Source organism: Staurois parvus, unplaced genomic scaffold, assembly GCF_062004578.1.
Source record: "Staurois parvus isolate SC_StPar_1 unplaced genomic scaffold, SC_StPar_1.0 ptg000727l, whole genome shotgun sequence".
Lineage (NCBI taxonomy): Eukaryota > Metazoa > Chordata > Amphibia > Anura > Ranidae > Staurois > Staurois parvus.
Genome location: NW_028318523.1, coordinates 1,410,868 through 1,482,956, shown reverse-complemented (window position 1 = coordinate 1,482,956; position 72,089 = coordinate 1,410,868). Strand labels below are relative to the sequence as shown.

At 45.9% G+C, this 72,089-nt stretch overlaps 1 long non-coding RNA gene across 1 annotated transcript; it reads left to right on the top strand.

Moving 5' to 3' along the window:
- The first annotated feature begins 26,307 nt into the window (after positions 1-26,307).
- LOC149445325 (uncharacterized) lies at positions 26,308-55,895 on the top strand. The gene is made up of 3 exons (XR_016306415.1): positions 26,308-26,378; positions 26,468-26,536; positions 55,563-55,895. It is a non-coding gene; the product is annotated as an uncharacterized LOC149445325 (long non-coding RNA).
- The last annotated feature ends 16,194 nt before the right edge of the window (positions 55,896-72,089 follow it).

Below are 72,089 nucleotides of genomic sequence, written 5' to 3'. Positions count from 1 at the left end.
CCTGGATCAACTTTACCTTTAAATGTTATATCCAGTTATATTCTGTGTATCCAAGAAAGAATCCAGGACTTTTTTAAAGCAATCCACTGAGCTGGCCACAACCAATTCTTGAGGAAGTCTATTCCACATTATCACAGCTCTCACTGTGAAGAAACCTTTCCGTGTTTGGAGATTAAATTTCTTTTCCTCCAGATGTAAAGAGTGCCCCCTTGTCCTCTGTGATGACCTCAGGGTGAATAGCTCTACACCGAGTTCACTATATGAACCACTGATGTATTTATACATGTTGATCATATCCCCCTTATGTATCATACATGGGGATCATATCCCCCCTTATGTATTATACATGGAGATCATATCCCCCCTTATGTATTATACATGGAGATCATATCCCCCCTTATGTATTATACATGGAGATCATATCCCCCCTTATGTATTTACATGGAGATCATATCCCCCCTTATGTATTATACATGGAGATCATATCCCCCCTTATGTATTATACATGGAGATCATATCCCCCCTTATGTATTATACATGGAGATCATATCCCCCCCTTATGTATTATACATGGAGATCATATCCCCCCTTATGTATTATACATGGAGATCATATCCCCCTTATGTATTATACATGGAGATCATATCCCCCTTTATGTATTATACATGGAGATCATATCCCCCCTTATGTATTTACATGGAGATCATATCCCCCCTTATGTATTATACATGGTGATCATATCCCCCCTTATGTATTATACATGGAGATCATATCCCCCCTTATGTATTATACATGGAGATTATATTCCCCCCTTATGTATTATATATGGAGATCATATCCCCCCTTATGTATTATACATGGAGATCATATCCCCCCTTATGTATTTATACATGGAGATCATATCCCCCTTATGTATTATACATGGAGATCATATCCCCCCTTATGTATTATACATGGAGATCATATCCCCCCTTATGTATTATACATAGAGATCATATCCCCCCTTATGTATTTAAATGGAGATCATATCCCCCCTTATGTATTATACATGGAGATCATATCCCCCTTATGTATTATACATGGAGATCATATCCCTCCCTTATGTATTATACATGGAGATCATATCCCCCTTATGTATTATACATGGAGATCATATCCCCCCTTATGTATTATACATGTAGATTATATTCCCCCCTTATGTATTATATATGGAGATCATATCCCCCCTTATGTATTATACATGGAGATCATATCCCCCCTTATGTATTATACATGGAGATCATATCCCCCCTTATGTATTATACATGGAGATCATATCCCCCCTTATGTACTATACATAGAGATCATATCCCCCCTTATGTATTATACATGGAGATCATATCCCCCCCCCCCCTTATGTATTATACATGGAGATCATATCCCCCTTTAATCTCCTCTTCTCAGGAGAGAATAAATTCAGTTCCTCTAATCTTTCCTCATAGCTGATCTCCTCCATGCCTCTTATCAGTTTGGTTGCCCTCCTCTGCACTTCCTCCAGTTCCCCAATGTTCTTTTTGTGAATTGGTGCCCAAAACTGAACTGCATATTCCAGATGAGGTCTTACTAATGATTTGTACCGATGGAAATATGATCTTTCTCTCTCTGGAGTCTATACCTCTTTTAATGGCAGCACAATGGCTAAGTGGTTAGCACTTCCGCCTGGCAGTACTAGGGTTGTCAGTTCAAATCCCAGCCACGGCACCACCTGCCTGGAGTTCGCATGTTCTCCCTGTGCCTGCGTGGGTTTCCTCTGGGTACTCCGGTTTCCTCCCACATTCCAAAGACATGCTGGTAGGTTAATTGGATCCTGTCTAAATTGGCCCTAATATGTGAATGTATGAATGTGAGTTAGGCACCTTAGATTGTACACCCCTTGAGGGTTAGGGACTGATGTGAATGTACAATACATGTGTAAAGCACTGCGTAAAATGATGCCGCTATATAAGTACCTGTAATAAATAAATAATAATACAAGAGAGGATTTTGCTCGTTTTAGAAACTGCAGCTTGGCATTGCATGCCATTATTAATCTTGTGATCTACCAGAACTCTCAGATCCTTCTCCACCACTGTGCTACTTCTCTTTTCACTGTCCATAATGACCTAGGCTCAGAGGAAGTGTGTTTAATATTGCTGGCTATCATGATGAGGACATCCAGCAGCTGAAAAAAGGTAACGGGGAAGAAATCCCCCATGCTCTCAGCATCGACTCATATGTGTGGGGTATCGGTGCTAAAGCCCACCCTTTTGCCACCGCACATACAGTGGGGATCGAAAGTTTGAGCACCCCAGCTAAAAATTTGTATTAATGTGCATAAAGAAGCCAAGGAAAGATGGAAAAATCTCCAAAAGGCATCAAATTACAGATTAGACATTCTTATAATATGTCAACAAAAGTTAGATTTTATTTCCATCATTTACACTTTCAAAATAACAGAAAACAAAAAAATGGCGTCTGCAAAAGTTTGGGCACCCTGCAGAATTTATAGCATGCACTGCCCCCTTTGCAAAGCTGAGACCTGCCAGTGTCATGGATTGTTCTCAATCATCGTCTGGAAAGACCAGGTGATGTCAATCTCAAAGGTTTTAAATGCCCAGACTCATCTAACCTTGCCCCAACAATCAGCACCATGGATTCTTCTAAGCAGTTGTCTAGAAAACTGAAACTGAAAATAGTTGACGCTCACAAAGCTGGAGAAGGCTATAAGAAGATAGCAAAGCGTTTTCAGATGTCAATATCCTCTGTTCGGAATGTAATTAAGAAATGGCAGTCATCAGGAACAGTGGAAGTTAAAGCAAGATCTGGAAGACCAAGAAAAATATCAGACAGAACAGCTCGCAGGATTGTGAGAAAAACAATTCAAAACCCACGTTTGACAGCACAATCCCTCCAGAAAGATCTGGCAGACACTGGAGTTGTGGTACACTATTCCACTATAAAGAGATACTTGTACAAACATGGTCTTCATGGAAGAGTCATCAGAAGAAAACCTCTTCTACGTCCTCACCACAAAAATCATCGTTTGAACTTTGCAAATGAACATATAGACACGCCTGATGCATTTTGGAAACAAGTTCTGTGGACCGATGAGGTTAAAATTGAACTTTTTGGCCGGAATGAGCAAAGGTACGTTTGGAGAAGAAGGGGCACAGAATTTAATGAAAAGAACCTCTGTCCAACTGTTAAGCATGGGGTTGGATCAATCATGCTTTGGGGTTGTGTTGCACATTAATACAAATTTTTAGCTGGGGTGCCCAAACGTTCGATCCCCACTGTATGTGTTAGGGGGTCAGAAAGGGTTTAAAAAGTAGATGAAAAGTAGTTGGAATATTACGTAACATCTGCCAAGGGCTGAATAATAACAAGGTAATACATCCTATCATTACAGAGTGGTATTCTTTTCTCAGATCTGAATTCATCCTCGCATGATGGTAAACGTTTCTTATGCTACATTTTTGTTATTTCAGTTTGGACTGGAAAATACACAGAAAGGAACTTGTAAGGGAATGGCTCTGCAAGGCCTCTCCTCTGCATTTCCCGCTTCCAAATAATGCATCAGTGTCTTTGTATGGCAGCCAGCAACGTCCTGTTAGCAAAAGCAGGAAATTCTCAGCATTCTGAGGTAACATTTACTTTTTGTGTCTCTTAAATATTTCTAAAACTTACAAGAAACATCTTTGTAGGCCGTAAGTCTTCTGGTAAGAATGTAACCTTTGTCATTTAAATAGCTGCACTGTTCTGTTCTCTGTGACTCATGATGTCTAAAGGGTCCGTCTGCCCGATGCTGATATTTCATTCTTCATCTGGACATTTATCATGTTCCCAGCTTCATATAATTACCTTCATTCCTCCCCCCTTCCATGATTCTTTGCTTTCGTATTTTTCTCTGTCCTTAAAGCCTAAGTTTAGACTTTTTTTTTTAAATCATCTAAAGGGACCGTACTTATATTTAGTGGGAAGAGTCCCTTGTTCTGGTGCCAACTGGCATAGTTAAAACCCGTATTTCCTCCCATACCCACAAAGCCATAATTTTCCAATGCTGCAGGGGCTAATACAGCTGTAAGCCCATATGTAGGCAGGTGCAGTTCAGCCTCCCTGTGCAGGTGGCGCTGTTCACCAGCTGCCATGCAAAGAGAGCAGAGGATAGGAGGAACTCATACTCCGCTGAGGCCTCTGTAGGTGTCATCAGATGAGCAGCTGTCCAATGGAAGCTGCTGCCATGGATGACCATGGCCATTTTTAGTGTGGGCAGTGCCAATAAATAACACTGTCCCACACTGTCCGATGCTGATATTTCATTCTTCATCTGGACATTTATCATGTTCCGAGCTTCATATAACGTCCTTCTTCCTCCCTTCCATGATTCTTTACTTTTTATTTTTCTCTGTCCTTAAAGCCTAAGTTTAAGCATTTTTTTTTTTTAATCCTCTAAAGGAACCGTACTTACATTTAGTGTGAAGAGTCCCTTCTTCTAGTACCAGCTGGCGTAGTTAAAACCCATATTTCCTCCCATACCCACAAAGCCATAATTTTCCAGTGCTGCAGGGGTTAATACAGCTGCTGGACCTGTCATATCAAGGGTGTCAACTAAGCCCATCTGTAGGCAGGTGCAGTTTGACCTCCCTGTTCGGCAGCTGTCATGCAGAGAGAGCAGAGGATAGGAGGAACTCATGTCCCGCTGAGGCCTCTGTAGGTGTCATCAGGTTAGCAGCTGTCCAATTGGACACTGGATGACCATGGCCATCTTTAGTGTGGGCAGTGCCAATAAATTACACTGTCCTTCAGTTAGCATGGTTCAGGGACAGGAACCCGATAGTCAGTGACTATGTGTCTAGCATAGAGAAAGGTTCCACTGGGAGGAACAGAGTAGGGACTGCTCACCTGTGTCACCATCCAGAAGCCCTTCTGCATCAAGATGCCTTGTTTCCAGTCCACCTTCCAGCCACTACCCCTGTCAGATGTTGCTGGGCATCATAAGTTGTTTTCAGATATCCTCTGAAAACTCTCTATAGGTACTGCTGGGCCAGTTTGGCCATGTTACACAGACTCTGTTACCACCTTGTCAGAACTTTTATGTTAATACACTTTACTGCAATCCTTGGTCTCTGTGTGCATTCTTTCCTCTAGACCAAACGCTTGGCCCAACCCACACACCATTTTTGTCTCCTCTACTATTCAAAGAAGCTTTGCTAAAGCTTCAAACAAATAAATGTGATCTATGAATGGAGGAGATGGACCAATTTGTAGTACCGCTTCAATGAATGGAGGAGGGGGGCAGAAAGTGGGGGCATAGTCAACACTCTTGACCAATGCCTGTGACAGGTCCAGTAATCGTATTTCTGCAGCACCAGGGAAGGGGGTGAAGAGGACTTCAGATTTCAGCTGTCACAACCAGCACAAGGGACACTGTTTTGAATTTAGGCAGCGTCCTATGTTCTGATTTTCAGAAGAAAAATAATTACTCTATCCCACTAATTCCACCTTCCCTCCCCCCCCTCTTCGCTGGGTTATGTCCACCAAACATACTTATATGTAGCAAGCATTTGATAAACCTCCCAGTAATGCTATGAGTAGGCTGCAGCTAGAGAGAGTTCTAATGATATGTAGTGTGACTTCAGGAGACTGATACCAACAAGCTCACATTAAACTTGAAATGCAAGTGAGCAACATGTGTTTTGTGTTCTCCACTTTGATACAGAGAACACATCTTTGTCACACCTTGGACTCAGATCACTGAAAATCCTGTAAAACATACATCCAGCTTTGCAGCAGTGTTTTGTAGGGATTCCCTGATACGCCACTGCACACCTGGTCCTGTGCCACCATATGATTCTGTGATTTCATTGGGAGATTGCTGTCTCTTCCAGGTTATTGCATCCAGCACCACGTTGACAAACGTGCTGTAGCTCATCATCAGGGGGCCAGCTGTACGAAAAAGGAAGAGACAGTTATCCTGATGATGTGCAGTAGAGTACACAGAGGCCTCCCGGAACACATGATGTAAGTTTCATGAGAAGCTGCAGGCAACAGGTATGTCATTCTTGCCTAGGTGAGAGACCAGGAAGTTTGGGGATGATATTCTTGTCTAGGTGAGAATCCTAGAAGTTTGAGGGTGTGCTCCTGAAAAAGGTATAAAAAAAGTGCAATTGTAAGAGAAGAGGGGGATATGGGTGGAATGCAGGAAAATGGGTGGGAAAAGTAAAGATCAGTTTTAACCACTTGTTTGCCAGCACCTTTTATAAACTTCAGCTGGTAGAATGGAAATTGGAACACTGCTGTAGTTAGCCTTTCGAGTGAAAGTGATTTACAGCCACCAATTCACTTCCACACCCTACCAAAGGTACTGCCTCCCGCTTTCCACCCAACAACCTCCGCCATGTATACCAGGCTACGCTGTCCCACCTGCGGGCCCCAAAATTGGGATGGTGGCTGTTGATGGGTGGAATGGAAGGAAATCAGCCAACATGCTGTGTTCAGGGAAGAACACAATCTGTCCTTCATTAGTTGCAGCGGAGGGCAAAGGAGACATCAGAGAAGACATCCTCCTGCCCAACATCTTTTGATCTTCAAATCAAAGGAGCCGAGCAAAATATCACTGGCTGAACAGCACCTGCATCCAACCAGATGCAGTCACTCTTCAGGTGCTGGCTGGCAGAATACAGTGACTGGTAGGAGATATTCCTCCATCCATGCTATTTGGAAATAATTTCTCTTGTAAGACATCTTACAGTGCATGGCCAGCTTAAGGTTGCATTCACACCTGAACGATTTTGTGTTTGAAGCTTGTAGCTCTAAAACACTCCACAAGCCAAATCCCATTCATTTTAATGGCCCCTGTTCATATATGAGCTTTGTGCCGCCTGAAGCGAAATGAGTGTCACTCAATAAAGTTCATGAGCTTCTTATTGGCCCCATAGACTTCAATGTCTGAAAATGTGTGACTTGAGCGTTTTACAAACAGTTTGTTGCGCGTTTTTCTGCTTAAACAGCAGCTCTCCGCCCCTGATTTCCTCCCCATCTCTTCCGTCTAGTGCAGTGGTACTCAACCTTCCTAATGCCGCAACCCTTTAATACAGTTCCTCATGTTGTGGTGACTAGAGATGAGCGAAGTATTCAAAAATTCGATTCGACTGATTCGGCGAATTCGTAGAAAAATTTTGATTCGAGTCGAATATATTCGCTGTGAATTTAACTTAAAAAAGGGTGTTTCTAGGCTTCAGAGAGACTTAATATTAGTGCTGAACACTGTACCTTTAATTTAAATGCCCTTGGAGTCTGCTGGGGAAGAGAAATAATACTGTCAGGCAGTATGACATGCAGATGAGTGCCGTCGATCTTAGAATCACCGCACACTTCACTCATTTGGCCAGTCACGGGGCCAAAACCAGAGTGTGTAGCCACAGTGTGGCGGTGGAGGCAGCAGCAATGGGAGGCCATACAGCACCCTATGACAAAAATGGAAACCACCAGCAGTGTGAGGAGACCTGAAAGTGGCACATGGCAGAGTGTGGCGATAGAGACAGCAGCAATGGGAGGCCGTACAGGGACCCATGACACACTCTGGACCTGGCAGCAGCATGAGGAGGCGGTACAGGGGCCCATGGCAGATTACGGGCCTGGCAGCAGCATGAGGAGTCGGTACGGGGGCCCATGGCAGATTACAGGCCTGGCAGCAGCAATGGGAGGCCGTACAGGGACCCATGACACAATCTGGACCTGGCAGCAGCATGGGGAGGCGGTACAGGGGCCCATGACAGATTACGGGCCTGGCAGCAGCATTTGGAGTCGGTACGGGGGCCCATGACACACTCTGGACCTGGCAGCAGCATGAGGAGGCGGTACAGGGGCGCATGACAGATTACGAGCCTGGCAGCAGCAACTTGGACAGGAGGACGTTCAGTTTCTGCACCGTCTGGTGCGTGCTCGCAAACTGTTGTCTCTTGGAAACGGATTCCAAGAAAGACTGCTGACGGAATCCGTGAAGAGGAGTAGCAGGAGAAGGAGCATCTGAACGAGCGGCATATGCCAACAAGCGACAACAGGGGCCCATGACAGATTACGGGCCTGGCAGCAGCATGAGGAGTCGGTACGGGGGCCCATGGCAGATTAGGGGCCTGGCAGCAGCTATGGGAGGCCCGTAATCTGCCAGCACCCTATGACAAAAAATGGAACCCACCAGCAGTGTGAGGAGACCTGAAAGTGGCACATGGCAGAGTGTGGCGATGGAGACAGCAGCAATGGGAGGCCGTACAGGGACCCATGAGAGACTCTGGACCTGGCAGCAGCATGAGGAGGCGGTATAGGGGCCCATGGCAGATTAGGGGCCTGGCAGCAGCTATGGGAGGCCCGTAATCTGCCAGCACCCTATGACAAAAAATGGAATACACCAGCAGTGTGAGGAGACCTGAAAGTGGCACATGGCAGAGTGTGGCGATGGAGACAGCAGCAATGGGAGGCCGTACAGGGACCCATGAGAGACTCTGGACTTGGCAGCAGCATGAGGAGGCGGTATAGGGGCCCATGGCAGATTAGGGGCCTGGCAGCAGCTATGGGAGGCCCGTAATCTGCCAGCACCCTATGACAAAAAATGGAACACACCAGCAGTGTGAGGAGACCTGAAAGTGGCACATGTTTGGGGCATGATTCATGGCGGATTTAGTCAGTTGTGTCAGGAACTGGTGGTTTGAAATCCAGACTAATCCACGCCTGATTCATTTTCACAAACGTCAGTCTCTCCACACTTTGGGTGGACAGTCGTGTCCTCCGCGGAGTTGCAATACCTCCTGCCGCACTAAACACGCGCTCCGATGCCACGCTACTGGCCGGGCATGACAGCCTTTCAAGGGCAAATTCAGCTAGTTGGGGCCAAAGGTCAAGTTTCGTTGCCCAGTAGTCAAGGGGATTGTCTACCTCGGTTGGCAGGGTGCTGTCCAAGTAGGCCTAAGCCTGTTGTTTGAGGTCCTGCTCCAGGTCCACCTGATGCTGCTGCTGCTGCTGCTGCTGCTGCTGCTGCGGCTGGTTAGTAGTTTCCTCACTGCGCTGGTGAAGAAAGCTACTCATCATCGACTGCAGACTGAGGCAGCCGCTGCTGGTGGAGCTGCCACTGCTCCTACCACCCCACCCCTCCCCTGCTGCCATGGCAGCGGAACGCGAGCGCACAGGGCCCACAGTGTCTGAGGATGGACGTTGGCGCAGACAGGCAGAGACCAGCTGACTACATAGGTGGTTTTTATAGTACGTTATTTTGGCCTCCCTCTCAGCAGGTGTGAAAAAGGCCACCATTTTTGAACGGTAGCGAGGGTCCAACAAGGTGGACAGCCAAAAGTCATCCCTCTGTCTGATGGTTATTATTCGGCTGTCGCTACGCAAGCAAGCGAGCATGCTATGGGCCATTTGTGCCAAGGAATGCGAGGGACTCCCTGCCTCCATCTCCACAGCATACTGCCACGGTGCGTCTGGGTCCTCTGTCTCCTCCTCCTCCTCCTCTACCAGATGCTCCTGCTCCTCCACTCCTGTCCGCTGAGTGGAAAAACCACCCATTTCACTCAATAATTCCTGAGCACCAATGTCCTCCTCTACCTCCTCCTCTTCTTCCTGTCCTGCCCCCACAGGGGTCATGTGGCGTTGAGATCTGTGCGCCACGTCTACCGCACCCTGACCAGCCATTGTTAACAGCATTTGTTCCAGGACGTGCAACAGAGGAATGACGTCGTTCATCCCATAGTCCTGCCGACTCACGAATAGCGTGGCCTCCTCAAAGGGCCTGAGCAAGCGCAGGTGTCACGCATGAGCTGCCAATGGCTGACATCTAAGTTACACAGGGAGTACCTTTATCCGCTTTTAACATCAGGAAATCGGTGATGGCCTTTCGCTGTTCGTAAAGGCGATCTAACATATGTAGGGTTGAATTCCACCTTGTTGCAACGTCACAGCATGAGGAGTCGGTACGGGGGCCCATGGCAGATTACGTGCCTGGCAGCAGCAATGGGAGGCCCGTAATCTGCCAGCACCCTATGTCAAAAAATTCAACACACCAGCAGTGTGAGGAGACCTGAAAGTGGCACATGGCAGAGTGTGGCTATGGAGACAGCAGCAATGGGAGGCCGTACAGGGACCCATGACACACTCTGGACTTGGCAGCAGCATGAGGAGGCGGTATAGGGGCCCATGGCAGATTAGGGGCCTGGCAGCAGCAATGGGAGGCCCGTAATCTGCCAGCACCCTATGTCAAAAAATTCTACACACCAGCAGTGTGAGGAGACCTGAAAGTGGCACATGGCAGAGTGTGGCGATGGAGACACCAGCAATGGGAGGCCGTACAGGGACCCATGACAGACTCTGGACCTGGCAGCAGCATGAGGAGGCGGTATATAGGGGCCTATGGCAGATTAGGGGCCTGGCAGCAGCTATGGGAGGCCCATAATCTGCCAGCACCCTATGTCAAAAAATTCTACACACCAGCAGTGTGTGAGGAGACCTGAAAGTGGCACATGGCAGAGTGTGGCGATGGAGACAGCAGCAATGGGAGGCCGTACAGGGACCCATGAGAGACTCTGGACCTGGCAGCAGCATGAGGAGGCGGTATATAGGGGCCTATGGCAGATTAGGGGCCTGGCAGCAGCTATGGGAGGCCCGTAATCTGCCAGCACCCTATGTCAAAAAATTCTACACACCAGCAGTGTGTGAGGAGACCTGAAAGTGGCACATGGCAGAGTGTGGCGATGGAGACAGCAGCAATGGGAGGCCGTACAGGGACCCATGACAGACTCTGGACCTGGCAGCAGCATGAGGAGGCGGTATATAGGGGCCCATGGCAGATTAGGGGCCTGGCAGCAGCTATGGGAGGCCCGTAATCTGCCAGCACCCTATGTCAAAAAATTCAACACACCAGCAGTGTGTGAGGAGACCTGAAAGTGGCACATGGCAGAGTGTGGCGATGGAGACAGCAGCAATGGGAGGCCGTACAGGGACCCATGAGAGACTCTGGACCTGGCAGCAGCATGAGGAGGCGGTATATAGGGGCCCATGGCAGATTAGGGGCCTGGCAGCAGCTATGGGAGGCCCGTAATCTGCCAGCACCCTATGTCAAAAAATTCAACACACCAGCAGTGTGTGAGGAGACCTGAAAGTGGCACATGGCAGAGTGTGGCGATGGAGACAGCAGCAATGGGAGGCCGTACAGGGACCCATGACAGACTCTGGACCTGGCAGCAGCATGAGGAAGCGGTATATAGGGGCCTATGGCAGATTAGGGGCCTGGCAGCAGCTATGGGAGGCCCGTAATCTGCCAGCACCCTATGTCAAAAAATTCAACACACCAGCAGTGTGTGAGGAGACCTGAAAGTGGCACATGGCAGAGTGTGGCGATGGAGACAGCAGCAATGGGAGGCCGTACAGGGACCCATGAGAGACTCTGGACCTGGCAGCAGCATGAGGAGGCGGTATATAGGGGCCCATGGCAGATTAGGGGCCTGGCAGCAGCTATGGGAGGCCCGTAATCTGCCAGCACCCTATGTCAAAAAATTCAACACACCAGCAGTGTGTGAGGAGACCTGAAAGTGGCACATGGCAGAGTGTGGCGATGGAGACAGCAGCAATGGGAGGCCGTACAGGGACCCATGACAGACTCTGGACCTGGCAGCAGCATGAGGAGGCGGTATATAGGGGCCTATGGCAGATTAGGGGCCTGGCAGCAGCTATGGGAGGCCCGTAATCTGCCAGCACCCTATGTCAAAAAATTCTACACACCAGCAGTGTGTGAGGAGACCTGAAAGTGGCACATGGCAGAGTGTGGCGATGGAGACAGCAGCAATGGGAGGCCGTACAGGGACCCATGAGAGACTCTGGACCTGGCAGCAGCATGAGGAGGCGGTATATAGGGGCCTATGGCAGATTAGGGGCCTGGCAGCAGCTATGGGAGGCCCGTAATCTGCCAGCACCCTATGTCAAAAAATTCAACACACCAGCAGTGTGTGAGGAGACCTGAAAGTGGCACATGGCAGAGTGTGGCGATGGAGACAGCAGCAATGGGAGGCCGTACAGGGACCCATGAGAGACTCTGGACCTGGCAGCAGCATGAGGAGGCGGTATATAGGGGCCTATGGCAGATTAGGGGCCTGGCAGCAGCTATGGGAGGCCCGTAATCTGCCAGCACCCTATGTCAAAAAATTCTACACACCAGCAGTGTGTGAGGAGACCTGAAAGTGGCACATGGCAGAGTGTGGCGATGGAGACAGCAGCAATGGGAGGCCGTACAGGGACCCATGAGAGACTCTGGACCTGGCAGCAGCATGAGGAAGCGGTATATAGGGGCCTATGGCAGATTAGGGGCCTGGCAGCAGCTATAGGAGGCCCATAATCTGCCAGCACCCTATGTCAAAAAATTCAACACACCAGCAGTGTGAGGAGACCTGAAAGTGGCACATGGCATGAGACACTGTGGACCTGGCAGCAGCATGAGGAGGCGGTATATAGGGGCCCATGGCAGATTAGGGGCCTGGCAGCAGCTATGGGAGGCCCGTAATCTGCCAGCACCCTATGTCAAAAAATTCAACACACCAGCAGTGTGTGAGGAGACCTGAAAGTGGCACATGGCAGAGTGTGGCGATGGAGACAGCAGCAATGGGAGGCCGTACAGGGACCCATGACAGACTCTGGACCTGGCAGCAGCATGAGGAGGCGGTATATAGGGGCCTATGGCAGATTAGGGGCCTGGCAGCAGCTATGGGAGGCCCGTAATCTGCCAGCACCCTATGTCAAAAAATTCAACACACCAGCAGTGTGTGAGGAGACCTGAAAGTGGCACATGGCAGAGTGTGGCGATGGAGACAGCAGCAATGGGAGGCCGTACAGGGACCCATGAGAGACTCTGGACCTGGCAGCAGCATGAGGAAGCGGTATATAGGGGCCTATGGCAGATTAGGGGCCTGGCAGCAGCTATAGGAGGCCCATAATCTGCCAGCACCCTATGTCAAAAAATTCAACACACCAGCAGTGTGAGGAGACCTGAAAGTGGCACATGGCATGAGACACTGTGGACCTGGCAGCAGCATGAGGAGGCGGTATATAGGGGCCCATGGCAGATTAGGGGCCTGGCAGCAGCTATGGGAGGCCCGTAATCTGCCAGCACCCTATGTCAAAAAATTCTACACACCAGCAGTGTGTGAGGAGACCTGAAAGTGGCACATGGCAGAGTGTGGCGATGGAGACAGCAGCAATGGGAGGCCGTACAGGGACCCATGACAGACTCTGGACCTGGCAGCAGCATGAGGAGGCGGTATATAGGGGCCTATGGCAGATTAGGGGCCTGGCAGCAGCTATGGGAGGCCCGTAATCTGCCAGCACCCTATGTCAAAAAATTCAACACACCAGCAGTGTGTGAGGAGACCTGAAAGTGGCACATGGCAGAGTGTGGCGATGGAGACAGCAGCAATGGGAGGCCGTACAGGGACCCATGAGAGACTCTGGACCTGGCAGCAGCATGAGGAAGCGGTATATAGGGGCCTATGGCAGATTAGGGGCCTGGCAGCAGCTATAGGAGGCCCATAATCTGCCAGCACCCTATGTCAAAAAATTCAACACACCAGCAGTGTGAGGAGACCTGAAAGTGGCACATGGCATGAGACACTGTGGACCTGGCAGCAGCATGAGGAGGCGGTATATAGGGGCCCATGGCAGATTAGGGGCCTGGCAGCAGCTATGGGAGGCCCGTAATCTGCCAGCACCCTATGTCAAAAAATTCTACACACCAGCAGTGTGTGAGGAGACCTGAAAGTGGCACATGGCAGAGTGTGGCGATGGAGACAGCAGCAATGGGAGGCCGTACAGGGACCCATGAGAGACTCTGGACCTGGCAGCAGCATGAGGAGGCGGTATATAGGGGCCTATGGCAGATTAGGGGCCTGGCAGCAGCTATGGGAGGCCCGTAATCTGCCAGCACCCTATGTCAAAAAATTCAACACACCAGCAGTGTGTGAGGAGACCTGAAAGTGGCACATGGCAGAGTGTGGCGATGGAGACAGCAGCAATGGGAGGCCGTACAGGGACCCATGAGAGACTCTGGACCTGGCAGCAGCATGAGGAAGCGGTATATAGGGGCCTATGGCAGATTAGGGGCCTGGCAGCAGCTATAGGAGGCCCATAATCTGCCAGCACCCTATGTCAAAAAATTCAACACACCAGCAGTGTGAGGAGACCTGAAAGTGGCACATGGCATGAGACACTGTGGACCTGGCAGCAGCATGAGGAGGCGGTATATAGGGGCCCATGGCAGATTAGGGGCCTGGCAGCAGCTATGGGAGGCCCGTAATCTGCCAGCACCCTATGTCAAAAAATTCTACACACCAGCAGTGTGTGAGGAGACCTGAAAGTGGCACATGGCAGACTGTGGCGATGGAGACAGCAGCAATGGGAGGCCGTACAGGGACCCATGAGAGACTCTGGACCTGGCAGCAGCATGAGGAGGCGGTATATAGGGGCCTATGGCAGATTAGGGGCCTGGCAGCAGCTATGGGAGGCCCGTAATCTGCCAGCACCCTATGTCAAAAAATTCAACACACCAGCAGTGTGTGAGGAGACCTGAAAGTGGCACATGGCAGAGTGTGGCGATGGAGACAGCAGCAATGGGAGGCCGTACAGGGACCCATGAGAGACTCTGGACCTGGCAGCAGCATGAGGAAGCGGTATATAGGGGCCTATGGCAGATTAGGGGCCTGGCAGCAGCTATAGGAGGCCCATAATCTGCCAGCACCCTATGTCAAAAAATTCAACACACCAGCAGTGTGTGAGGAGACCTGAAAGTGGCACATGGCAGAGTGTGGCGATGGAGACAGCAGCAATGGGAGGCCGTACAGGGACCCATGAGAGACTCTGGACCTGGCAGCAGCATGAGGAAGCGGTATATAGGGGCCTATGGCAGATTAGGGGCCTGGCAGCAGCTATAGGAGGCCCATAATCTGCCAGCACCCTATGTCAAAAAATTCAACACACCAGCAGTGTGTGAGGAGACCTCAAAGTGGCACATGTTTGAGGCATGATTCATGGCGGATTTAGTCAGTTGTGTCAGGAACTGGTGGTTTGAAATCCAGACTAATCCACGCCTGATTCATTTTCACAAACGTGAGTCTCTCCACACTTTGGGTGGACAGTCGTGTCCTCCGCGGAGTTACAATACCTCCTGCCGCACTAAACACGCGCTCCGATGCCACGCTACTGGCTGGGCATGACAGCCTTTCAAGGGCAAATTCAGCTAGTTGGGGCCAAAGGTCAAGTTTCGTTGCCCAGTAGTCAAGGGGATTGTCTACCTCGGTTGGCAGGGTGCTGTCCAAGTAGGCCCAAGCCTGTTGTTTGAGGTCCTGCTCCAGGTCCACCTGATGCTGCTGCTGCGGCTGGTTAGTAGTTTCCTCACTGCGCTGGTGAAGAAAGCTACTCATCATCGACTGCAGACTGAGGCAGCCGCTGCTGGTGGAGCTGCCACTGCTCCTACCACCCCACCCCTCCCCTGCTGCCATGGCAGCGGAACGCGAGCGCACAGGGCCCACAGTGTCTGAGGATGGACGTTGGCGCACAAAGGCAGAGACCAACTGACTACATAGGTGGTTTTTATAGTACGTTATTTTGGCCTCCCTCTCAGCAGGTGTGAAAAAGGCCACCATTTTGGAACGGTAGCGAGGGTCCAACAAGGTGGACAGCCAAAAGTCATCCCTCTGTCTGATGGTTATTATTCGGCTGTCGCTACGCAAGCAACCGAGCATGCTATGGGCCATTTGTGCCAAGGAATGCGAGGGACTCCCTGCCTCCATCTCCACAGCATACTGCCACGGTGCGTCTGGGTCCTCTGTCTCCTCCTCCTCCTCCTCTACCAGATGCTCCTGCTCCTCCACTCCTGTCCGCTGAGTGGAAAAACCACCCATTTCACTCAATAATTCCTGAGCACAAATGTCCTCCTCTACCTCCTCCTCTTCTTCCTGTCCTGCCCCCACAGGGGTCATGTGGCGTTGAGATCTGTGCGCCACGTCTACCGCACCCTGACCAGCCATTGTTAACAGCATTTGTTCAAGGACGTGCAACAGAGGAATGACGTCGTTCATCCCATAGTCCTGCCGACTCACGAATAGCGTGGCCTCCTCAAAGGGCCTGAGCAAGCGGCAGGTGTCACGCATGAGCTGCCAATGGCTGACATCGAAGTTACACAGGGGAGTACCTTTATCCGCTTGTAACATCAGGAAATCGGTGATGGCCTTTCGCTGTTCGTAAAGGCGGTCTAACATGTGTAGGGTTGAATTCCACCTTGTTGCAACGTCGCAGATCAGGCGATGCTGTGGAATTCCGTTCTGCCGCTGCAGCTCAAGGAGGGTGTGCTTTGCGGTGTAGGAATGGCTGAAATGCATGCAAAGTTTACGTGACATTTTAAGGATGTCTTGCAGTGGGATGGTGGATTTTAAGAACCGCTTGACAACCAGATTGAACACGTGAGCCATGCATGGCGCATGGCACAACCTTCCTTGACGCAGAGCAGACACCATGTTCTTTCCGTTGTCGGTCAACATGGTTCCGATTTTCAGTTTGCGCGGAGACAGCCATCTGTCGATTTCTCTGTTCATTACACTCAGAAGTTCCTCCCCTGTGTGACTACGTTCGCCAAGGCATACCAGGTGCAGAACAGCGTGACACCGTTGCGCCCTGCACATGTGATATGCCGGTCGGGTAATGGGACTTGGCACGGGGGTGGCGGCTGAGGACACGGCGGAAGAAGAGGTGGTAGAGGCGGACATCTTTGCCGGACCAAGGACGTGCAAACGTGGAGGCAAAAGCGGCGTGACCTGTCCAAGTTGCTGGTGCGGCTGTGACGGCACCACGTTCACCCAGTGGGCCGTAAATGACATGTACTGTCCCTGACCATAGTTACAGCTCCACACGTCGGCGCTGCCGTGCACTTTGGCAGAGACCGACATGCTCAAAGACTGGCCCACCATGTCTTCTACATGTGAATGCAGGGCTGGCACTGCCTTTTTGGCGAAGAAATGGCGGCTTGGCACTCTCCACCGCGGCGCGGCACAAGCCATCATTTCTCTGAAAGGTGCTGAGTCCACCACTTGGAAAGGGAGGGACTGCAGCACCAGCAACTTGGACAGGAGGACGTTCAGCTTTTGCACCGTCGGGTGCGTGCTCGCAAACTGTTGTCTCTTGGAAACGGATTCCAAGAAAGACTGCTGACGGAATCCGTGAAGAGGAGTAGCAGGAGAAGGAGCATCTGAACGAGCGGAAGATGCCAACGAGCGACAACTCCCCTCAGCAGAGGTGTTGGAGCCTTGACTGGCTGATGGAGGGCGATTGACGTCGGGTGACGGAGCAAGTAACGGAGCGGGTGATGGAGCGGGGGCTGGGGCGGGCAGAACCGCCGTATCTTTATCACGGTTTTCCCAGGCCACCAAATGGCGACGCTGCATATGCTGCCGCAACGCTGTAGTCCCAACATGGGCCCCCTGGCCACGCTTGACTTTCTGGCCACATAGTCGACATACGGCTACGTTTACTTCCTCGGGCGGCTTGACGAAAAATTGCCACACCGCCGAGTAGGAAACTTTGCCCCCGATACTCCTCACTGGCTGACTGCTGCTTCCTCCGTGCACACCGGCACCACTACTGGCCGTGGTGGTAGGCTGCAGTGGAGCTGGTGCTCTACTCCGTGGCCGTTTGGCTCCACTGACACTGCTGCGACCCTGCTGCTGTCTCCTGGGCAACCCACCGACTGTTTTGCTCGCTGCCAAGCTGCCACCCTCTTCTCCTGATGATGCGGAAGAAATTGCCTGATGACGACGAGGCTGCCAAGTGCGATCAACCTCCTCATCATCAAGTAGGGTCTCCGCCTCACTACTAGCCCCCTCGGCTGCGTCTGGGTCAGGAGACAGACCTGTCTCTAGACCGGCTACCGAGCCACTCTCCTCGCCACTACTTCTTCGCCTGGCTGCTGAAAAGGCGGATGTCTCCCCCCGTTCCTGACCGCCCTCTGTTAGCTCTTCCTCACTGTACAGTGGGGCTGAGCCCACAGCATGCGATACTTCGCTTGGTGAGGGAACACCAAAGGACAGGGGCAGGTAGAGGACACGTGATTTCAGTGGGCTTGGTCCCGGGCCATGCCAACTAACGGTTGTGTCTGACGTACCCACCGACCGTTGGCTGTAGGTGTCAGAGGTGACCTGGGAAGAGGAAGACGACCGAGCCAACCAATCGACGACGGCAGGGTTGTCGGTGGAGACACGACCGCTGGATGACACCGGGAGCACTGGCCTCTGGCTGCGAATAGTGCTGCCTCGACCCCTTCCTCTGCTGCCACGTCTGCTCGCTCCTAAAACATTGCCTCCTCTGCCACTCCTCTGCATGTTGTCTGACATACTCTTTAATTAAACGATTATGTGTCCCTGAGTAACAATTCTGTGTCCCTGAGTAACAATTCTGTGTCTGTGCGAGTAACAATTCTGTGGCCCTAAGTAACAGTTCTGTGGCCCTCAGTAACAATTCTGTGTCCCTGATTAACGTTTCTGTGGCCCCAAGTAACAGTTCTGTGGCCCTCAGTAACAATTCTGTGTCTGTGCGAGTAACAATTCTGTGTCTGTGCGAGAAACAATTCTGTGGCCCTAAGTAACAGTTCTGTGGCCCTCAGTAACAGTTCTGTTTCCCTGAGTAACAATTCTGTGTCTGTGCGAGTAAGAATTCTGTGTCTGTGCGAGTAACAATTCTGTGGCCCTAAGTAACAGTTCTGTGGCCCTCAGTAACAGTTCTGTGGCCCTGAGTAACAATTCTGTGTCTGTGCGAGTAACAATTCTGTGTCTGTGCGAGTAACAATTCTGTCTGTGCGAGTAACAATTCTGTGGCCCTAAGTAACGGTTCTGTGGCCCTCAGTAACAGTTCTGTGTCCCTGTGTAACAATTCTGTGTCTGTGCGAGTAACAATTCTGTGGCCCTAAGTAACAGTTCTGTGGCCCTCAGTAACAATTCTGTGTCCCTGATTAACGTTTCTGTGGCCCCAAGTAACAGTTCTGTGGCCCTCAGTAACAATTCTGTGTCTGTGCGAGTAACAATTCTGTGTCTGTGCGAGTAACAATTCTGTGGCCCTAAGTAACGGTTCTGTGGCCCTCAGTAACAGTTCTGTGTCCCTGTGTAACAATTCTGTGTCTGTGCGAGTAACAATTCTGTGGCCCTAAGTAACAGTTCTGTGGCCCTCAGTAACAGTTCTGTGTCTGTGCGAGTAACAATTCTGTGTCTGTGCGAGTAACAATTCTGTGGCCCTAAGTAACAGTTCTGTGGCCTTCAGTAACAATTCTGTGTCTGTGCGAGTAACAATTCTGTGTCTGTGCGAGTAACAATTCTGTGGCCCTAAGTAAAGTTTCTGTGGCCCTAAGTAACAATTCTCTGGCACTCAGTAACAATTCTGTCTGTCCCTGAGTAACAATTCTCTGGCACTCAGTAACAATTCTGTCTGTCCCTGAGTAAAAATTCTGTGGCCCTAAGTAAAGTTTCTGGGGCCCTGAGTAACAATTATCTGGCACTCAGTAACAATTCTGTCTGTCCCTGAGTAACAATTCTCTGGCACTCAGTAACAATTCTGTCTGTCCCTGAGTAAAAATTCTCTGGCCCTAAGTAAAGTTTCTGTGGCCCTGAGTAACAATTCTCTGGCACTCCGTAACAATTCTGTCTGTCCCTGAGTAACAATTCTCTGGCACTCAGTAACAATTCTGTCTGTCCCTGAGTAAAAATTCTGTGGCCCTAATTAAAGTTTCTGTGGCCCTAAGTAACAATTCTCTGGCACTCAGTAACAATTCTGTCTGTCCCTGAGTAACAATTCTCTGGCACTCGGTAACAATTCTGTCTGTCCCTGAGTAACAATTCTCTGGCACTCAGTAACAATTCTGTCTGTCCCTGAGTAAAAATTCTGTGGCCCTAATTAAAGTTTCTGTGGCCCTAAGTAACAATTCTCTGGCACTCAGTAACAATTCTGTCTGTCCCTGAGTAACAATTCTCTGGCACTCCGTAACAATTCTGTCTGTCCCTGAGTAACAATTCTCTGGCACTCAGTAACAATTCTGTCTGTCCCTGAGTAAAAATTCTGTGGCCCTAAGTAAAGTTTCTGTGGCCCTGAGTAACAATTCTCTGGCACTCCGTAACAATTCTGTCTGTCCCTGAGTATGAATTCCGTGGCCCTAACTAGCGTTTCTTTGTCCCTAAGTAACAGTTCTGTGGCCCTGAGTAACAATTCTGTGTCTGTGCGAGTAACAATTCTGTGGCCCTAAGTAACAGTTCTGTGGCCCTCAGTAACAGTTCTGTGTCTGTGCGAGTAACAATTCTGTGTCTGTGCGAGTAACAATTCTGTGGCCCTAAGTAAAGTTTCTGTGGCCCTCAGTAACAGTTCTGTGTCTGTGCGAGTAACAATTCTGTGTCTGTGCGAGTAACAATTCTGTGGCCCTAAGTAAAGTTTCTGTGGCCCTAAGTAACAATTCTCTGGCACTCCGTAACAATTCTGTCTGTCCCTGAGTAACAATTCTCTGGCACTCAGTAACAATTCTGTCTGTCCCTGAGTAAAAATTCTGTGGCCCTAAGTAAAGTTTCTGTGGCCCTGAGTAACAATTCTCTGGCACTCCGTAACAATTCTGTCTGTCCCTGAGTATGAATTCCGTGGCCCTAACTAGCGTTTCTTTGTCCCTAAGTAACAGTTCTGTTGCCCTGAGTAACAATTCTGTGTCTGTGCGAGTAACAATTCTGTGGCCCTAAGTAACAGTTCTGTGGCCCTCAGTAACAGTTCTGTGTCTGTGCGAGTAACAATTCTGTGTCTGTGCGAGTAACAATTCTGTGGCCCTAAGTAAAGTTTCTGTGGCCCTCAGTAACAGTTCTGTGTCTGTGCGAGTAACAATTCTGTGTCTGTGCGAGTAACAATTCTGTGGCCCTAAGTAAAGTTTCTGTGGCCCTAAGTAACAATTCTCTGGCACTCAGTAACAATTCTGTCTGTCCCTGAGTAACAATTCTCTGGCACTCAGTAACAATTCTGTCTGTCCCTGAGTAAAAATTCTGTGGCCCTAAGTAAAGTTTCTGTGGCCCTGAGTAACAATTCTCTGGCACTCCGTAACAATTCTGTCTGTCCCTGAGTAACAATTCTCTGGCACTCAGTAACAATTCTGTCTGTCCCTGAGTAAAAATTCTGTGGCCCTAAGTAAAGTTTCTGTGGCCCAGAGTAACAATTCTCTGGCACTCCGTAACAATTCTGTCTGTCCCTGAGTATGAATTCTGTGGCCCTAACTAGCGTTTCTTTGTCCCTAAGTAACAGTTCTGTGGCCCTGAGTAACAATTCTGTGTCTGTGCGAGTAACAATTCTGTGGCCCTAAGTAACAGTTCTGTGGGCCTCAGTAACAGTTCTGTGTCTGTGCGAGTAACAATTCTGTGTCTGTGCGAGTAACAATTCTGTGGCCCTAAGTAACAGTTCTGTGGCCTTCAGTAACAATTCTGTGTCTGTGCGAGTAACAATTCTGTGTCTGTGCGAGTAACAATTCTGTGGCCCTAAGTAAAGTTTCTGTGGCCCTAAGTAACAATTCTCTGGCACTCAGTAACAATTCTGTCTGTCCCTGAGTAACAATTCTCTGGCACTCAGTAACAATTCTGTCTGTCCCTGAGTAAAAATTCTGTGGCCCTAAGTAAAGTTTCTGGGGCCCTGAGTAACAATTCTCTGGCACTCAGTAACAATTCTGTCTGTCCCTGAGTAACAATTCTCTGGCACTCAGTAACAATTCTGTCTGTCCCTGAGTAAAAATTCTGTGGCCCTAATTAAAGTTTCTGTGGCCCTAAGTAACAATTCTCTGGCACTCAGTAACAATTCTGTCTGTCCCTGAGTAACAATTCTCTGGCACTCAGTAACAATTCTGTCTGTCCCTGAGTAACAATTCTGTGGCCCTAATAACGTTTCTGTGGCCCTAAGTAACAATTCTCTGGCACTGAGTAACAATTCTGTCTGTCCCTGATTATGAATTCTGTGGCCCTAACTAGCGTTTCTTTGTCCCTAAATAACGATTCTGTGGCCCTCATTAACAAGTCTGTGTCCCTGAGTAATGGTTCTCTGTCCCTAAGTAACTTTTCTCTGTCCCCAATTATCGTTTCTGTGGCCCTAACTCTGTCCCTGTCCCTAGTACAGAGCGGTCTGCCTCTGTTCAATAACTGCAGGCAAATGAAGAATTCCAAAATGGCCGCTATTTATAGCTCGACCATTACACAGTGCTGGCTGGCTGGCTGCTGATTGGCTGATGCGATCACATGTAGTTGAGGAATGCATTATGGGTCAGCGCGCCTTGTCTGCGCGCCTTCCCAGACATCCCCGCTCCGTCGCCGCACATGTCAGCCGCCATTTTCTGAAAAATTTCGATTCGCGCGTCCGAATTAGGCTATTTTTCGGATTCGGCACGAATCGAAATTTTTCCGATATTCGACTCGAATTCCACTTCGGATACTTCGATTCGCTCATCTCTAGTGGTGACCCCCAACCATAAAATTATTTATCCAGTAATTATAATTCATGAAGTGTCGTTTTACCTCCAATACTGCTGCTTTCAACACAGTAGCTGCTTTTAACAGAGTAGATGCTTTCAACACAGCAGCTGCTTTCTACACAGTAGCTGCTCTTTACACATCGGAAATATGTGTTTTCCGATGGTCATAGGCGACCCCTGTGAAAGGGTTGTTCGACCCCCAAAGGGGTCGCGACCCACAGGTTGAGAACCACTGCGCTAGTGTTTTCCATTGGCTAAACAAAAATGCCTGAAGCTATAAAACGCTTGTAACACACTTCTAAAAACGCTCAAAAACTCTCAGATAGAACCTCCAGTAAATCTATGCTCAGGTGTGAATGCAGCCTTAGCGCTTAGACAGAGCTTAGCAGTGGGAATAGAAATAGGTGTAGCCTTAGGGGACATCTTTGACCCAGGATTCACACATTTTTCCAATTTGATCAAACTGGATACAAGTGTAAATCCTGGGTGAAATTTGTTTGAATCTGGTGTGAAAACATTTATCCATAGACACCTTAGAATTTAGGTTCTCTTAAGTGAAACCTGAAGAGTTAACACGTTTTATCACCGTCACCTCGTCGATTCGTGTTTGTGAGATTTGTGACGTTCGTACTTGGAGCTGTAATTTTGCTAAGTTTAGCCCACATTGCGTGTGAAGAGGAAAAATAGGGATTGTCATAAAAGGAGAAATTCAAATATCAAAGGATCTGTGAGTAAACAATAAAAGCTTAATTTGTCTAATTGGAGTGGAAATAACAAATGACAAATATCTACAATAGGGATTGAAACAAGTATAGAATAATTATAAATGTGTTTTAACTTGGCCTTTCCATGAAATCGTGCTTACAGACAGCAAAATAAGGGCTCATATAAGACATGCGCTGTTGACGAACACTGTCTTTTGCATTCAAATACAGCCCTACTCAAACGCATGCATGGTTCAGCAAAGGCAGTGTCTGATCTGCTTTGCCTCAATAGGACCTGTTGGGTCCAAAGCAGTGGTATGATTTCTAGGCATAGAGGCTCACACATGTGGGACCAATGATAATGTACCCAGGTCTCCCACAATAGTCACACAAGCACAGTCCCAGGCAGACCTGACAATTCAGGCTCAGTCTAGGGCACATGTGTCAAACACAAGGCCCCCGAACTGAACCTAGTCCTCCAGGCCATTTCATGTGGCCCCCCTCATCTCCACCCCCACCTTGTCTCAGCAGTCGGCAGCAGAGAGGAGGACAGAACTCTTCCTACAGACCCTGCGCTTCTCTGTGCAGCCACAGCATCCCCTCATCTCCATCTCGCCTGGTCTCAGCATTCAGTAGACTCCAGCCCTCCTCTGGTCCTCCTCCAGACCCTGCACTTTCTGCTTCCCACCTTCACCTTTGGTTGAAGATAAGTGGGTTGCACTGTGATGTAAGGGAGGGTGGGGACTTTTTACTTCTGATGGTGGGGGGTTCTTGACATCTGATGTAAGGGGCGTGGGGTGCTTTGAACATCTATTCTTACCAATACAACCAGCTCTTTGAGGGCAACCATAATGCTGATACGGCCCGCAATGAAATTGAGTTTGACACCTTTGGTCTAGGGGATGGATTTTTAGTATTTATTGCTGAAGAACTTTAATAGGAGAAGGGTTTTGAGTCACAGGATACTCCAAAATGTTAAAAGCAATAATGGGAGTGCAAACTTCTCACAACAATCTTCTAGTAGATTGTAAGCTCTAAAGAGCAGGACCCTCTGTTTCCTCTTGTACCAAATTTATATTGTAACTGTAATGTCTTCCTTCATTTTGTAAAGCACTGCACAAACTGTTGGCGCTATATAAATCCTGAATAATAATAATAATAGCAGCTCTTCCAGGAGATAACAGGGAATGCCCAACATATCTAGGACCCTACAGCAGCAGTCAATTTAGCCACGTCTTGCACTTAGTTCCCTTCTGGTACTTGCAAAACCAATAGTCCCCAGCAAGGTCTTTACTCACAGTGTCCCAGGAGCTGTCTTCCACCCAGCATCCACTGGAAGATCCTCAGTGAGGGAAATAAAAAGATCCTTCTCCTGACCAGGACTTAAAGACAGTGCCTTCCAGCAAGCATAATCCTTTGGCAACCTTCTTCAGGCCCTCAGTCCAGCAGCTGCTGAGGCCCAGACTGCAGTCTCTTGTCTCAGTAATTCTTTTCTTTGGGGCAGCAGCCCCGGATGGACTGGAATCCTCCCTGTTGAGGAAAGAACACTCTTCTCAGGCTTCTTGAACATTTACGCCTCCACAGCCACCTTCTGGACACCTCTCTCCAGGAATGGGTTGGAGCATGATGAATATTCATACTGAGTATCTAATTCTACTTGTCTTATGTTCTGGAAGCTTCGTCCAGAAGCAGGTGAAAGAAATCAAACACCCAGCTTCAGAAACCCTCAATAGGAGAAAACAATCAATCACTGTTCCATTAACTACAATGGAACCAAAACTAAATTTGCCTAGCAGCCTATTTGAAGTATTTGAAGGAGCACACTACACATGGCTGCTATGGGGCCGGGGTTTCTTTTATCTTGCCTGTTCAAGACTTTCAAAATTATGATATCCTGACAGTAAAGAGTGACTGCCGTACATGGGAATTAAAGGATAAGTTCACCTTTTGTATTCAAGGTGTAACATTATTTATTTATTTCAGGTACTTATATAGCGCCGTCAATTTGCGCAGCGCTTTACATATATATTGTACATTCACATCAGTCCCTAACCCTCAAGGGGCGTACAATCTAAGGTCCCTAACTCACATTCATACATACACATACTAGGGACAATTCAGACAGGAGCCAATGAACCTACCAGCATGTCTTTGGAATGTGGGAGGAAACCAGAGTACCTGGAGGAAACCCACACAGGCACAGGGAGAACATGCAAACTCCATGCAGGTGGTGCCGTGGCTGGGATTCGAACCAATGAAGGCGGAAGTGCTAACCATTTAGCCACTGTGCTGCCCCACATGTAACATGTTATGATCAGAGCAGCCCCTGCTCCCTCCTGCTCGTCACTTTGACAGTCATCAGTGAATGAGAGACTATAAGTCCAACAGTCTTAGCGGCTGTCAGCTTGTAGTCCTTAATGAACTACCATGGTGCTGTGAAGCGCTGTGGTAGCTCGTTCATTCTTCCTGTCAGTATATCCACTTGCTTGTACATCCCATACAAGCAGGTATACTGACAGATCTACAGGAAGCCTGCATGGCACCAGCAATCTGCTAATTGCTGGTGTAATAGTTTACAGGCTCCTGCAGACAAAAATAATAAATGTAAATTTTTTTGCCTGCAAAAAAATGTGCATTTATTATTTTTTTTCTAAAAGGTGCACTTATTTTTTAAAGGGTATGTATTCCCCCATCCAAAATCTCAAATATAAACACGGACCTCAGATGCAGATGAATGCAGGTTCTCCATTTCCAGGGCTGGCAAGGGTTTACATCCCCTTTTATGTCTAGAAGTGTTAGCTTGGTCCAGCGCAGAGCTGTCCAACTGTTCAGTTCAAACAGCGGATTGCCAAGAGTCCATGTAATGCTACTTCCACCAGTCACAACTGCACGCAATATGGAGACATTTTCAGATGGAAAGCCTAAAGGTAGTGTACCCCATCTGGGTAACCTATATTCCTCAAGGTCCCTGAAAATGACCTTCAGATGGCATAATTGGCCATATAGAGATGTTCCAAGCTGGTTCTTTCTTTTTGTTTTAGACGCAATAACTTGGACCCCATTTGCTGAGGAAAATGAACTTTAACGGATTTATGAAAAACTACAGAGGGGTGAGGAACAATCAAGGATTCTGTAAATGCACTTCCTCCAAACTGAGAGTGAACGCTAATTCTCCAAAATTCTCTTTTTGTTTCCATAGACTATGCTGGCCTATAGCAAAACCCACTGATCTTCGGCTGCGTGGGGACAGAGGCTCAAATGGTTTTTGGTAGGTTTTTCTCCACAAAGTAGGACAGCCACTCCTTCAGTCTTTACTATGAATGGCCACAAATAAAGACACCACATTTCATATAAATACATTTAGTAAAAAAAAAGAAAACATTAAAGAGAGAGGTGTCACCAATGTTAAAAAAAAATCACAAGTTTTATCATAAAATACATTTATGTATCAATATAAAAAATATCTAAAATGCATGTTCCCATGTACAATGCAGGGGCATAATGCAGACATCCAAATTTTTATACCTACAGTTGCAAGAAAAAGTATGTGAACCCCTTGGGATTACATGGAGTTTTGCATGAATTGGGCATAAAATGTGCTCTGAACGTCATCTAAGTCACAACAATAGAAGAACACAGTCTGCTGAACATAATACTACACAAACATTAGATGATGCCATGGTTTAATTGCACATAACATGTAAATATTCACAGTGCAGGGAGGAAAAAGTATGTGAGGCCCTAGCTTAATGACTTCTGCCAGAGCTAATTGGAGCCAGGAGTGAGCCAACCTTGACTCCAATCAGTGTGATGATATTGGATGTGTTGCTGACAGCTGTCCTGCCCTTAAAAAACACACACCTGTTTTGGGTTTACTGGTTTCAAGAAGCATTGTCTGATGTGAACCATGCCTCGCAGAAAAGAGCTCTCAGAAGACCTACAATCAAGAATTGTTGACTGGCATGAAGCTGGAAAGGGTTACAAAAGTATCTCCAAAAGCCTTGATGTTCATGTGTCCACGGTAAGACAGACTGTCTACAAATGAAGAAAGTTTAGCACTGTTGCTACTCTCCCTAGGCGTAGTCCTGTAAAAATGACTGCAAGAGCACAGCGCAGAATGCTGCATGAGGTAAAGAAGAATCCCAGAGTGTCAGCTAAAGACCTACAGAAATCTCTGGCACATGCTAACATTTTTGTTGACACATCTACAATAAGGAAAACATTAAACAAGAATGGAGTACATGGGAGGACACCACGGAGGAAGCCATTGCTGTCCAAAAAGAATATTGCAGCGCGTTTGAAGTTTGCAAAAGAGCACCTGGATGTTCCACAGCACTACTGGCAAAATATACTGTGGACAGATGAAACCAAGATTGAGTTGTTTGGGAAGAACACACAACACTATGTGTGGAGAAAAAAAGGCACAGCACACCAACATCAAAACCTCATCCCCACTGTAAAACATGGCGGAGGGAGCATCATGGTTTGGGGCTGCTTTGCTGCCTCAGGGCCTGGATGGATTGTTGTCATTGATGGGAAAATTAATTCCAGAGTTTATCAAGATATTTTGCAGGAAAACGTACGACCATCTGTCCGCCAACTGAAGCTCCGCAGAGGATGGGTGATGCAACAGGACAATGACCCAAAGCATACAAGTAATTCAACAAAACAATGGCTGCAACAGCACAGAATACGCCTTCTGGAGTGGCCCAGTCAGAGTCCTGACCTTAACCCGATTGAAATGCTGTGGCATGACCTTAAGAGAGCGATTCACACCAGACATCCCAAGAATATTGCTACACTGAAACAGTTTTGGGAAGAGAAGTGGTCCAAAATTACTCCAGATCGTTGTGCAAGTCTGACCTGACACTATGGGAAATGTTTGGTTGAGGTTATTGCTGCCAAAGGAGGGTCAACCAGTTATTAAGTCCAAAGGTTCACATACTTTTTCCTACCTGCACTGTGAATGTTTACATGTTATGTGCAATTAAACCATGGCAACATCTGATGTTTGTGTAGTATTATGTTCAGCAGACTGTGTTCTTCTATTGTTGTGACTTAGATGACATTCAGAGCACATTTTATGCCCAATTCATGCAAAACTCCACGTAATCCCAAGGGGTTCACATACTTTTTCTTGCAACTGTATATGAACTGCCCTTTACCCAACCATTGCCTAATTTATATAGCTTTGCTAAGCTTTGATCCTCAAAGATGTAGAGCTAATCACAAGTGGTAACCTTTGATGCAATTCTCAGGTCTGCTGCATCAAAAATATATGCGAGACATATATTATATGATATCATGTGCAAACATTCATCTCATGGGAGACCGCAGGGGACAATAAAAACAACCACACTAGAAACGGTACCAGAACTATCTTGGGATAAGGATAGGATAAAGATGTAGACAATGTTGGTACATTGTAATAAATGTGTCAATAAATCCATATAGGCGGACTATGGAGCCTTCTCATGGCCAATGTCAGAACAAGTAGACCATACAACATACAATGTAAAGATTATAAAGAGGGTAATGTAATGTGCCAATGAGAATGTAACATGGCTTGTCTGTATTACTTACTAGGGTATTATTGAGAAGAAGTCATAGACATAACGCACAGCCAACATAGGTGGCGGGCACATCTGGGTACACCTGTCCATCTGGAATGAGCAGGAATTCTTTATTGCAGAAGAGATATATTCTGTAATAAAAACTAAAGCTTGCATTTAGTGCAGGGGGGAGTAAAGTTTCCCATCAAGAAGGGCATTGAACTTCTTCCCATCCCATGTGACAAAATTGGGTCAATCAGCAAGTACCCTTGCTTTCAGCAGTGAGGAAGGGTAAGTGAGTTCCAAGCTCCTTCATGCTCATAAGTATTGAGTGTTTCACTTCTCTCATATCAGCAGTAGACAAAAGAAGTTTTGTGTACCTATTGCTCTGCCCTGCATGGGGAAAATACAGGCTCTTTGTAAGTACTATAGCAAGTTCATTAATACGGGCAGTCAGCTCCTGTTCAAAACTTCTCAACTGCATAGTATGACGGTCTTTTATATAAGAAATGTGAAACTAATCTTAGATCTAGTAGTCTACAAAACATTTCCTTCATATGAAAGTTTTGTGTAGAAAAATATGTCAGTCTTCTAACAAATCTTCCTGTCCCTGGAGAAAATTGTTCTTTCTTTTACTAAGCTTTTTTAGTACAGCTTTTAAAAAATAGAATATAAGAGAGTGCAATCACTGTTTCATGAAGTAGACAATATATATACATATATATATATATATATATATATACACTATATTGCCAAAAGTATTGGGACACCCCTCCAAATCATTGGGTTCAGGTGTTCCAATCACTTCCATGGCCACAAGTGTATAAAATCACACACCTAGGCATGCAGACTGCTTCTACAAACATTTGTGAAAGAATGGGTCGCTCTCAGGAGCTCGGTGACTCCAAGCGTAGTACCGTGATAGGTTGCCACCTGTGCAATAAGTCCATCCGTGACATTTCCTGGCTACTAAATATTCCACGGTCAACTGTTAATGGTATAACAAAGTGGAAGCAACTGGGAACAACAGCAACTCAGCCACCAATTGGTAGGCCACATAAAATGACAGAGCGGGGCCAGTGCATGCTAAAGCACACAGTGCGCAGAAGTCGCCAACTGTCTGCAGAGTCAATATGTCAGGAATGGACTTGCCAATAGTGGTGGGACTCACCTGCCAGTGGGTGCTCTCAACAACCAGAGGCTCACTTCGGCAATTAGCCATCACCTGGGGCTGATTGCAGGTGGTTTATTTAAGGGATGGACAGACCTGCAGTCTGTGCCTTGTTGTACTGTTTGCTTGGCCCTGGTTTCCTGATCCTGTTTCTGCTGTCCTGACGCTGCCTGAACTCTGCCTGTACTGACCTCGGCTAGTCCTGACCACTCTCCCGCCTGCTCCTGGTACTCCGTTTGCCCGTTTGTTAGCGACCCGGCCTGCCTGACTACTCTTGTATCGTATGTTTGTTATCTGTTGGAGGTTTGGTTCAGTTTGTTTGCACTGTGTTATGTTTAGTTTTGCACTGCGTTTGTATTGTTAGTCTTAATAAATTATATTATTTACCATATCTGAAGCCTACGTTTCCCTGTGTCAGTCCACACACTTCTGGTCACACCCGCATCCCTGACATTACAACAAGGCCATCCTGACCAGAAGTGGCTGCACAGGGAAGCCATCTTGGCTTGTTGCTGGGAAGGATGGATCTTGATGAGGTTGTGTATATGTCGCTGCTGGTTTTTGATGACAGAGAATATGCTTATCAGACTCTGAGGGAGTATACCCGGGATCAACTGCTAGAATGTATACGGATCGCTCATGTTCTAGTAGATCAGGGCACAGAGTTCTCTGAGGTGCAACCTTTGATTCAGGTTTGTGTAGAGTTGGCTTCATCTGGTACCCCTGAAAGCAGGAATGACTTTTTGCCACCATTTAGTGCAGACCAGGTAGAGTCCCTGGTATGGTTATTAGAGGATGATGTGGATTGCTTCTTGGAGCATTATGCTGCATGTTCACAACAGGTATTAAGGGATTGTATAAACGCAGTGCAGTCTTTGACCAGACAGGCTTTGTGTAAGCTGAGCTTTGTTCAACCCATACTGCAGACATGGTCAGACTTGTTGCACCCAGCCTCAGTCAGCTTACAACGTCATTCCTCCGCTCAAGGCACTCTTCCTGCATCCCTGACAGCACCCCCAGTGACGGCCCAGTATGCTCTGCTAACTACCACATATCAGTCCTCTGCTCCCACTCGCTGCACCTATCCTTTCTTTAATCCTGTAAAGAAGTCCTCTGTAGCAACTGCTCCCTCCTCTGTTCCATCCTCCAGCTCTTCTCTGTCTTCAGCTGCTCCATCCGTTTACAAACCTGCGCTTACTTACAGTGCTCCGGTAACTAAAACCAGGAAAAGGCGAAAATTCTTTCCAACCAATACCATCCTGCCAGTATCCAAACCGGTCAGTCTGCCATCTGAGAACCCGCCTTCCGTGGTGCAGCCTGGTGCCTCAGCGCCCACAATTCAGCCTGATGTCTCTACCCAGCCTGATGTCTTTACCCAGCATGATGTCTCTACCCAGCATGATGTCTCTATTCAGTCTGATGTCTCTACCCAGCCTGATGTCTCTACCCAGCCTGATGTCCTTACCCAGCCTGATGTCCTTACCCAGCATGATGTCTCTACCCAGCCTGATGAACTGATCCAGCCTGATGATCCTATTATGCCAGATGACTCGATGCCCGCTGTTCCGCCAGTTGACTCGGAGCCCGCTGTCGGGCCGGTTGACTCAGAGCCCGCTGTTGTGCCTGGTGACTCGGGGCCCGCGGTCTTGCCAGATGACTCGGTGCCCGCGGTCTTGCCAGATGACTTGGTGCCCGCAGTCTTGCCAGATGACTTGGTGCCCGCAGTCTTGCCAGACGATCCAATGCCTGATGACCCAGTGCCCGCTGTCATGCCTGGTGACCCGATGCCCGCTGTCGTGCCTGATGACTCGATGCCCGCTGTCAAGCCAGACGACTCGGTGCCCGCGGTCTTGCCAGACGACTCGTTGCCCGCAGTCTTGCCAGAGGACTCGGTGCCCGCAGTCTTACCAGACGACTCGGTGCCCGCAGTCTTGCCAGACAACTCGATGCCCGCTGTTCTGCCAGTTGACTCGGTGCCCGCGGTCTTGCCAGATGACTTGGTGCCCACGGTCTTGCCAGATGACTCGGAGCCCGCGGTCTTGCCAGATGACTCGGTGCCCGCGGTCTTGCCAGACGACTCGGTGCCCGCAGTCTTGCCAGACGACTCGGTGCCCGCAGTCTTGCCAGACGACTCGGTGCCCGCTGTTCCGCCAGTTGACTCGGAGCCCGCTGTCGGGCCGGTTGACTCAGAGCCCGCTGTTGTGCCTGGTGACTCGGGGCCCACGGTCTTGCCAATGACTCAAAGCCCGGGGTCTTGCCAGATGACTTGGTGCCCGCAGTCTTGCCAGATGACTCGGTGCCCGCAGTCTTGCCAGACGATCCAATGCCTGATGACCCAGTGCCCGCTGTCATGCCTGGTGACCCGATGCCCGCTGTCGTGCCTGATGACTCGATGCCCGCTGTCGAGCCAGACGATCCAATGCCTGATGACCCAGTGCCCACTGTCATACCTGGTGACCCGATGCCCGCTGTCGTGCCTGATGACCCGATGCCCGCTGTTGAGCCAGATGACCTGGTGCCCGCGGTCGAGCAAGACGATCCAATGTCTGATGACCCGGTGCCTGCCGCCCTGCCTGTTGGCCCGGTGCCCGCTGCTCCGCCTGGGGGCCCGGTGCCCACCGCCCTGCCTGGGGGCCCAGTGCCCACCGCTCCGCCTGGGGGCCTGGTGCCCGCCGCCCTGCCTGGTGGCCCGGTGCCTGCTGCTCCGCCTGGTGGCCCGGTGCCTGCTGCCCTGCCTGGTGGCCCGGTGCCCGCTGCTCCGCCTGGTGGCCCGGTGCCCGCCGCTCCACCTGGTGGCCCGGTGCCTGCCGCTCCCCCTGGGGGCCCGATGCCTGCCCCTCCGCCTAGGGGCCCGGTGCCCGCCGCTCCGCCTGGGGGCCCGGTGCCTGCCGCCCTGCCTGGTTGTCCGGTGCCTGCTGCTCCGCCTGGGGGCCCGGTGCCTGCCGCTCCGCCTGGGGGCCCGGTGCCTGCCGCTCCACCTGGGGGCCCGGTGCCCGCCGCTCTGCCTGGGGGCCCGGTGCCCGCCACCCTGCCTGGTTGCCGGGTGCCTGCTGCTCCGCCTGGGGGCCCGGTGCCTGCCGCTCCGCCTGGGGGCCCGGTGCCTGCCGCTCCGCCTGGTGGCCCGGTGTCCGCTGCCTTGCCTGGGGGCCCGGTGCCCGCTGCTCCGCCTGGTGGCCCGGTGCCTGCTGCTCCGTCTGGTGGCTCGGTGCCTGCTGCTCCGCCTGGTCGCCCGGTGCCTGCTGCCCTGCCTGGTGGCCCGGTGCCTGCTGCCCTGCCTGGTGGCCCAGTGTCCGCTGCTCCGCCTGGTGGCCCGGTGTCCGCTGCTCCGCCTGGTGGCCCGGTGCCCGCTGCTCTGCCTGGTGATCCGGCATCCAGCCTGACGTGCCTCCGTCCGGTGCCCAGGCCGACGTGCCTCCGTCCGGTGTCCAGCCCGAAGTGCCTCCGTCCGGTGTCCAGCCAGAAGTGCCTCCGTCCGGTGCCCAGCCCGAAGTGCCTCCGTCCGGTGCCTAGCCCGAAGTGCCTTCGTCCGGTGCCCAGCCCGAAGTGCCAGTCTTTGATATCCCGCCAGTCACCGGACCCGGGCGGTGGAACATTCTGCCCAGCTAGGACTGTTTGCAGCGTCCTGAGGCCGCTCCTTGAGGGGGGGGTACTGTCAGGAATGGACTTGCCAATAGTGGTGGGACTTACCTGCCTTGTGGGCTGCAGTACCAGGGCTGGCCAGCGGGTGCTCTCAACAACCAGAGGCTCACTTCGGCAATTAGCCATCACCTGGGGCTGATTGCAGGTGGTGTATTTAAGGGATGGACAGACCTGCAGTCTGTGCCTTGTTGTACTGTTTGCTTGGCCCTGGTTTCCTGATCCTGTTTCTGCTGTCCTGACGCTGTTTGAACTCTGCCTGTACTGACCTTGGCTAGTCCTGACCACTCTCCCGCCTGCTCCTGGTACTCCGTTTGCCCGTTTGTTAGCGACCCGGCCTGCCTGACTACTCTTGTATCGTATGTTTGTTATCTGTTGGAGGTTTGGTTCAGTTTGTTTGCACTGTGTTATGTTTAGTTTTGCACTGCGTTTGTATTGTTAGTCTTAATAAATTATATTATTTACCATATCTGAAGCCTACGTTTCCCTGTGTCAGTCCACACACTTCTGGTCACACCCGCATCCCTGACACAATAGCTAAAGATCTCCAAACTTCATGTGGCCTTCAGATTAGCACAACAGTGCGTAGAGAGCTTCATGGAATGGGTTTCCATGGCCGAGCAGCTGCATCCAAGCCTGACATCACCAAGTGCAATGCAAAGCGTCGGATGCCGACACTGGACTCTAGAGCAGTGGAGACGTGTTCTCTGGTGTTATGAATCACGCTTCTCTATCTGGCAATTCAATGGATGTGTCTGGGCTTGTCGGTTGCCAGGAGAACAGTACTAGCCTGACTGCATTGTGCCAAGTGTAAAGTTTGGTGGAGGGGGGATTATGGTGTGGGGTTATTTTTCAGGGGTTGGGCTTAGCCCCCTAGTTCCAGTGAAGGGAACTCTTAAGGCATCAGCATACCAAGACATTTCGGACAATTTCATGCTCCCAACTTTGTGGTAACAGTTTAGGGATGGCCCCTTCCTGTTCCAACATGACTGCGCACCAGTGCACAAAGCAAGGTCCATAAAGACATGGATGAGAGCGTTTGGGGTGGAGGAACATGACTGATATGCAAAGTCCTGACCTCAACCCGATAGAACACCTTTGGGATGAATTAAAGTGGAGACTGTGAGCCAGGCCTTCTTGTCCGACATCAATGCCTGACGTCACAATTGCTCTTCTGGAAGAATGGTCAAACATTCTCATAGACACCCTCCTAAACCCTGTGAACGGCCTTCCCAGAAGAGTTGAAGCTGTTATAGCTGCAAAGGATGGGCCAACTCAATATTGAACCCTACGGACTAAGACTGGGATGCCATTAAAGTTCATGTGCATGTAAAGGCAAGCATTCCAATACTTTTGTCAATATAGTGTATATATGAAAACTATGTGTATTTCAATACAGAACCTCCCTCTGCTGCCTTCTACTGTTTGCTTTTATAATTGCTGCTTATCACAGATTTGTGTGTAGCACTACCTGTCCCTGCTAGGCTGGCTTTGAAACCCTGGAAGGGGGAAGTGGAGAGAGAAATTTTCAGCCACATGTCCTGTCCATGCTTTTAAATACAGGACCAGAAGAGAATATTATGCAAATATTCCTATGATCTAATAAGTTTACCTGCAACGTCTGTATCTAAATCCTCATGGCAGAGTATCTCTGCGCTTTCTTCATTATTATTTCACATGCACAGTGCCAGATAGCTAGGCCTGTGCAACTATATATTTATAGTGGTCCCCTTCCAGCATATTGGTAGATGAACCTGCTTATTGAAATATAGTTTATATGCAATTCCTGGTATTCTAGTTAGGCTTGTCCTTTCAGGTCTAGTATTCTATAGCTAGCTTTAGCTATATAACCAGCACAGGCTATGTCAGGTTAGAAATTATTAGGAAGGGACTAAAGCGTAGAGTAGATAGGCTGACTATGAGTTTGACTGCCAGTGTTCCAGTGCAATCCCACAGTTCCTGTCAGTGAGAAGCTCCATTTCAGACTGGTTGGACAACAGTTGGAGTATATCCCCATAACCACAGATTCCTGTCTTCAGGACATAAGACACAGCATCATCCTCAGGGGCCTCTGCAACTGGTCCTTGCTGCAACATTCATCTGGAGGTATCTGTTAATAACTATATACTTTATACCTGGGTAAATGTGCACAATTTTACCAAGACTCTTATTGGGCCCTTTACTGACAATACCTGTTTGTACATTTGATATATGTACTATTATTAATCTCTTCCTATATAAAGCTTGAATTATTTCAGACTGTGTATCTATTTACTTATGATTAATGTTATATGTTGAATACAGTAGTTCTTCTGCTGCCAATTATTCTGTTTAGATTATAAATTAATTTCCCAGGAAGGGAATCCCCTCTATTCACAGAGGCCCTTTCCTGGGTGGAGGCACTACCAACTTTATTATCAATTTCACTGTTCAATTTAGTGAAGTTTCTGTTTTTCTTATTTACCTACAGGCTTAGCGCAATATCCTCTTTGGGGAGGGTCATTTCCCATATTCCCCTAAAAGAGGACTACATACTGTATATAAAACTAAAGCTGATAGCAGGTATCAATTGAATGGGTTGTCAACTATAGAATGAACATTCCTATTGGAAGAGATCGATTTATGGCTACCATAAGACAGGGTTACCACTTGACTGGTATTTTACCAGTCAGGCCATTAAATATATTGTTAGCTAAGGCCAGCCAAAACAAAATATCAGCCCCTTTAAAGGGCTGCTTATTTGCTGAGAAATTTATCAATCACATTCTTGCTAGCATTTTCTCTCTGGTATACTCCACAAGTGGCCCTCACTTCCCTGATCTCTGTTTTGCTTCCATTTTAATGACTCACCCTCCTTACCAGCTTCCACCAATCAGGGGCTTAACTTAGTACCGGTTTACATATATGAGGATTGGATGTGATTTGACGTGAAATAACATTGCTTCCTATGGTGCACGGTCACATATGTCTGGTGCACTGGCAGTGCAGATTCAGTGTGGATTGAAAAAGAGTCATGTCCAATTTCTGAGCAGTGCGGTCTGGTTCAGGAGCGGATTACAAGTTATTGACTTCTATGGGAACCATTTCTAAACCGCACATGCCATCAGTTGTGTAAAATCCTGATCTGAACCTGATCTAAACCTGTCTTGAACCTGATGTAAACCTGACCTGAACCGGTGAACAACTACTGTATCAATTAGCTGTGACACCTGAGCTTCAATCCGCACCGCACACGTGTGAATCAGCACAGTCATCAGATATATTGCTCCCAAGCAGCTGCTACGGCAGGAAGTGGGAATACATCTCCCTAAGAGGGACATATACAGCAGTAAGACTAACAGTGGTTTTTTACTAGGGATTAGCTTGTGTTTGTTCCTCTAGCGCTAACCCCGCGAGGGGCTGCTGAATTTACCTGGTTCTTTCCCAAATAGTACATATGCTGCCCTTCCATCCTGGCAACAGCCCATTCACACTGGTGCCAATAGACTTTCCAACCAGTATTGGTATTGGTTAGGAATAGTCCAAGGCCCCTCAGCTGAGAGCCAGAGGACAAAGTCTAGGCATCTGGTTATCATGCACCAGTATATAACCATTGGTACCCAGTGCAAAGCCCAGCACCCAGTCTCAGGGATCAACTTAAAGTCACTACTCACAAGTCCCCAGGACAGCTGTTTCATTCCAGCTTCCTCCAGACACAACCCAGTGAGTGAGATAGTGCCTCTCAGGACTTGATCCCTGGTGCTGTTCTGCATTCAGTTCTGAGAGTCTATTTGAGCCTTAGATACTTGCAGTTTTGTAGCCCCCTTGAGCAGTTGTTCAGTCCATGGCTTGCTGACAGCAGCCCCTGCACATCTGGACCCCTCCTGGGAAGAAGGTACCCTGCTCTCCAGTGTCTCAAGACAATTTATCCCCTCTCCAGCCCCCTTTTGGAAACTTTTCCTCCAGGGACTGGCCAAAACACAATATATATTCAGGCTGGGCACTTTGAATCTCCCGCCCTAAGTTTTGGAAGCTTCTTCCAGAGGAATGGGGAAGCAATTAAACGCCTAACCTGCCAGACCCTGAACTGGTCAGAATAAACAATCACTGCTCCCTTGATCACAAAGGAACCATAGCTAAATTTGTCTAGCACCTAAGCTAGCAGGGTGCAACATTTCAAATCAGGTTTGGGTCTAAATCCAGAAGTCAGCGGTCATTCCTGGGCCAATGAACTGCAAGCGGGTAGGATCCACTGCTCCGCAGCTGACGTACACAAAGGGGCAGGGATGCTAATGAAATCATGGACCCAATTCGACCACATAGCCATATTAGATCAATGGCATTGACCTAAGATGGCCATGTAACTTAAAATATATGTGAGGACAATATAAAAAAACATATACAGTACATCTCTGCAAAATATGCACATTGTTTTTTGCCTTGAAATACCCTACAAGTACAGAAACGTACCTGCTGACCTACCATACATGCACTCAGCTCCAAAGTCCTGTTTTGGCCTGACAACACAGCATATGTTTTGTGAACTGAGTGTTGTCAGCCCTGCCCCATTGTCTTTTGCTAAGCTACTCAAACCCACCCACTCTCCCTATCTCTACAGCACAGACACTAAAGGGTCTATATTATAATTTGTTGTCTGATTCTTGGGTGAAAACATTTATGGACCCCTGATCAGGGGCGTATTTACTACAAGGCAAACAAGGCATTTGTCTAGGATGGCATTTTTCAGGGGGGCAGCAGCATCTTTCAGGGTGGCAGTGGAATTTTTCAGGGGGCCAGTGCCGCCCCCAAAAGAAGGGATGGAAGAAGGGACACATGCAGCATGGGGACCAGGTAGGATCTGAGAAAGGCTGCTTGATGGTGTATGCAGAGCCTGACTCTTGTTCCTGGGGATGTCCGGAGCTGTGAACGTGAGTGTCTTCTCTTTCGCAGAGTTGGGAGGGGGGGTGCCAGTGTATGGGGGGCAGTGGTAGTAGAAGGTTGGGGTGGGGGCTTGGGTGTTGTTGGTCAATGTCAGGCTCTCTTCGTGGGGGAGGGGGTGCTGGTCAGTGTCAGGGACTCTCCATGGGGGAGCTAATTTTTGTGTTGCCTAGGGCAGCACGAAACCTAAATACACCACTACCCCTGATCATTCTGTTGTACCAATTTAATAACTAGAAGGCATGGGTAGTCTCCATAGGGGAGATTTACTAAAATTGCAGCACTCAGAATCTGGTGAAGCTGTGCATGGCAGCCAATCAGCTTCTGACTTCAGGTTGTTCAATTAAGCTTTGGCAATAAAACCTGGAAGCTGATTGGTTTCTATGCAGAGCAGCACCAGATTTTTCACTCTCCAGTTTTAGTAAATAACCCCCAAGAGGGAAGTGTACAAAGGAAAGGTCTGAATTTCTGGACTATTGTTTTGGGGGGTTTTTTTGCTCTTATTGAGCAGATATAACAAAATAATTTCAATTGTATAATTACCAGATCAAAAGGTAGCGAATAAGAGATGTTCAATGTTAGAGTTTACATACACTTTAGCTGTCAAAAAAATGATAGGACTCCCCTGACAATGCACTCACTCCGGGAGGATGCTGCCTTTTGATCTTTTGTCTTGTTACAAAGTTAGTTCATTATTATAGTTTTACGCTTTAAAAATTAGGTGGAATTTCTGCTTTACAGAAAAAAAGAAAACCAAGTGCATGTAACCTTATCAGGCAAATATGGGTTCATTGGCAATTTGTATCCTGACTGGCGTTCAGTTTTAAATTATTTTGCTTTGCTTTGCCTCCTTTATTCGTAAATCAATTAAAACAAATAACAGATCTGACAGTTGTCGAGATTAGATGTGATGCTTCTTGTGGAATTCTTCTTGCCAAGTCTACTTTGAAGCTCGGAGTAAATTCCTAGCTTGCAGCTGCATGCAAAGGGATTTAATATTAATAGTCAGCTGTTCAATTCAAAAAGTGCGGGAGTAAGGTTCTGGTAATAGCGCTGAGATATTTCAGATCCAAGTCATCTAAATATCCCTCAAAATAGATCCAGTTTCACGGCTTCATTTTTTTAAATTCATCTTTCATCTTTGTTTTAATTATTTAATGTACTGTATGCCTATTTGGAGATACAGATTAACAGTAGCTGGGGGAATGGATATAAACGTGCCTTTGTGAAAATAAGGGACAGAATTAGGGTATGTCCTGGCTAATTTTTAAAAGATATATACATGTCTCCTAAGGACACACGTTAGTCGGATATTTTCAACCAAGCCCATAACTCTAAAGCTGGCCATACACTTTTTAGCCATCATTAAGTCAAGTAGATGCGTTTGAAAGCCCTTAGAATTTCGTCCAGACCTGCTATCTGAATGGAACCCCAGATGAATTCCAGGTATGGATATTTTTTACATAATTACATGTAATTTTACATACACCATATCTGGTCAATGTCCCTGGATGCTGGAAATCACTGAAGTAGACACGGCTACTCCAGTAATCTCTACTTGCTTCCAAATCCCATGCCATTTGGCATTGTCACCATTCAGAGAATGCCATGTATTTTCTGAATGAAAGCGTTCTCTGATTGGATGAGGTGGAGAGGCAGAGTGGTGATGTCACACTTTTCACCTCATCCAATCAGAGAATGCTTAAGAAAATGAAAAACTATCACCGAATGGTGCCTGTGCCGAGCAGCCAACCTACAGCAGAGCAGCCGCACTGGCACCGGAAGCTAGCGGAGATCACTGGTAAAAAATGGCGGTAGTTGCAATTTTTTCTTAAAAAATTTTTGTAAAACGTAATTTACTAGATTTTATTATTTTAAAGGAGATGTAGGGCCAAAGCTCTTTTGACCCCACTTTTCCTGTGGGTCACACTTAGTTCTGCACTCCTGTGACCCAGGTTCAAAAGACAGCAGGCTACAGTCCGTTGTCAGCTGACATAACAGAGTCGGTCCAGGCTCTGCAGGGATCCTGACAATAATGTCAGGATCTACCCAGAGGCATGACAAGCAGCTGGCTCAACCTCTCAATGAGCCGCTGAGTGCCTGAGCCAGCCGCAACCACCCTCTTCACAGTCCCACACTCCAGTGAGTGCTGGAGGGGCAGAGCAGAGAGTGGTGACTGCTCCAGCCTCCAGCAAGAAGAGACAGGAACAAGGATGGAGGCAATTTGCAGCACACACTCATTTTGGTAAGACAATTTTTAATGTGCAATGTCTGGTCCTTGCTAAGTAACATTATTTTTTATAAAGTTGTTATGGGTAAAGTTCTGCTTTATGGTAACAAGAGGACTAACCGGTCCTTATGTGTTGGACATTTTACATGACACTCTTTATGTCTGGAGGAAAAGAAATGTAATCTCCAAACATGGAAAGGTTTCTTCACAGTAAGAGCTGTGAAAATGTGGAATAGACTCCCTCAAGAGTTGGTTCTGGCCAGCTCAGTGGATTGCTTTAAAAAAGTCCTGGATTCTTTCTTAGATACACAGAATATAACTGGATACTAACATTTATAGGTAAAGCTGATCCAGGGAATATCCGATTGCCTCTCGGGGATCAGGAAGGAATTTTTTTCCCAGCAGGAGCAAATTGGATCATGCTTTGCTGGGGTTTTTTTGCCTTCCTCTAAATCAACTGTGGGTATCGGATTATAACTTTTTTTTTTCTATGGTTGAACTGGATGGACTTTTGTCTTTTTTCAGCCAGACTAACTATGTAACTATCCTGCACTGCTTCCAAATATATCAAGTATAGACAGTACTTAATGTGCTTACATTGCTGGCTGAATTTGGCATCCATGAACTTGGAAGTGCTCAGAGCAGAGCGATTCTGCTTTTGCAACAAAGTAAATAGATATCCACCGATACTCCACTGCTCGCCCAGACATCCTTAGTATTAACCCTGAGCATTACTCAGGCTCAGCATATTTTTTAAAAAAATGGAATACTCCAATTTACACTTGATGTAAACGCCAAGGAGCTCACAAAGTTGCCATTAACAGTAAAATATGGCCCTAAAATGTTTCCTCTCTCTCCAGCATCTGTGGCTAGCATACTATGGGGTTGATTTACTAAAGGCAAACAGATTGTGCACTCTGCAAGTGCAGTTGCTCCAGAGCGTAGTAAATGAGGTAAAGCTTCACTTTGCAAAAAATACCAAATCACATGCAAGGAATATAAAAAAAAACAGCATTTTTGCTTGCACATGATTGGATGATGGCAGTCAGCAGAGCTTCTGCTCATTCACTAAGCTCTGGAGCAACTGCTCTTGCAGAGTGCACAGTCTATTTGCCTTTAGTAAATCAACCTCTTTGGTTGATATCCTGCTTTCCTGGTCAGATTCGCAAGTGTCTCCTAGATTGTAAGCTCCCAGGATCAGGGCACTCCTAACCCTCTTGTATTTAACTGTATTGTTGCTGTATTGTCTCCCGTTATATTGTAAAGTGCTGAGCAAACTGTTGGCGCGATATAAATCCTGTATAATAATAATATAATAAGTGTTTGACAGCTAAGCATTCAGAAGTGCTCATAGCTGAGCGCTTCCAGAATCACACAGGTCAGAGCAGATCAGGAAAATAAATTCATTGGTTTCCTGCTGCGCCCTATCTTGACACCTGCCATGGATGTGCTGGGCTCCCTGGGGAAGGAGATAAGCCCAGGACACATGGTGGGGGTTGTCACTGCACAAGCATGTGGAAGCTGCTCTAATCACTTCTACAAAAAGTTTAGTGACAAAACATGATCAGACTCTCAGTTGCTATTGTGGCATTGGCCTCTACTGTAATGGTTACATGGTGCCAGTGAACAGTGGAAAGCAGAACTCCAGGCAAACAACTAAATGCACAAGGAGTATGAGAAAATACAAATGTGAAAGATGTTTTACCAGCCAAAATAATTCTGTTCATCCAGTCCTGAGATTTACATAACCAATCACACAGCACAGCCCTCTCTGGCAGAGCAGGTGACCTGATTTTTCTCACCTGCAATTAAGTAATATCTACAGGTCTTGCCCCTCCCCCCAGCCTGTGACTGGGCAATGAAAGGAGAAGCAGAAGACTGATGAGCTCATCTCTCTTTCACTCTGCTCCCTCCTCCTGCAGCACAGCTGCCTGGATTTTTGTGCTGCAAGAGGCTGGTACCAAGTCAGATTCAGGTACTTACCGTACCTTGTGTGCATTTCAGAAATACAGAGGCTGTACCAAAAGTAACGTAAAAGTGGGCATAACTTTTCTTTTAACCAGTTGCTGCCCGGCCTATAGCCAGATGGCGGCTGGGCGAACAGCTCGTCCCTCCGGATGGACGCCATATGGCGTCCTTTCAGAAATGCGCATTGTGCATGCCCGCAGGACACGGCTGATGACAGATCTGTGTACCAGCCCCATTGCCATTACCATGTGACCTGCTGTGACCAATCACAGCAGGTCACATGACAGTTGTATACAATGGATGGTTTCCTTTCATGCCATGCATTGTATACAAGTGTGTCTAGCTGTGAATGGTCACAGCGATCACATGCACAAGCTGGGCCAATCACAGTCCAGCTGTGTCATGTGATTAGCCGTGGCCAAATCAGAGCTAAGCACAAAATAAAAACCCTGAATAAATCGATTTCATTCAGGTAAATGCTTGCTTATAGCAAAGTAATCCTTTGCTATAAGCAAATTGTGTAAAAAAAAAAAATATTGATCACTTCCCCAAATTAGTACAATGTTACTATAGTACTACTTTGGTCATAGTGAAATATGAAAAAAAAATCTTAAAAACAGAGAAAAAAATGTAATAAGAAATTAAAAATAATAATAAAAAAAATTATCAATTGCACTGGTGACAGTATGTAAAAAAAAAATAGTGAAAATAATTTTTTTAATTTCTTCATTTTCCGAAAAATGTATGACAAAAAAATTACAACTTCAAAAAACTCGCCATGCCTCTTATGAAATACGTGGGACTGTCTACTTTGCAAAAAGGAGTAATTTGGGGGATATCTGTACAGTTCTGACATTCTTGGAGCTCAAGAAATTAGATTGGCTGTCAGTACTTCAGGATAGATCAATTTTCAGATCTATACCATAGTTTGTGAACTCTATAACTTTCCTACAGCCTAAATAATACATCCTAATTTGGGTTATTTTCACCAAAGACATGTAGCAGAATGCATCTCGGCCTAAATTTATGAAGAACAATTATTTATTTGCAAACTTTTATAAGAGAAACAAAGAAAAACGTGGGTTTTTTTTTCAAAATTTTCGGTCTTTTATTGTTAATTTAGCAAAAAGTAAAAACCCCATTATTAAATACCAGCAAAAGAAAGCTCCAGTTGTGTGAAGAAAATGATAAAATGTTAGTTTGGGTACAGTGTTGTATGACCGCGCAATTGTCATTCAAAGTGTGAGAGCGTTGAAACCTGAAAATTGGACTGGGCAGGAAGGGGATAAAAGTGCCCGGCATGGAAGTGGTTAACTTACATGGGTCGTTCAAATTTGGTGGAGTAACTCATCGTCTATAGCAGTCTTCAAACTATGACCCTCCAGGTGTTGAGGACCTGCAAGTTCCAGGCAGAGGCATGATGGGACTTGTAATACTTCAACAGCTAGAGGGCCGTAGTTTGGAAACCCTGCTCTATAGGAACTCTTCTTCTTTTTCATTGTAGGTAAATAATGGATTCCAAGCAGAAGCAACGTGCCATCATTGAGTTCTTGATGAAGGATGGGTATAGTCTGTCTGACACCCACAGAAGACTACTGAATGTTTATGGAGATGAAAACATTGAAAAAAATCACCAATGGCAAGACATTGCTCTTATCAATGGTTTCATTTATATAAATATTCGGTAGTCTTCTGTGGATGTCGGACAACCTGCACCCCTCCTTCATCAAGAACTTAATGATGGCACATTGCTTCTGCTTGGAATCCATTATTGCAGGGTTGGGTGGGCATTTATGAACGTCCTACCACTTCCCTGCCTGTGCGCGCTCCCTGGGAGCACCGATCACTGTACGGTACCTCTGTGTGAGGTCCCGATCATGTGATCACTGATTAGCCAATCAGTGATCACATGAATAGTAGTAAGCAAGATGTCACTTCCTGACATCATTGCTTAATACTTGTGAAATCTGTGAATGATCACAGAGGTCACATGGTATAGGGCTATTCACAACAGCCTTGTACCATGTGACAAGCTGTGACCAATCACAGCTCTCACAGTATTTCTCAATGGCTGCTAGAATGCAGCCAGAGAGAAGGAGAAATGATTGCTTTTACATCCTTTATGGGTGTAAGAGCAATCAGTGTGTAAAAAAAAAAAAAAATCTTCATCACCCACCACAAGTAGTACAGTGTCACTATGGTGACACTGTACTGCTAGGGTGACAGCATGTTAAAAAAAACCCACATAAATAAAAAATAAAATAAAAATGTAAAAAATGTTTTTCAAAATTATACCTTTTGGTTATTAACTAACTTGGGTTATTTTTTTTTTTTTACTAAAAAGATAGCTGAATACATTTTGGCCAAGATTTATAAAGAAAGATTATTTATTTGCAAAATTTTATAAGAAAAACACTTTTTTTTTTCAAAACGTTTGGACTTTTTCATTTATTTAACAAAAAAATAAAAATCCCAGTGGTGAATAAATACCACCAAAATAAAATGTTATCTGTCTCAAAAAAAATGCTAAAAATTTCATATGAGTACAGTGTTGCATGACCGCACAATTGTCATTCAAAGTGTGATAGCGCTGAAGGCTGAAAATTGGCTTGGACTGGAAGGGGGTGAAAGTGTCCGGACTTGAAGTGGTTAAACCGATATGTGAAATTTGAACAAACTAGTTAATAAAAGTTAATTAAAAAAAGTTATGCCCACTTTTGCATGACTGTTGGTACAGCCCTCGTATAATTTAATGACCTATTGATGTATAAAGAGCTGCCACAATGCGCGCCCTTTATATCTGCCTACAGTTCAACTTTAAAACCCAGAGGAAAAAAAAAATAACATAATAAAAAAATTCAATGTTCCATTCTTCTGACATTTATGTTTTTCAAAGCAATGCTGCTTATCATTTGCCATTTTTTACTTGAACATTTTTTTGTTATCTTCTGGCATTTTGGGGCCTCTTCTTGCAGCTGTTGTAGTCCCTGGCCTAGAGAAATGCTTTGGCTCTCCCTTCCCCATCCCATCTTATCGCTTTCCATCATCAATCCTGATTATTTTGCAGGTTCAGTGCTTTTGTTGCCTCCGCGCCAGCACTTCCTCCCATGAAAACGATCGTTCCCCTTGTATATTTTTCAGCGATCACACCATTCTGCTCGGCCTTTTTAAAAAATGATCCCTGGGAGATTTGGAGACTGGGTTGAGAATGTCAAGTTTATTTATAAAAAGCTCGGTTTCTTACGGCACAACGACCACAAGAATCTGCTTAGAGACCGCGGCACACACAAGCTTCCCAGCTGTCCCTTCTGCGTCAGTAGCAAGATGATTTTAAATTCCCTGCTGATGCTAATCATGTTGTATCCACCAATTAGAGACACACAAGACCTTTGCTGTCCTGTCTGAGCCAGGCCTGGCTATGTGAATGCTATTTGTACAACTAAATCCTGGGGTTCTGCAGGGAAGGGAACACGCTCTCTCTTGCCGCCTTGTTTCAATTTACATAAGTGAAATTCAAGAAAGGGCCAATTAGTAACAAGATCCTGGTATTTAACCATCTGAATGTTCTGTGTCTCTTACCAGTGAAAGGCAGAACCCAGAGACAATATTTTCTAGTACTCCTCCGTTTAACTTTTTGTAACAATATCTGCCCCTGTGCAAGACAATCCTGATGAATTGACACAGTTCACAACCTACAAGGCAAACTGTCCTACACAAATAAAGTATTAACCACATTCCAGTCAGCAAGGCAATCAGTGAATGGCAAATGCTGCCCAGCACATGCTGACAGTGGGATAAAATCAGAAAATAAACTGTAATTTTTTTATTTTTTACTTTTTGTAAGTTAGTGTACATTGAATAGAAAGTGTAAAAGTTTTTATTTTTTTAATATTTTATATACATATATATATATACAGTTGTGACCAAAATTATTCAACCCCCAATGCTGTAAAGGGGTTTAGGGACTATAGTGTACATTTGGAATTGTATTCAGAATCAAATCCTACAAGGACGTTGTAACTACCCAAATGCAACTAAAATGACATCAATTGTTTATGTAATACAGTAGTAAATGGTTCTTATGTGGTTTCTTCATTGCCACAATTATTCAACCCCTTAAAGACTACCACTCTGAAGAACAGAGGTTCATACAGGTGCTTTCCATCAGGTATTGAAAACACCTGTGGATGTCACCGAGCAGCAATCAAGCATAATAAGCACCAATTAGGCAGCTTTAAAATGACTGTGATACTCAGCTCCTTCTAGACATTTACTGGTGTGGTTACAAACATGGTGAAGGCAAGAGAATGGTCCAGGAAGACAAGAGAAGAGGTGATTTCTCTTCACAGGAAGGGCAATGGCTATAAGAAGATTGCAAAGATGTTAAACATACCAAGAGACACCTTAGGAAGCATCATTCGCAAATTCAAGGCAAAGGGCACTGTTGAAACGCTACCTGGTCGTGGCAGAAAGAAGATGCTGACTTCGACTGCTGTGCGCTACCTGAAGCGTAGAGTGGAGAGAAGTCCCCGTGTGACTGCTGAGGAACTGAGAAAAGATTTGTCAGATGTGGGTACAGAAGTTTCAGCCCAGACAATAAGACGCACACTGCGTAATGAAGGCCTCCGTGCCAGAACTCCCAGGCGTACCCCCTTGCTGTCTCCAAAGAATAAGAAGAGTCGACTGCAGTATGCCAAAAGCCATGTGGACAAACCACAAAAGTTGTGGGATAGTGTTCTGTGGACTGATGAAACAAAATTAGAACTGTTTGGGCCCATGGATCAACGCTATGTTTGGAGGAGGAAGAACAAGGCCTATGATGAAAAGAACACCTTGCCTACTGTGAAGCATGGTGGAGGGTCAATCATGCTTTGGGGCTGTTTTGCTTCTGCAGGTACAGGGAAGCTTCAGCGTGTGCAAGGTACCATGAATTCTCTTCAGTACCAGGAGATATTGGATGGAAACGTGATGCAGTCCGTCACACACCTGAGGCTTGGGAGACGTTGGACCTTTCAACAGGACAATGATCCCAAGCATACCTCCAAGTCCACTAGAGCATGGTTGCAGAGGAAAGGCTGGAACATTTTGGAGTGGCCATCGCAGTCACCAGACTTAAATCCGATTGAGAACCTCTGGTGGGACTTAAAGAAAGCAGTTGCAGTGCGCAAGCCTAAGAATGTGACTGAACTGGAGGCCTTTGCCCATGAAGAATGGGCGAAGATACCCGTAGATCGCTGCAAGACACTTGTGTCAAGCTATGCTTCACGTTTAAAAGCTGTTATAACTGTAAAAGGATGCTGTACTAAGTACTAAGATTGAATGTCACTTGGGGGTTGAATAAAACTGATAATGCTGTGAGCACAGAAAAGACATTTGTGGTTATTTCATTATAACTGTTATGTTATATTTGTCTGACCTACAAGTGCCTCTTTAATGTAAATGTAAGCAAGATGACTGAATGATCAAAAGCAATGTCAAACTGGCCAAAACACTCAATTTCAGTGGGGGTTGAATAATTTTGGTCACAACTGTATATGTTAATTATTTTAGTTTTTTAAGTCAGTGTACATTGTATTGAAATGTAGTGCTTTTTATTTATTTATATATATATATTTTTTTTTCTAAGTTAGTGTACATTGAATGGAAACTGTAAATGTTTTTATTTTTTTTTAATATATATATATATGTTAATTATTTTAAATTTTTAAGTCAGTGTACATTGTAGGGAAATGTACTGCTTTTTATTTATTGATATATATATATATATATATATATATATTTTTTTTTTAAGTTAGTGCACATTGGATGGAAACTGTAAACTTTTTTTTTTTTTTAATATTTTATTTTTATATTTAATAATTATTTTAGTTTTTTTTAAGTCAGTGTACATTGTAAGGAAACTTTATTGCTTTTTATTTTCTTTAAGTTTGTGTACATTGTAGGGAACTCTAGTGCTTTTTATTTATTTATGTATTTTTTTTTAAGTTAGTGTACATTGGATGGAAACTGTAAAAGTTTTCATTTTTTTAATATTTTATATATATATATATATATATATATATATAGATATATAGATATATATAGATATATATATTTAGTTTTTTAAGTCAGTGTACATTGTAGGGAAATGTAGTGCTTTCTATTTATATATATATATTTATTTATTTTATTTATTTATTTTTTTAAGTTAGTGTACATTGGATGGAAACTGTAAACGTTTTTATTTTTTAAAATATTTATATATTTATTAATTATTTTAGTTTTTTTTTAAGTAAGTGTACATTGTAAAGAAACTTTATTGCTTTTTATTTTCTTTAAGTCAGTGTACATTGTAGGGAACTGTAGTGCTTTTTAGTTATTTATGTCTATTTTTTTTTTACGTTAGTGTACATTGGATGGAAACTGTAAAAGTTTTCATTTTTTTAATATTTTATTTATATATTTATTAATTATTTTAGTTTTTTTAAGTTATTGTACATTGTAGGGAAATGTAGTGCTTTTTATTTATGTATTTTTTTTTTAAGTTAGTGTATAGAGATGAGCGAATCGAACTTGGCGAAGTGGAATTCGTTTCAAAGATTAGGAAAAATTCGATTCGCACCGAATCCGAAAATTAGCAGACTTCGGATGCGCGAATCGAAATTTCCCAAAAATGGCGGCAACATGTGTGGCGACGGAGCGGGGATCTCTGGGAAGGCGCGCAGACAAGGCGCGCTGACCCATAATGCATTCATTCATGACATGTGATCGCATTAGCCAATCAGCAGCCAGCCAGCCAGCACTGTGTAATGGTCGAGCTATAAATTGCGGCCATCTTAGAATTCTCCATTAGCCTCCGGTCATTCAAGAGAGACAGACCTCTCTGTATTAGGGACAGAGTTAGGGCCAAAGAGACTTTAGGGCCACAGAATCGTTACTTAGGGACACAGAATTGTTACTCAGGGACACAGAATTGTTACTCAGGGACACAGAACTGTTACTCAGGGACACAGAATTGTTACTCAGGGACAGACACAGAATTGTTACTGAGGGACACAGAATTGTTACTGAGGGACACAGAATTGTTACTGAGGGACACAGAATTCTTACTCAGGGACACAGAATTGTTACTCAGGGACACAGAACTGTTACTCAGGGACACAGAATTGTTACTCAGGGACAGACACAGAATTGTTACTGAGGGACACAGAATTGTTACTGAGGGACACAGAATTGTTACTGAGGGACACAGAATTGTTACTCAGGGACAGACACAGAATTGTTACTGAGGGACACAGAATTGTTACTGAGGGACACAGAATTGTTACTCAGGGACACAGAATTGTTACTCAGAGACAGACACAGAATTGTTACTGAGGGACACAGAATTGTTACTGAAAGACACAGAATTGTTACTGAGGGACACAGAATTGTTACTCAGGGACAGACACAGAATTGTTACTGAGGGACACAGAATTGTTACTGAGGGACACAGAATTGTTACTCAGGGACAGACACAGAATTGTTACTGAGGGACACAGAATTGTTACTGAGGGACACAGAATTGTTACTGAGGGACACAGAATTCTTACTGAGGGACACAGAATTCTTACTCAGGGACACAGAATTGTTACTCAGGGACACAGAACTGTTACTCAGGGACACAGAATTGTTACTCAGGGACAGACACAGAATTGTTACTGAGGGACACAGAATTGTTACTGAGGGACACAGAATTGTTACTGAGGGACACAGAATTGTTACTCAGGGACAGACACAGAATTGTTACTGAGGGACACAGAATTGTTACTGAGGGACACAGAATTGTTACTGAGGGACACAGAATTGTTACTCAGGGACACAGAATTGTTACTCAGGGACACAGAACTGTTACTCAGGGACACAGAATTGTTACTCAGGGACACAGAACAGTTACTCAGGGACACAGAATTGTTACTCAGGGACAGACACAGAATTGTTACTGAGGGACACAGAATTGTTACTGAGGGACACAGAATTGTTACTGAGGGACACAGAATTGTTACTCAGGGACAGACACAGAATTGTTACTGAGGGACACAGAATTGTTACTGAGGGACACAGAATTGTTACTGAGGGACACAGAACTGTTACTCAGGGACACAGAATTGTTACTCAGGGACACAGAACTGTTACTCAGGGACACAGAATTGTTACTCAGGGACACAGAACTGTTACTCAGGGACACAGAATTGTTACTCAGGGACACAGAACTGTTACTCAGGGACACAGAACTGTTACTCAGGGACACAGAATTGTTACTCAGGGACAGACACAGAATTGTTACTGAGGGACACAGAATTGTTACTCAGGGACACAGAATTGTTACTCAGGGACACAGAACTGTTACTCAGGGACACAGAATTGTTACTCAGGGACAGACACAGAATTGTTACTGAGGGACACAGAATTGTTACTGAGGGACACAGAATTGTTCCTGAGGGACACAGAATTGTTACTCAGGGACAGACACAGAATTGTTACTGAGGGACACAGAATTGTTACTGAGGGACACAGAATTGTTACTCAGGGACACAGAATTGTTACTCAGGGACACAGAGCTGTTACTCAGGGACACAGAATTGTTACTCAGGGACAGACACAGAATTGTTACTGAGGGACACAGAATTGTTACTGAGGGACACAGAATTGTTACTCAGGGACAGACACAGAATTGTTACTGAGGGACACAGAATTGTTACTGAGGGACACAGAATTGTTACTCAGGGACAGACACAGAATTGTTACTGAGGGACACAGAATTGTTACTGAGGGACACAGAATTGTTACTCAGGGACACAGAATCGTTACTCAGGGACACAGAATCGTTGAATTAAAGAGTATGTCAGACAACACGCAGAGGAGTGGCAGAGGAGGCAATGTTTCAGGAGCGAGCAGACGTGGCAGCAGAGGAAGGGGTCGAGGCAGCACTAGTCGCAGCCAGAGGCCAGTGCTCCCGGTGTCATCCAGCGGTCGTGTCTCCACCGACAACCCTGCCGTCATCGATTGGTTGGCTCAGTCGCCTTCCTCTTCCCAGGTCACCTCTGACACCTACAGCCAACGGTCGGTGGGTACGTCAGACACAACCGTTAGTTGGCATGGCCCGGGAGCAAGCCCACTGAAATCACGTGTCCTCTACCTGCCCCTGTCCTTTGGTGTTCCCTCACCAAGCGAAGTATCGCATGCTGTGGGCTCAGCCCCACTGTACAGTGAGGAAGAGCTAACAGAGGGCGGTCAGGAACGGGGGGAGACATCCGCCTCTTCAGCAGCCAGGCGAAGAAGTACTGGCGAGGAGAGTGGCTCGGTAGCCGGTCTAGAGACAGGTCTGTCTCCTGACCCACACGCAGCCGAGGGGGCTAGTAGTGAGGCGGAGACCCTAATTGATGATGATGAGGCTGATCGCACTTGGCAGCCTCGTCGTCATCAGGCTATTGCTTCCGCATCATCAGGAGAAGGGGGTGCCAGCTTGGCAGCGAGCAAAACAGTCGGTGGGTTGCCCAGGAGACAGCAGGGTCGCAGCAGTGTCAGTGGAGGCAAACGGCCACGGAGTAGAGCACCAGCTCCACTGCAGCCTACCACCACGGCCAGTAGTGGTGCCGGTGTGCACGGAGGAAGTAGCAGTCAGCCAGTGAGGAGTAGCGGGGGCAAAGTTTCCTACTCGGCGGTGTGGCAATTTTTCGTCAAGCAGCCCGAGGAAGTAAACGTAGCCGTATGTCGACTATGTGGCCAGAAAGTCAAGCGTGGCCAGGGGGCCCATGTCTCCATCGCCACACTCTGCCATGTGCCACTTTCAGGTCTCCTCACACTGCTGGTGGGTTCCATTTTGTCATAGGGTGCTGGCAGATTACGGGCCTCCCATTGCTGCTGCTAGGCCCGTAATCTGTCATGGGCCCCTGTACCGCCTCCTCATGCTGCTGCCAGGCCCGTAATCTGTCATGGGTCCCTGTACGGCCTCCCATTGCTGCTGTCTCCATCGCCACACTCTGCCATGTGCCACTTTCAGGTCTCCTCACACTGCTGGTGGGTTCCATTTTGTCATAGGGTGCTGGCAGATTACGGGCCTCCCATTGCTGCTGCCAGGCCCGTAATCTGTCATGGGCCCCTGTACCGCCTCCTCATGCTGCTGCCAGGCCCGTAATCTGTCATGGGTCCCTGTACGGCCTCCCATTGCTGCTGTCTCCATCGCCACACTCTGCCATGTGCCACTTTCAGGTCTCCTCACACTGCTGGTGGGTTCCATTTTGTCATAGGGTGCTGGCAGATTACGGGCCTCCCATTGCTGCTGCCAGGCCCGTAATCTGCCATGGGCCCCTGTACCGCCTCCTCATGCTGCTGCCAGGTCCAGAGTGTGTCATGGGTCCCTGTACGGCCTCCCATTGCTGCTGTCTCCATCGCCACACTCTGCCATGTGCCACTTTCAGGTCTCCTCACACTGCTGGTGGGTTCCATTTTGTCATAGGGTGCTGGCAGATTACGGGCCTCCCATTGCTGCTGCCAGGCCCGTAATCTGCCATGGGCCCCTGTACCGCCTCCTCATGCTGCTGCCAGGTCCAGAGTGTGTCATGGGTCCCTGTACGGCCTCCCATTGCTGCTGTCTCCATCGCCACACTCTGCCATGTGCCACTTTCAGGTCTCCTCTCACTGCTGGTGGGTTCCATTTTGTCATAGGGTGCTGGCAGATTACGGGCCTCCCATTGCTGCTGCCAGGCCCGTAATCTGCCATGGGCCCCTGTACCGCCTCCTCATGCTGCTGCCAGGTCCAGAGTGTGTCATGGGTCCCTGTACGGCCTCCCATTGCTGCTGTCTCCATCGCCACACTGTGCCATGTGCCACTGTCAGGTCTCCTCACACTGCTGGTGGGTTCCATTTTGTCATAGGGTGCTGGCAGATTACGGGCCTCCCATTGCTGCTGCCAGGCCCGTAATCTGTCATGGGCCCCTGTACCGCCTCCTCATGCTGCTGCCAGGCCCGTAATCTGTCAAGGGTCCCTGTACGGCCTCCCATTGCTGCTGTCTCCATCGCCACACTCTGCCATGTGCCACTTTCAGGTCTCCTCACACTGCTGGTGGGTTCCATTTTGTCATAGGGTGCTGGCAGATTACGGGCCTCCCATTGCTGCTGCCAGGCCCGTAATCTGCCATGGACCCCTGTACCGCCTCCTCATGCTGCTGCCAGGTCCAGAGTGTGTCATGGGTCCCTGTACGGCCTCCCATTGCTGCTGTCTCCATCGCCACACTCTGCCATGTGCCACTTTCAGGTCTCCTCACACTGCTGGTGGGTTCCATTTTGTCATAGGGTGCTGGCAGATTACGGGCCTCCCATTGCTGCTGCCAGGCCCGTAATCTGCCATGGGCCCCTGTACCGCCTCCTCATGCTGCTGCCAGGTCCAGAGTGTGTCATGGGTCCCTGTACGGCCTCCCATTGCTGCTGTCTCCATCGCCACACTCTGCCATGTGCCACTTTCAGGTCTCCTCACACTGCTGGTGGGTTCCATTTTGTCATAGGGTGCTGTATGGCCTCCCATTGCTGCTGCCTCCACCGCCACACTGTGGCTCCACACTCTGGTTTTGGCCCCGTGACTGCCCAAATGAGTGAAGTGTGCGGTGATTCTAAGATTGACGGCACTCATCTGCATGTCATACTGACTGACAGTATTATTTCTCTTCCCCAGCAGACTCCAAGGGCATTTAAATTAAAGGTACAGTGTTCTGCACTAATATAAAGGCTCTCTGAAGCCTAGAAACACCCTTTTTATAAGTTAAATTCGCAGCGAATATATTCGACTCGAATCAAATTTATTCCGCGAATTCGCCGAATCAGCCGAATCGAATTTTTGAATACTTCGCTCATCTCTATTAGTGTACATTGGATGGAAACTGTAAAAGTTTTTTTTCTATATATATATATTTTATTTATATATTTATTAATTATTTTAGTTTTTTTTAAGTCAGTGTATGTTATAAGGAAACTTTATTGCTTTTTATTTTCTTTAAGTCAGTGTACATTGTAGGGAACTATGTTTTTTTTTTTTACGTTAGTGTACATTGGATGGAAACTGTAAAAGTTTTCATTTTATTAATATTTTAAATTTTTTATTTCTATATTTATTATGCTTTTTATTTATTTGTGTATTTTTTATTTATTTATTTCAGGTACTTCTATAGGGCCATCAATTTACGCAGCGCTTTACATACATATTGTAATTCACATCAGTTCCTAACCCTCAAGGGGTGTACAATTAAGTTACATTGTTTTTAAAAGTTTTTATAAAAATAAAAGTTTTTATTTTTTTAATATTTTATTTCTATATTTATTAATTATTTTAGTTTTTTTAAGTCAGGGTACACTGAAGGGAAACTGGAATGGTTTTTATTTATTTTTAAGTCCATGTACATTGGATGGAAACTGTCATGCTTTTTTTTCTTTTAGTTTTTTTTAATGACAGTGAGGAGCAGGGCCCTCCTAACCCTCTTGTATTGAATTGTATTGTTGCTGTATTGTCTCCTGTTATATTGTAAAGTGCTGAGCAAACTGTTGGCGCTATATAAATCCTGTATAATAATAATAATAATAATAATAATGACAGTGTACATTGGATTTAAACTTTGTGTGTGTTTTTATTTATATACGTATTTATTTAACTTTTTTTTAAGTCAGTGTACTTTATATGAAAACTGTAATGCTTCTTTATTTTTTTTTTTAAGTCAGTGTACACTGTAGGGAACCTGTATTGCTTTTTGATTTCTTAACTGTAAAGGAACTGTAGGGAAACTGTAAAGCTTTTTCACTTTATTTTTTTTAGTCAGTGTACATTAATTGGAAGCACGCAGCCAGGATAACCAAGGAGTGGCTCCGTAAGAAGCATATCAAGGTTCTGGAGTGGCCTAGCCAGTCTCCAGACCTAAATCCAAAACAACATCTTTGGAGGGAGCTGAAACTCCGTGTTGCTCAGCGACAGCCCCGAAACCTGACAGATCTAGAGGAGATCTGTGTGGAGGAGTGGGCCAAATTCCCTGTTGCAGTGCAAACCTGGTCAGGAACTACAGGAAACGTCTGACCTCTGTAATTGCAAACAGAGGCTTCTGTACCAAATATTAACACGGATTTTCTCAGGGGTTCAAATACTTATGTTCAGCAGTGCAAGACAAATAAATTCTTTACAAATCATACAATGTGATTTCCTGATTTTTTTTTTAATTTTATCTCTCAGAGTGGGAATGCACCTACAATGTGAATTTCAGACCCCTCCATGATTTCTAAGTGGGAGAACTTGCAAAATCGCAGGGTGTTCAAATACTTCTGTTCCTCACTGTATATATATTCATTAATTTATTTGTGAATTCACCTGAAACTGATTCATTTTCACATATGGATGTGTTCACATAAAGAGTGGACATACCTCAATCACTGTTGAGATGTTAGACCACGTTTCTTATTCACTGCAGCTTATTTATTGGTGTTTTTATTCTTCATTCTCCTTTCACCCAATTGGCACAGACCCGCCATTGATATTGACAATGTATATCAATGTTTGTATTTAACCTGAGTCTAATATAAACAATTAAAGAAAACTAAAATAGATTTTAAAAAAGAATGAAAACTGTCACCATTTCTCTTAAATGTACACTGACTTAAGAGAAGTGAAAAAAAAACATATACAAACAAATAATAATTTAAAAAAATGTGAATAAAAAAATAGCTCAAAGTTCATGTGCAGTGCATATATCTAAATCATCCAATATTCTGCAAAGGGCTGCAACTGAAAAAGTGTCCTATGTCCATCATCTGATGACAGCTTGAGGCTGAAACGTTTAAGGTGTGGTTTGGATTGTGACGTCACCCCGCACAGCCTGACTGTTCGTGGATTAGAGATGACGATGCAAACTATGACTGAGTGAAAAGATCACTCAGATGATGAAATTGGACGATGATGATTAATTGATTAACTGATCTTGCTGGAGAGGAATTGCATGCTGAGTCAAAGAGTTTGGTGTATGGTGTTATTAGTGTGATAGCTCTTGATGGTACCCATAGGTGTGTGTGTGTTCTAGCCCGTGAGATCTGGGGGGGCAGGTGTTGGAGGGGACGATCTTATGTAGGAGGAGAGGAGGATTAGGGGGGTATGTAGTATAAGGGGAATGGATGAGAAGAACTTAGGGAAAATGATTCAGGGAAGGGAATTTATCTTGGAGAGATAGGGAAGGGAAGGGAGGAGTAGGTTGAGGTGCATCGGCATCACCTGACTGAAGTAGTTTGACTTCACAGACCTGGAACAGAAGTGCTATAGAGTCAACATTCCTTATCTCTGTACCTGTTCCAGGTCAGTGACTTAGGCCAGCCATACGCAAGTCGAATTCCGAAAAAATATTCTTTCGAAAATCTTTTCTGAGAATTTTTGTTAGAATTTCGCATCATTAGTGGGGTCACAGAAACGGCCAATTTTCATGTGACCATCGAATTTGAGCAATCAGGAATGTTGGAAATGTTTTTAAAAAACCAACGAATTTCGAATCAATGATGGGAGAATCGTGAGAGAAATATAAAGCCGTGACCTGGAAAGAAAAGAAAATTCTTGGCCATGAAAATTCTTTTCTGTAGCAACATTAGAAATTGAAGGCTTGGTCGGTTGCATTTCGAAATGAATGGTGGTGCCATCACATTACAAAACGCACAAAATTTCCGATTTTCTAAAGAACATTTGTTCAGATTTCAACCCATGTATGGCCTGCATTAGGCATCATAAAAGGCAAAGCATCTAATGGAAGCCTCAGTAGTTTTGTAGGGGCCAATGTTAACCTCTTCATGACCACAAAGCTTTTTAAGTCAAAATAAAGTTGTCACCTTCCAGTGAAAACATTACACAACCTGGCACAACCATGGGAATGTGCAGTTGTCTGTGTTCCCGATTCTCAGGCCTGATGGTCCTATGCCTATTAAAAAGGTACCAGGGGCATCTCATGGGGCCCCCTACTGACCCCGGGCCCTGGGGCAGTTTCCAAATGGTCAGTCTGCCCCTGTGGTGAACTGTAGAAATTACAGTTTCAGTTGTCAAGTTAACTGACACATACTGATGCTGCTAAGCATGGTCTAAGCTTCAAAAAACTCCCAAAAGATACGTTGGGTCGGTGGCTGGTGTAGGGATTTGTTTCCCTACTGTCAGGGACAGTGCCAGCCATCGGGAAAGGTTCCAGCGGAGAGAGCAGGGTCTACATCTACCTTCTCAGGAAGCTGCCCCTTTGGGCCGGACCGGCTAGGCCGCACTCAGCAACTTGTGGCAGATGCTGTTGGCATACTTGAGTCTTCTGGCTGCTGTCTCTCCACTGCACTATTGTAAGGGGTACTGAAGAGTGAGCCTGCCCTCTGGACCTGGTTGTACTGTTGAATTAGTTTTATAATACATTGTTTCTTGAAAAACAGGACTCTGTGTGCTTACTGCCATAATACGCTGCCCCTACGCAACATATAGTCAGTGACATCTGGGGGACATTTTATGTCAGCTGTTCTCAACCTTTTTATCCTAGACCTAGAGGAACCTCGAAAATAATTTTCAGGTCTCAGGGAACCCTTTCTGAAATCAATTCATCAGGGGTGAATGGGTAAAATGTTCTTACATTGGTAGTCAGTAGGAAGAATAGAACCCTTCCATTGGTGTTCAGTAGGAAAAATGCAACCTTTACATTGGTGGTCAGTAGGAAGAATGCAACCCTAAATTGGTGGTCAGTAGGAAGAATGCAACCTTCACTTTAGTGGTCAGTAGGAAGAATGCAACCTTTAGTTTAGTGGTCAGTAGGAAGAATGCAACCGTTACATTGGTGGTCAGTAGGAAGAATGCAACCCTTAAATTGGTGGCCAGTAGGAAGAATGCAACCTTCACTTTAGAGGTCAGTAGGAAGAATGCAACCTTTACTTTAGTGGTCAGTAGGAAGAATGCAACCTTCACTTTAGTGGTCAGTAGGAAGAATGCAGCCTTTACATTGGTGGTCAGTAGGAAGAATGCAACCCTTAAATTGGTGGTCAGTAGGAAGAATGCAACCTTTACTTTGGTGGTCAGTAGGAAGAATGCAACTTTTACATTAGTGGTCAGTAGGAAGAATGCAACCTTTACTATGGTGGTCAGTAAGAAGAATGCAACCCTTAAATTGGTGGCCAGTAGGAAGAATGCAACCCTTAAATTGGTGGCCAGTAGGAAAAATGCAACCTTTTCTTTGGTGGTCAGTAGAAAGACTGCAACCCTAAATTGGTGGCCAGTAGGATGAATTCAACCCTTAAATTGGTGGTCAGTAGGAAAAATGCAACCCTTAAATTGGTGGCCAGTAGGAAGAATTCAACGCTTAAATTGGTGGTCAGTAGGAAGAATGCAACCTTTACTTTGGTGGCCAGAAGGAAGAATGCAACCCTTAAATTGGTGGTCAGTAGGAAGAATGCAACCCTTAAATTGGTGGCCAGTAGGAAGAATGCAACCTTTACATTGGTGGTCAGTAGAAAGAATACAACTCTTAAATTGGTGGTCAGTAGGAAGAATACAACTCCTAAATTGGTGGTCAGTAGGAAGAATACAACTCTTAAATTGGTGGTCAGTAGGAAGAATACAACTCTTACATTGGTGATCAGTAGGAAGAGTACAACTCTTAAATTGGTGGTCAGTAGGAAGAATGCAACCTTTACTTTGGAGGTCAGTAGAAAGAATGCAACCCTTAAATTGGTGGCCAGTAGGAAGAATGCAAGCCTTAAACTGGTGGTCACTAGGAAGAATGCCACCCTTACAGACAGCTAAAAAGACAATTGTGCCATGCTGCTGGGTTTGCCAAGCTATGCAGAAACCATCAGATGGTAGGTCAATCAGCTACAGCTCAAGGAACCCTTTGCAACCTCTGGAGTATCCCTGGTTCAGAATGGCTGATTTAGCTCCTATCCCGCAGTTTAGACCTGAAATTCTTGCAGAAGCAAGTTTTCCAACATCAGCTTACTTTACAGCCATCAGATGTCATGTGACCGAATGCTGAGAGCTGCAAAGAACGCTGATTTTGGAAGCTATTAGGGGTGTAGCACAATAAATAATGGCGTTATGAAAACCCACCTATCACTATACCCACCAATCACTGTGGCATCATAGCACACTTTGCAGGGTACAGAAATCTATCCCTACCTAGAAAGGGCCACTTGATTGTTTTTGCCCCCCCCCCCCCCCCCAGGCCAAAGGATCCCTATCCTCCCCTTATAGTTCCAGACTTACACCCTTGCACATTCTTATTGGCGCTGTAATCCATAAGAAATGGACACAATTTAGTCGTATTTATTGTATTAAGTGAAGCATAGAGAATGACAGCCTGCATTTCATTTCATGGTATTGGGTTTTAGGACACTTTTATGTTGCATTTTAGGCCTCTACTACTTGTATGGTAATATTTATCCAGCTTTAACCCCTTCATTTGGATCCAGAACGGCCTTGGCCTAGTCATTACTTGGATATTTCCTTCCCAGAATACAGCATTCTCTGATTACCCCCTCCCTAATTATATATCTCCAGCCAGAGATCTTGAAACAAGTCCAATGGAAAATACATTAAATTCATTGTAGACATTCTCATAATAACAGCAAGCCAGTTCCTGCTGTCAGCCAGTCATTCATGCTAAAGGGTTCGTTTCTTTTGGGTCCACATGAACATCAGAAATGCTGAACTCATTATCTTGATAAATATGTTACTGCACGCTTAGGCAGACTGTATTGTTCTAATTTAGGTGGAAGTGTACAGTGTTCTGGGACTTGTAGTTCCACACAGAAGTAAAGCTGCTGCTGGTGGAGACTGAGGAGTTATATACTAACATAGTTTCTAAACAAGAATAACAAATTGTTTATCATAATGTTAAAGATGAACTCCAAGTATGCATTCAATTGCTTAGCTACTAGTGATGAGCTGAACTGCCTGGGTTTCAGTAGGTGGATGTAGGGGGGGAGTCTGCGGGCTGAGGGCTTTTCAGAAGTCCTCTTTAATAGTAAGGGGGCCCCCAGATACTGGTCTTTCCCCATGTGACTGGGATACATAATACCCCTACTCAGTCACAAAAAAAAGATGTCACCTAGAAATAGACACCCAAACATTTGAAAAAACCTTTATTAAAAAAATGTTTTAATTCCCCAAAAATGTCTTTAATTGTAAATCCATCGTCAATCACAATGACCCACCGCTCGCTGAAAAAACAAACAAACAACCTGCTGCACACAAAGCCGAATGACAGCTCCCCAAGCAATCATTAGCGAAATCAATGAAAGGGGGAGATAGCGGTGCCGCCATTGCCCAAATATGATCATGCAACGTCAGTGGTTGGTAAGGATGTGGCAGGTGCAAGCAACCGCCACTTCCTCAGTAACCAAAAAGCTGTCACATTTGTCCACGCTGAACACCCTAAGCATTTGAACAAATGTCCAAACAGCCAGTATTTGGTCCAAAATTATGTTTGGACCAAACACTGAGCTCATTCCTAATAGCTACATTGGTCCAGCTTGGACCAATGTAAGTATACATATTCCATACCTGTGGGACCTCTGTGGAAGTTGAGAATCACAGTTGTAGCTGCTGCAACTTCTTACATTATAGAATAATCTTCAATATTTAGCCGCTTGCACACGGGGATGTCTAGGAGCAGTGCATCCCTCCTGGTGTTTTAGTGCAGTTGGGAGGGACAGTTGCCGTGTCAGGTAGTCTGTCTGGATAGGGCTGAACACTATACCAAGTGGTACTGATTGGTACCAGGGTACCCAGTCAGAGTGACACCACACACGCAGTTCTTGATCTTGTAATTTATCTTGTATTGTACATCGGTTAATGAACAAGGATCTCTGTATGCCCCATTGAAGATGTCCTTTTGGACGAAACGCGTAGGCCGGAGTTAATGCGGTGACTTCATTGTGCCCTCCATGGTGTTCAGTGGCTGGATTGTGCTATGCTGTATGCTTTTCACTATGTGTGGGTACATGACATAGCATGATAAATGGTGTTTTAACGTACACCACCATTGAGCCTCTCCTTGATCTCGCCCGTGTGTGAATGACTGATATGGCAATGGGAGATTCTGTGTTATAACCAGATCGAAGTTGATTTGTGGAGGATTGCGACTGAGCTGGATCATCCACCATCCATCCTTTTGTTTTTTTTCCACATAAAGCGCTTTTAGACCTCCCTGCGTTTGAGGTCTCGTGCCCCAACGAGTTTTTTTTTTTACAATTTTTGGTAGACTTTGTTTATTATGATATGCACATTTGAGCTTTTAAGTTGATATTGCTTGATTTAATATTCAGTTAAAGTGATAGCGCTGCATGATTGTTTATGTACTGTTTGTTATTTTGTGTGTATATATCGGTGAAGGCAGCTGTGGTTGATTGATAACTGATAAGCACTCTTAGCACATGGTTTTTCATTAGTTTTTATTTAGTAAAGACAGTTTTAGCAGGCATTGATATAATGCCTTATAGCAGTTGGTATTTATGCAGTGTCACCAGGCTTGGGCCTATATTATTGGAGGACGGCTTCCATTGGAGGGGTGATGATTTCTGGTATGCTGGGATGGCACTATAATGCTTCTGGGAAGAGTCCCACGTTACTTGCCTAGATATTGGGATGTTTCTTCAAGTTTTTATCCCTAAGCTGACTGCACTTGTAATGAACCTTTCCCTTCACCAGTGGGTCTCTCTCCATGACCTACTACTATCTTCAGGCATGCCTGAATGACGCAGGTACAATATTTTCATCTCCCCACAGCTATTACCTTTTGTATCACTCAACCCTTCCTCTTAGATTGTAAGCTGTAAGGAGCAGGGCCCTCTGTTTCCTCTCGTACCAAATTGTATTGTAACTGTAATGTCTAACTTCATTTTGTAAAGCGCTGAGCAAACTGTTGCCGCTATATAAATCCTGTATAATAATAATAACAATAATAATAATAATATTTTATAAGGTTCCACACCAAGATGGAAACCCAAGATCTTGAGGGAGTACAGCGTCCAATCATTTCTCTCTGAGAACCAACATAGACAATTCCCCTACCAGACTCCACTTCATCTGTGACAATGACACAGTGCCACCTACAGGATGGAGTAAAGCCTGCACATGCTTACATGTTGAATGTCCGGGCTGCAGGTCTCCTGCATTCTGGACCTTCGTCCTTGAAGGCACAGGGCCATAAATGCAGGAAACACTCTGTACAGCATTCAGCCCCATCCAGCAGCAGTCAGCAATAGACTTTGACAGGCTGGCAGCAGCGGTGATGGATGCTGCACCTGTTCCCGCTTGGGCGCATTGCGCCCAGAAGCCTCGACTGCATAGAGCCTACCAAGGAAAGAATAATGTCTTCCTCCCAGCATTATATCTCCTACATAAGCATTATGTTCTCCCAGCATTATGTCTCCTGCATCAAATCAACCATATCACACATATACACTGTGAAGTGGTATTTACTGTGCATTTTACTGTCTATTGATCAAGTGTGATGAGTGACATTGTTCAATGTTTTTTTTTTATTTACACGCTTTAATGAATAGTTTAGTCAGTTACATTACAAAGACTTTTATTGGTTGCCTAGGCAGCATGTGCGCCAGCCGCTAAGTGTCTCATACTTCCCTAGTTGCCTGGAAATGGTTTGAATCCTGCTGCGTAACTGACAGTTTGGTAACTGCCTCTGTCTTCACTATGCTGTGTGTTTATTTCAACTGAAAGTTCCACTATTGAAAGGAAATTGTATTCTGGTAATCGTGTGAGGTTAATACTTGTAGCGAAAGTCTTTAGTGTAAGAATTCCATTTTTATTTCACAGATATGTACGGTATTTATCGTTTTCTCTAGATTTCCATGCAGACCAAACTGTGCAGCAAAAAAGGGACAGTTATAGGGGTCGGGGAAAACCTTAACAGTGCAGGGGGTGCCTACCAGTGCTGGGACAAGGTCATCTAGCACCCAGGGCAAAGATGGCAAACAGCTTACCGCCCCCCCCCCCCCATGAGCATTATGTGTCAGCAAAAATCCCCTCCCTCTTCCCCCCAAAAATTCGAGCAGTAATCTGCTTACCACCAAGCATAAATTCCATTTTCAAGCTAAAATACTCCCCCCCCCACATTTATTTCTTTATTTATTTCAGGTACTTATATAGCGCCTTCAATTTCCACAGCACTTTACATATATATTGTACATTCACATCAGTCCCTAACCCTCAAGGGGCATACAATCTAAGGACCCTAACTCACATTCATACATACACATACTAGGGCCAATTTAGACAGGAGCCAATTCCCCTATCAGCATGTCTTTTGGAGGGTGGGAGGAAACTAGAGTACCCGAAGGAAACCCATGCAGGCACAGTGAGAACATGCAAACTCCAGGCAGGAGGTGCCATGGTTGGGATTCGAACCAATGACCCTAGTACTGCCAGGTGGAAGTGCTAAACATTTAGCCACTGTGCTGCCCTACGTGATATCACAGTACCCAGGGCGGCCCTCCTCTTGCCCACCCCTTGTCCTGGCTCGTGTGCCTACCACCGCTAGCATCCTGGAGCTTCAAAGCTAAATTCCAGGTGTAGATTTTATTGCATAGGACCAATGTAAGAATGCATATGCCTTACCTGTGGGACCACTGTGGAAGCAGAGAATCACTGTAGCAGTCAGTTGTACTACTAAAGTGACCGTTCATGTCTTCTGGGTCCAGTGCCGAGTGGCAGCTTTGCTGCATACTAACATCCAGGGAGTCACTTGCTCAGCACAGGCACCATTCACAGAACACCTTGTATTTATCTCAATGCATGCAAGGTGTTCTCTGATTGAAGGAGGTGGAAAAGGCGGGCCAATGAGATTACCATCTCCACCTCCTCCAATCAGAAAACACTTTGCATTCATTGAGAAAAATGCAAGGAATTCTGTGAATGGAGCCTGTGCTGATCAACTGACCCTCACTATGGTGCAGTGCAGCCGCTTGGCATGGGACCTGGAAGACAACGGCGATCACTGTAGTAGGGGTAACTGCTACAGTGGATCTCTTCTTCCACACAGGTATGGCACATGCATACTTACATTGGTTCAAGCTGGACCAAATGTAACTGTGCAATAAAAACTATACCTGGAGTTCAGCCTTAAAGTGGGAGTAAAGTCATTCTTTCGTGTTTTATCTACAGGTCAGCCTTTAATAAGACTACCCTGTAGGTACTGTAAATACCTCTTAAAGGTGCACCGTTTAGGAGATATTTACTTCAGTAGTGCTGGTGATGTCCCTGGCGTATGCACACTCAATGGATGGCGTGCCGTCCACTGAGAGAGCCGTGCCATGGCCTGAGACTCCCATGCGCATGTATGGGAGAGACGTCACCGCAGCTCGGCCAGTCAAGTAGTCACAGTCCGGGGACCCAGCAGAAAGATGGAAGCCCCGGGGAGCCGTGACAGCGCTCCTCTGGAGGGCTTCGTTTTCAGGTAAGTCTTTTATAGTGTGGTAGTATGTGATGCATACTAGCACATTATGCTCTTAACTTGCAGGGAGAAGATTTTTTAATAATCTCAATATGAAGGTGCAGCGCTTGAAACTAAATATGCAGCATAAATCTCATCATTATTATAAGGAAATGAGAAGATGCAGTTTTAAAACTGTGCAGCATGAATAAATCCATAACATATACTCAGTATGTAGGTATAGATAATCAGCAATACCAGATCAATCAAGAAAATAAACAAATATAAATATAAATAAATGTGCATAAATGATGTCACCAATAGGTGAGTAAAGTGCAATAAAAGTCCCAGATGTATTGCGCACGTGAGGATCCTGTCTGATCCCGATAAGCATGCGTGGAGAGTTAGTCCAAGTGGCAGATATTCAATGTAAATGAAATGCGCACTCACCAGAAATGCGTGTAAACACGCATTTGAGATATAACCTATCTCAATAGGTATAGTTTAGGTCATCCGCCTCCCAGATCAGGTCAGGTCAGGATACTTCCCAGTCACATCTGCATGGAGTACTCGGGGGTCCTTGCTGCGTATCACCATAGGGGCTCACCCTTAATGCAGCCTCTGCGAATGTCCCTCATGAATGGGGACCAATAAAGGAGACCACATAGCGTGATACCGTAGGGAACTTTATGCCAAAGTGCAATGACAAAGTGAAACAAAAACACTGACCGTATAATGGGAATTCAGGATGGCCACCAGCGGTGGCTAGACGTCAAGTTGCTGTAGATTTTTTTATAGTTTTTTTTGGGGGGGTTACTACCGCTTTAATTTGTTTGCTGCTTACTTAATGCAGTAGTAAAGTCCACTTTCATTTTTTCTTTTACGGGCTCCCAGGTGAGTTATGCCGTACTGTGTTAGTATGCACAGCATATTAGCACATTATGACAGACTTGCCTGTCAAACAGAGCCCTCCACTGCTGTGCTGTGACCGATCTGGCAGGTCACCGGTGCTTCCATCTTTGCCCGTCTTCCTCCCAGGTTCCAGGTTGAATGGCTGGGCTGCACAGATGTCACTCCCATGCAGGGGTGGACTGACATCTCATGGGGCCCCCGGGCAATAGGGGTACATGGGGCCCCTGTGTCCTTGCCCAAACTCAAAAAAGCCTATGAAAAAGGTACCAGGGGCATCTCATGGGGCCCCCTACTGAGCCCGGGCCCTTGGGCAGTGCCCGAGTTTCCAAATGGTCAGTCCGCCCCTGCTCCCATGCATGCTCACAGGAGTCACATCACAGCAGCACAGATTGGGGCTGTAAATGTTCACTGAGCTGCGGGTGCATGGCTTAGTGTACATGTTGGTTGATAGGCAGGAGGAAGCATTTATGACAGAAGAAACCGACAGGGTCATAAGTATCCTGTCTGTCAGCAAATATTTTTAAAAGAAAATTTGCTACCACTTTAAAAGGTTGAATGTTTTGAATAAAAATGGAATATAGCACAATCCTGAGACGTGGTGGCTGCATTCATTTTATTTTGCTTTACTTTATTTTCACTTGGTGATCCAACTAGTAACATACCTCCTGTCTTACCACTGTAGGGTTGTTTTTCTATCTGTGTCTAATTGGGGAGATCTCTCTTCACCTCCTGTCCTGTAGAGACAATTGAAAGTAAGTGAAAATCACTCCAATGTGACTGTAAAAGGTGTCCACATTGAAAGAATTCTCTATTCTTGTTCTGAGGGCAACTCAAATTTTTGGTTTCTCTCTTATTTTCATTCCTAGTGATGGTGTTCAGCAGGACAACTGACAGAGCTCTCCAGCTGTGCCATGGTTTTCTGAAAGTGGGGACTACTCCACCGCCCACGCCTTCCCTGTCAGAATACACTGATCATCGCTTGAAGTCATTGGCTGCATGAACAAATCAAATGCTGGTTTTCCAGCAGGACTGTTCGACACAGAAGCCGGTTGTTAGACAAACTTCTGTTGAAGAGACAGTGGTGTGCGTATCAAAAGTCAGGTGGTTCTTCCTGAACCAGCCAACTTTCAGTATGTGTGTACTGGACTTTACTCTGGAGTCCACCTCATTGTAAGATACTAGATCCTGATCTGAGATGGTCATAGGCAAACATTGCATCTCCCAGAAGAAAATCTTGAGCCTTTAAAGTCAGTAGGGTCCCATTTTATTGTTAGGTTGAACAAAGGTGGTCCTCAGTAAAATTTCAGTTGTCATTCCATCTTAGAGCTGAGGACTGACCAGAAAGTTAGAGTTTTCCAGCACTGTGTTAAGATCTGCTGATTTTCAGTCCAAGCAGACAATATGGCCTAAAACCAAAATTGCTAAAGTAGAGTCCACTTGAACATCTGCAGGTGGCCCCATCAAACCTGCTTTCTTGGAAGTTCATATTCCACTGCCAATTACCATTATAACTGCCAAGAAGACTGAGGAAATCCAAGCACTCTTTTGCCATGAACCATGTCTGAAAATAATTCTGCACAGCATGCTTCCCAAGGCTGCACCTCAGTTCTTGCCAAGCATCACCTCTCACATGAAGACAGCTTTCTAATTTTGTTATTTTCTAATCCAAACATGAATATATTTCCTTCTGTTTTAAGAAACAGAATCTTCAGTTGTCTCTGGATGTTTGAGCCAATTCCACCAGGGCAACAGCCATCCCTTGGTAAGAGAGAATGCATATGGTAATCAAGGGTCTGACTGGCCCACTGGAGCACCAGAGTATGTGGCCCAAAAATTTGTCCTGAGCATCTCATCCTTACGGGTCTCAGCCATACCATTCCTGTCAATGAGTACTGTGCACATTACCAAATATTATGACATAGTTAGTCTGGCTGAAAAAAGAAAAAAGTCCATCCAATTCAACCATTAAAAAAAAAATTATAATCCTACACCCACAGTTGATCCAGAGGAAGGCAAAAAACCCCCCCAGCAAAGCATGATACAATTTGCTCCTGCAAGGGAAAAAAAATCCTTCCTGATCCCCCGAGAGGCAATTGGATATTCCCTGAATCAACTTTACCTATAAATATTAGTATCCAGTTATATTCTGTGTATCTAGGAAAGAATCCAGGATTTTTTAAGTTGATTGATCGCCAACGCCTGGCTGCATCCTGCCCTCCGTCTTTTGCAGTCTTAAGTCCTGCGTTGAAAGGTAGTGACTTAACTAAGGAATAAGGACCAACAGTCTGACATCAGACCACCTGACCTCCTCTTCCCATCAGCACCCTTCATCACTCAAATAAAAGCTAATCTCGCTGGCTGTGTAGGCCAAATGTTCAGGAGGGAACAGACAGTCCAGGAGGTGAACCAGAAAAGCCTAAAGCAGCCTTTCTCAACCTTTTCAACACAGAGGAACCCTTGAAATTACTTTTCGGTCTCAGGGAACCCCTGCTGAAATTTACTATATCTACATTGGCGTTATGGTCAGTGGGAAAAATGCTCCTTACACTTGTGGTCATTGGGAAGAATTGTCCCCTTATAGAAAGCTAAAAAGATTAAAGGTTTCAGTGGGAACTTATCTGAGAGGCAGGAATTGCTCATTGCTCAACCCCTAGAAACCTCTGGGGGAACCCTGCTTGGGAAATCCTAGCCTAAAGTACCTCAATAACTGACCGACTAAAAATGAATAAACTGTATCCTGGGGCACAGTAAGAAGGGTATCATTTATTTGGGGGTCAATCACTCACTTTTAGACTGGTAATGCTGGCCTTTGTGGGATTTTTGTGGCCAGAATAACCTAAAGTAATCTCAATATTTGACTAATTAAACATTATAAAGCCATATCCCATGGCACAGAATGAATGGTATAATTTATTTTGGGTTCACTCACCTCTGAGAAGGGGATTGTAGGAACCGCGGGATTGGGGCATCCAAGAAGAGTCATGTGTTACTGGCAGTGACCTTCTTTAGGAAGCTAAAGTGGCAGTAAAGTCATCAATATAAAATGAAAATGCTGGTTCCCTCGCAGATTTAAGTCATAATGTACTAGTATGCACCGTATACTAGCACATTATGACAGACTTACCTGCAATGGAGCCCTCCAACGCAGCATTGTCATGGCTGCCTTGGTTTCCATCTTTGCCTGGTGTTCCTTCCAGAGGTTGTACTTTCGGCTGCTGGGATGGCCAGACTGCACATGTGTGGCTCAGATCACATTACCTGCTGTTATAAAAACCCTGTCTGTCAGCATTTAACATAATTAAAGACTACAAAAGCATTTTCATCTATAGTGTGTACTTGTCTCAATTAAAAGCACTAAGCGTCATTTCTGTCTGCTGCCTCTTTCCTCTGCTATCAACATGAATGACTTCTGAGAGTTTTCGTGACACCAAGAGAAAAATGGTGACGGGAACGGATCTCCAGCAGACTGACAACCACAGCTCTGTTTCTGTGAGCTGCATGGAGGGCATGTGTCTGTTCCCTGCAATCAGCTCTCAGAACTCTCTTTACTAAGTTTTAAAGAGCGCAACTTCAGCTCTCCACCCCATTTTTTCTAAACTCTCAGACCAGACACGCTTTATAAATTCAGCACTTTGAAGAGATATGTAGAGAAGAGAATACAGCAGATAAACAGGTACAACGTATGTAGGAGGATTTGTTTCATCTCTGTGTATCACTGAGGCTAGTCAATTCACTAGGTACCTGTAGGGGATTAAAACCACTTTAAAAACTTAGCCTTGCCTAACTAATTCACTGACAAAAAAGTAATTATATCCTTGGATTGTCTGATAACTGGATCATTATTTTGAGAGGTTCTCACTTGCACTATATAGAGCTTTCTAAAAAAAAAAAAAAAAAAACTTTTCTTCAGGCAAACAGGCACTAAGGTTAGACTTGGATGCCTGGGATATCTAGCCAAGAGCTCCACCTGCTAGTTAAATATGGGATTTACAATCATAGGCACAAAAGGAAGCCTGAACAGCATGTGACCTAGAGCATAGAGCTCCATCTGCTGGCTGAAAATGAATTAAACTTCCATTTGCTATGACTAAAATTCTACTTTCGTGTTGTATTGAGGCCATGAATACACATACTATGCAGAGTATATAGCATACGACATCATTTGCATAATGAGGTAGCTGTGGGGATTCATGTGTTTTTTTTTTTTTTTTAAATCGGCAGGTATCCTTCATAATTGACCACCAAACACAAATGCTCCTGCGCTTGGGGATGGACTCGATGCAGGCTACAACCACATTAAGAATGTCCTGGATCATGCACACCTTGCTGCCCTCAAATGGACCGGGGGAATCCAATAGTCTGACGCGTTTCGAGGACTTGCCTCTTCCTCAGAGCCACAGGGCTCGAAACGCGTTAGATATTGGATGCCTACACTCCCCATTGCGGACTGTTACTCAGCGCGGTGTTGACCCAGCTGTTCTTTTATGACGTGCCTTGACTTTATTCTCGTTTGTGAGTACAACACATACTTTATTTCTTATTAAACATTTTTTATGGTAATGCTCTAGGCCTGTGAGCCCTCTGTTTGTTGTTTCCTCATCCTTCATAATTGACATGGATCTGCAATTCTGGACGACATGAATGACGGTGGATTTACATCATGGGACTTTTTTTTTTAAATAAATGACTTGATAAAACTGTGTGTGTGTTTATTTACTATTGACATTTCTTTTGTGAATGAGTGGGTCAGTATCTGGGGATCCCTTTATTTTTAAAGGGGGCTTCCAGATTCTGGCAAGCCCCCCACTAACAGACCCCTAGAACCACCAAGCCTGGGTTGTGGGGAAGAGGTCCTTGCCCTCAACATGGGGACACTGTGTTTTGCCAGGGGGCTCCTAACTGGCAAGGTAACCTCCCCCCATGTTGACAGTATGTGGCCTAGCATGGTTCAGGAGAGAAGGTGCATGCCTGTCTCCCCCACTTTCCTATCATACGCTGAGTTCTTGGTCCCAATATCATACGCTGAGTTCTTGGCCCCAATATCATACGCTGAGTCTTGGCCCCAATATCATACGCTGAGTATTGGTCCCAATATCATATGCTGAGTCTTGGTTCCAATATCATACGCTGAGTTCTTGGCTCCAATATCATAAGCTGAGTCTTGGTTCCAATATCATACGCTGAGTTCTTGGCCCCAATATCATACGCTGAGTCCTTGGTCCCAATATCATACGCTGAGTCTTGGCTCCAATATTATACGCTGAGTCCTTGGTCCCAATATCATACGCTGAGTCTTGGCTCCAATATCATACGCTGAGTCTTGGCTCCAATATCATACGCTGAGTTCTTGGCCCCAATATCATACGCTGAGTTCTTGGTCCCAATATCATACGCTGAGTCCTTGGTCCCAATATCATACGCTGAGTCCTTGGCCCCCAATATCATACGCTGAGTCCTTGGTCCCAATATCATACGCTGAGTCTTGGTCCCAATATCATACGCTGAGTCTTGGCTCCAATATCATACGCTGAGTCTTGGCCCCAATATCATACGCTGAGTTATTGGTCCCAATATCATACGCTGAGTCTTGGTTCCAATATTATACGCTGAGTCTTGGCCCCAATATCATACGCTGAGTTATTGGTCCCAATATCATACGCTGAGTCTTGGTTCCAATATCATACACTGAGTCTTTGGTCCCAATATCATACGGTGAGTTCTTGGCCCCAATATCATACGCTGAGTTCTTGGCCCCAATATCATACGCTGAGTCCTTGGCCCCAATATCATACGATGAGTTCTTGGTCCCAATATCATACGCTGAGTTCTTTGCCCCAATATCATACGCTGAGTCCTTGGTCCCAATATCATATGGTGACTTCTTGGTCCCAATATCATACGCTGAGTTCTTGGTCCCAATATCATACGCTGAGTTCTTGGCCCCAATATCATACGCTGAGTCCTTGGCCCCAATATCATACGATGAGTTCTTGGTC